We start from the raw sequence: 72089 nt of genomic DNA, 5'->3' as shown, positions 1-72089 counted from the left end.
GAAGCGTCGTGCAGGGTGCTTCGATGCAACCTCCCAGCGCTGCTCCAGCGCGCTGAGGAGTAGCTCGGCGAGAATTAGCCACGCATGCTGCCACAGTCACCGCCGTCTTCATCTCCCTCCTTACCTCCATGGCCGGCCAAGTCGATGTCGAGGACGCCGAGGACACAACAGTGCCTCCAAAGGCGCTTATTACGGAGAGTCTTCGCGGGCGAATCAGCCACTATCCACCCCCACCACAGGGGCTTCACAACGACATTCATCGACCGCCTCCAAGTGCCAGGCCGAAGCACCGGGAGAACTAGACCCATCCCTCTCCCTGAATCACCTCGGCCAGAGCTCATCTTTCTCCGCTCCTCACCACCACGACCGGCCAGCATGAGAAAGACAAGAGCAGCAGCAATGAAAACTAGGGGGAGGGGACAGACCTTGGGCTTATTAGTGGGGATTCCTGGAGGAGAGTTCGTCGCCGCCGTCTCCGGCCGCCGGAGCGCCTCGCCGCGCCGCCATCGCCACCAGTCACACCAGATCTTGCCCAGAAGAACCGGTGTTCTACCCCGACACATCGGCATCCCGCCTAAACTCCTAAATCTACAGCTAGATCCTACTCCGGCGCGTCCCCCTCCCCGTCTCCGGCTAGCAGAGCCGCCAGAGAAGGGTCGGGTTCGGCCCGGTCAAGCTTGGTCAACGGGCAGGTGCGAGAGAGGGGGGGGGAGGGGGGGAAGAGGCGTGGTTGGTTTCGCTTCAACATAACATCCCTTGGTATGTTACAATGTTTAGTTTTAACGAAAAACCAATATACACTGCATTTTTGGCATGGGGGTAGTGCTTTTTTTTGGCATGAAGGTACTGTTAATTGTCTGGCTGGCCTTTAGTTGTAACTTATAAAAGTGTCACGCCAGATATTATTCGGCATCCTGCTCCAGTAGTTTCTTAGACTCGTTTGTTAGGGCATCTCCAACGCGGCGACCCATCCCGCGCCCACGCTTCCGGATGGGTCGAAATGGACAAAACCGCGGCCCAGCGCGCGGATCCATCCCAAAAACGGATGGCCGCGGCGTGCGGGACGACCCAAACCCGGCCCAAATCTGAGACGAGTTTGCGTGGCCGTGGACGCCGATGGCTGGCCGCGCGCGTCCGCCCCTTGTCCGCCCCTGGCCCGTGGGTCATAGACATAACTAATTTTTTTCATTAAAAAGTACCCATTACATTTTTTTAGTCTACTACTTCTATCCTAATACGTACGGGCCGGCGTCCTCGCCAGCGACTCTTCGCCGGCTCGCCGTCGGGGCCGTGGATTTCACTCGACGCGGACAGGTTGTACGCGTGAGGATTCCACTCCAGCTTACGAGCTGGGTGGCGCGTCGGAGGCCTTCATCCTCCTCCTTTCCGTCCGCGCGCCTCGGGCGCGCTCGCGCTCCGCCTCCTGCGGTGACACCATCCGCTTCCCGCATAGCTCCAGCTACTGCTGGGCGGCGCGTTCCACAGCGGTGCGTGCCTCCAGGCGGACGCGGCCGGCGGCATGGGCCTCGTGGTTCTCGTTCCGCCGGTGCATGCGCTCTTGTCGGCCGCGCTCCGCCGACGCAGCAGCCTCCCGGGCGCGCCGCTCGGGCGAGGGCATCTGGATGAGGTGGCGGGCTGCTCGCGAGGAGGTCGCCTAATCGGCGGCGGCCGGCCCGGCAGGTCGCCTCGTGCTCCTTCGTCACGCGCGTGAGGTCAGCGAGACGCTCCTCGATGGCGGCGTTGATGTTCGCCAGCGCGAGGTCCTCCTCGTTCACGGGCTCCTCCTCCGCGGCGGCCGCCCCCTCCTCCGCGGCCTCGTACCAGCCGTTCGCGGTCTCGTGCCAGCCGTCCGCGGCCGCCTCCACCATCTCCGTGTTCCCTTCCTTCTTCGCCGCCGCCTCGGCGGCGACGCGGAGCGCCTCGTCGTCGGCGACCCACCGCGAGTCCGCGCGCTCCTCCTTCTTCTTCTGCGGGAACCTGGCCCGGGCGGCGAGGGAGAGCTTGGCCCACGTGGCCTGTAGGGTGCGCGGCATAGCGATGGAGAGGGCGCCGGAGAAGGTGGAGGGGGAGAGGACAGCAGAGAGGGTGTGATGCGGTCTGTGACCGCCGCCGTCTTTTATATGTGATGACCCAGCGTACCACTGCATGGTGTAGTATACAAGTCGTTGACATAACACAAGTGAAACACCGTTCCACCCATATTACATCTCTCAGAGTGGTACAACAGAAACATATGCGAGTCCAAGGTATGTCTATAGAATTACACATGAACTGTTTACATAAGATCAACACAACCTCCTACTTTACAGTGAGGTAAAACTTCAAATAAAGCTCCAGAAGAACGACTCGTAATCTATCTTATTGCTAACTCAAGTTCAAGAGCTACTTGGCTGGCTATAGAAATCTAGCTACTTAGGTGCTAGGATTAGGGAAAGGTTCCCTTCTATTACTAGTCTAGGTTTCCATAATAGCTGATGCAGAAGTTGACTCCATTGACTTCTTTGATTGAATTCTTCATCTTGTTGCAGTTGACTCCTTTGTCTTCGAGTTCCACGGTAGTTTCTCCTTTGGTGCCTTGATCTAAGAAGGGGGTTCAAACGAGATAGAATGAGTACGAGCGTACTCAGCAAGTTCATATTAGGAAATAGGTGTATCATGCACTAGCTACAGCCATAGACCAGAAAGTCATAGGCCAATGCAAGTTTTCATAAACATTTCTTCAAAAGGTTTATTTTATTCTGAAAACTATGCCCGTCAGTCTTCACAGGTTGAACAGAACTTCGTGGAGTTCCTTTCCTGCCGCGTTCGCAGTTCCCTTCCCGGAACAGGGAGTGACAGTCACAATTCGATACACTCTGCAGAGGTGCGTTACTTTTCCCACAAGAGATCTCACCCTTTTTGCCATCCGCAGGGACTTGCCCCCGTTCACACTTCCTTTGGTGTGAGGCCAGGTATAAAGATCCAAGCCCACACCGCCTTCTCCGCGACTGCAAACCCACCCTTTTGTCCATCCGCACACCCCCAGTAGACTTCTCCCGATAATACGGCTTTACTCACGGTGTACTTTGGACAATCCTTCATAGATCGTAGAGCCATCATCACTAATGGATGGGGATTTAAAAGGCTATCCCAACCTACGGCAGTGCCTCCAACACCCCGCCGGCTCTACCAATCCGTTGGCGTGCAGAAGGGAAAAGATACGACTGGCTTCCCCAGAGCCATTATAGATCTCATGGTCAACGCGATTTGTACGGCGCTAGAATCACTGGACGGCATTGGTAATTTAATCCTAGGGTGATATAACCCATGCAATGGAACCTCCACCATATCAACACATACCATGGTTCCATTGCCCACCACAGTCATATTCATAATTGTAAAATAATACTTTGCTTTTCAATGCATGAGTGATAAGTATAGTACTTTGCATATAGTTTGATACAAATAATCAAATGACATGAGCAAGCGATGAACTTGCCTTTCTTGACTGCAAGATTATGCAGGCAAAAGCTTCGATACGTGATAACTCCAAATTCTGAAATACCATCATCGTCCGGTAAGGACAATGTTTAAAGAACTGGCAAAGATGCTATAATGCATAGTATGAGATGCAATCGTCCCGAGCGTAACCTAACCTCGATGATTTAGGATGTATGAGTTGTAAAGATTTCTTTAGGGTTTGTTGCACTTTTAGAATGGTTCTCAAACAAGGTTCTTATTAGGGTTTGGTTATATTAGCATTACAATTAAGTGATATAAGACATCATAACAATCATATACATAAAGAATAGTGGTGGAATAATATGTAAAGAACAGTTGTCAATTTTAAGTTCTATAGAACATGGTTGATGATTACTTACACTATACTTCAAAAGAATAACTTTTGAAGAACAGGTTAAATAAGAATATGAACTACTATACATAGGAGCTATGTAACTCTAGGGTTTACTATTGAGTTCATTTAGTTGCACTAATAGGAACTAGTTGGGTTCTTAAATAGAATGGGTTTCTATATAGCAAGTATTGGCAGGTTTATTGCTATAGTTTCTTCTAAGCATCATATCAAAGGATAGTTATTAAGAGGGTTCCATAGGTTTGCTATTAGGTTTACTATGGCTTCACATTTGCTTTACTAAATAATCTCTAATGGTTTCTAAGCTAAGTGGCTTATCATTTCTTTAATAGGGTTTAGTTTGATAAGAGCATGTGTTGTGAATTGCTATACAAAGTTGGTACTAGGGTTCATAATTATGGTTCTACTAAATTGTGATGGTTGAGGTTGATCCTAATAGTATGGTATATAGGATTGGTGATCAATGGCACTACTCTAATTATCAAGCTAGGGTTTGCATCTAGGTGACATTAGTGGATCATATAGGTTTTAATTAAGAATAGGAACATGAAATGATAATCTCATGTGACTTGGTTTATGCTAGTGGATCATAAGCATGCATTCATTGGTTTCTTATTAGAGTTCTATAGGTATAGATGAATCTCACATGATCACATGTGACACATAACTAGGGTTTTAGAGTTACTACTAAAGTGGAATGATCACATGAAATAATGAGATCAAGGTCCCCATTAATATTAGAACTAGGGTTTCTACATTGATACAATTCTTGAACTAGTAATTGACAATTGAGATGTGGTCACTAATTACTTTGAAACAACATTAGTAATGGTTTGACATTTATTAATTTTCACAAGAATTACTCATTAGAGTAACTCCTAATTAGATTTGATTTAGAAATCAGGGTTTAATAATTGTTATTAGGTTTAAAGTACTTAACTTGTTAACTAAAGATGTTTAAGTAAATAATTGTTGAGCTACCATAATAATATTAGCCTTTAATATTTTCTTGAGTTATTACTATTTAAAGAAAATGAAAAATAGTAATATGCAAATTAGGGTTTATGAATTATCACTAATATTTAAGTGGATGCAATTATGATAAAGAAAATTAATCCTAACATTTTACTTAGTTACTCAATAGTTAAAATTTAATTTTGAACTTCACTAATTATTGAATTCAAATTGTGTTTTTTTAATAAATGAAAAGGCATAATTAATGAAGTTAAATAAATGGATTTTTATTTTGTCACACATTTTTGTTTTATATTTTATTTGAATAGAGTTTATTTTTGTGAGCATTTTGATATATTATTCATATTTTTCTGAGTTGAAATGGATTTTATATGGTTTTACAAAGTTTCAGCAATTTACTGGTTTTTAAATTAAACAACAAATACTAAATGTACCGGGACAGATCTAGCCCTAGACACTGACTGGTGGGGCTTGTCTCCACGTCGGCTGCCACGCAAGCGAGGACCGGTCAAAGTTGACCATGACCCTTGACCTCACCGACGTTTAAACGCCGGCGGCCAGAGCACGGTGGCGCCGCCGATTTACGGCCTCCCGAGATGCGCGGCTAGGTGTTTCTGAACGAGTACTGCAAGGCGAAGCGAATGGTGGTGGTGGTTTTCGTGGGGACTCATCGGAGCATCGCCGGCAAAGGTGTGCTGCGGCGGTTTACTCCGGCGAGAATTGAATCAGAGGCTACAGGAGGTTCTAGGATGCGAGATCTAGCTCTACAGATGCGTATGCTTACCCTGAATAAGATGGTATGCTCAGCTCCGGCGATGGTCGACGGAGACGACGGCGATTGGTGATCTCCCGGCGAACCCGACGGAAAGGGAACGATCAAATTCGTCTGGCTCCGAGCTCCCCTTGACGATTGCTTGCACCCAGAGGCTCCTCTCGACGATGCGCTTCCAACGAACCACTGCACGGAGCTTGGGGTGGTCTCCTCCGTCGAACTCGTCCACGACGCCGGCGACAGTAAATGGAGAATGATGAGGGATAGAGGGCATCTGAGAGAGAATGGTTGGGCGGCGAGGTACTAGGGTTTCTTGGAGAAGCTCTTGGCCTATTTATAGAGCTCAGCGAGGTCAATTTAGGAAGTTCACCGCCGGCGACGGCCGAGATGTGGCGGTGCCATTGTTACTGCAAACGAGCACGAATCGGGACGCAATTAGATAGGCTCGGACGCGAGAGATATAGGGGAACGTTCTGGAATCCTCTGCAAGGTCCGGAGCCATCCCTATCCACAGCGAGGAGGTGGCAGGAGCTCGCCGGCTCGCCGCCGTCGAGCGTGGAGAGAAGACGACGGTTTCATTTTTCCTCTCGCACGATTTTTAAAGCAACCGAAACGGTATCCTGGGCTGTTTTTGTTCGTGGGCTGGGCCGAGTTGATGGGCTACTGTGGAGATGGTTTGTTGGGCTGCTGCGATGGCTGAGGTCCACCAGGTAAGTTTCCCTCTCTTTCTCTTTTTCAAATTCTGTTTTTATATTTTCTGTTTTCTATTTACTGGTTTGAATTCAAATTTGAATTCTGTTTTGTTTTGCAGATTCTAAAATATTTGAACATTAATATAATCTGATAATGATGCTTACTGTATCAGTTTGTTGTTTAAATAAACATTGAGTTTTTAATTAGATTGATATGTTGTGAGGTGTAATTAACATAGATAAAAAAAATTAGATTTTTATCTCAATCTCCTTTTTCATTTGAGAACAAAATCTATTTAAGTGGTTTGAAGATTTATAACTTGTGCATAATGAACATATGATTAGGTTGAGCTAGTACTTAACAATATGATGTGTTCCCATATTTATAATTATGGCTAGGGTTTAAGTTAAATGGTAATGAGAATGAGATGAATTCATCATTTTATGTGAAGGATTATTTCTTAGGATTTAAGAAGATGGTTGGATTCACTCTATATTAAATAATCTTGCTTAGCAACTTCTAGCTTAAATTATTTGAGATAGATCCTATTCTCATCATGGTTAATTCAACTACTTATGTGAATACTATTTTATTTGGTTCACTAAACAAAGTATCTGGATAACAAAGTAGAATGGGATATTGATTTCAGTCTACTCACCAAATGGCATTAGTCTTTAAGTATATATGGCTTAGGTTATTACTTGTGATCTATGATACACAAGTTAGGACATAATATTTTATGTAGATTGGTTCCATATGACAAGGTTTATGGTTTTGGGAATACTTCACTATTTGAAGTATTAAATAGGCATGAGGCATGGCAGGGTTCTAATTATAATCCAAAGTAATCCATGGGTTGGAATTCACATGTAGTTTAGGGTTTAAGTAGTGATCACCAATATGATACACAACTAGAATTAGGATATGGGCATAAGCTTTGGTTATGTTTCACTAATGGAACATGGCTCTCACCTCCAGGATTAAAGGTTGGTTTGAACAAGTAGAATTTTAATACTACTCTAATATTCTCTAGGATAGATATGGATATGGTTAGCATCTATAACCTCACTCAGTTTTCAATGTCTTTTAATAACCTAAGGTTCTACTCAGGAGATGATGATATGATCCTCTAAATATATGGTTTGCCTAGGAATTCTACCTTGGTATCTTCTGAAGCTTGTTCTTCAGGAAATCTGATAAACCTGCATCTTGTGGTATGCCTCCACCTCCTAGCTTCTTCATCTTGATCCTAGCTAATTCACATGGAAGGTCTCAAGTGTTTGATCCTTGTATCATGCTACAAGATGATGAAATGGATGAAGGGTGTGGCTCTACTTATAGTCTTGGGCAAGCTCTAGTATCATGACACATAGGTGGTGACTCTTGTGTTGGTTAGATGAGTAAGGTGCTTGGTTGTCATGCCCTCATCCATAGCAATCCTTTGGGCATGAGGTGGCAAAGCTTGGGATGCAAGTCATGTAGATATTTTCATCCTATGTGGCAAGATCATTATCCTCTCATATGATTTATTCTAGGATAGCCAAGTGGCATTTGGTACTAAATATCTTGTGGATGGTTTTATACTTGTGAATAGTGCACCACATCATATATGATTGGATTTATGTTATAATATTGGTCAAAAGGTCAATGTTGAGGGTTATTTCTGAATTTTGGATAGTTGGTGTTTGAATTCACCAAGGCGTGATCATATGAGTTTCAAAATACTCATAGTTAGTTTTATTCAAATAGTTTGAACTATAATTCGTAATGTAAATGGATTTAGTTTTATGATATTCCATATACTTAATAAGTTATGATTTAAATAAGAATGTGTGGCTTTTATGCACTTTAGACCCTGTGGTTTACCTTATTTGGTAATAAGTTTAGAAGTGAATTAATTTACACACAAAGGTAGTTGCTAACTTTTAAGTGTTAATAAGTTAGGGTTTGATTCTTAAAGAATGTGTTGTTGTAAATATAATTCCATTTGATCTAATCCATAGATCACAATCATCTCTACCCAAAACAAGGTTTTAGCAAAGATCACAGTGAAGTTTATAGCGCTTGACTTGATGATCTACTTCAATTCCAGCAAGTCAAGTGAAACTTCAATTACTGTGGTAAGTTTTATTTGAAAGCGCGAAAATTACCCGGATTTTCTATGCATGAATGCAATGCACACTTTGGTGTTCTCTCATTTTATAGCCTCTAAACCTGGGATATTACAGCCTCTCCCCCTTAAACTGAACTTCGTCCCGAAGTTCGAACGCTCTCATGTTTCGGAATGTAGAAATGTCTTGAACAGATCACCATCCTTCAACTCCATGGTGATCACACTAGATATAGTGGAATATATCCCTTGTCCAGATCCTTCCTGGAATCTTCTGATGTTTGGCACTAATACTTTCTTCTATTCTATGATTTATTCCTACACTCTAAGCTTATAGGCTTACTATCCAAAGATTCTTGGATTAAGACATCTTATTGTGTTAATGGACTTTACTAATAGTTGTGGTGACATCTTCCTATTTGGGTACTCAAAGCTTGGTCCTACCAGCTGCGGTAATCCAGCTGCGGTGTAATATGGCACTACGATTTACCAGCTGCGATACTCAAACCTTAATTCTAAAGGATTTGTTTAAAATAAGGTTTTGTTGTCCCTTACTACCATAACGAAAGTAATGGTACTTAGTAAGGTATTACGATAGGCATGGTCCTGGTTGTTTAGTTCTACGAATGGATTAGACTCATTTAGTCCATCCAATCATGGCTTCTAGTTTAAGCTAGTTATCTTCCTTTTGGTTTCTTTAGGTTCCATGAAAGGAATTTTTCTAATAATCATCAATTTTGGTATGGTCAAACCCTTCGGTCTTTTATTTTCTTAGGCTTTGATTGTCCTTCGACATCTTCTTCATCCAACTTCATTATCTTAGACTTACTTGAGGTCTTTTACTTCTAAGTAATTATAACTTACCCACTCAAGTTAGGATCTAACTCTTACTTCTTCGAGATATGAACCTCGGCTTCTGGTCTGACAACCTCTTGAGAGTACCTTTATATGGATACTTCCCATCAACCTTATAAAAATAAGATCGGACTTCCTTTCAGTTCAGACCTTTTTCTTCATCTATCATACTACAAACAATATCTTAATACTTCTCCTTCAGCCTTCCTCTCCCCCTTGGAGTTTACTAATGATCTTCCAACTTCCTTTCTTCTAATCATTAAACTCCAAGGTTAGGTAGTTGGTTTAAGTCTGGTTTATATTTTGTGCCTTTCTGAAGTCTCACGAAGAATTCTTTGCGGTGTATCCACACAGTTGTGGATATCCATTATGAATCCTCCGACTAAATATTTATTAGCTATGGAATACCAGCTGTGAAATACTAGCTGCGGAATCCCCCTTTCTTTTAGGTAAAGAAATGTTCAGGCTGTGCGCTATCTGGTACCAGCTGCAGACTACCTAGTACCAGATGTGGCTTATTGGATACCAGCTGTGGCTATGTTATGGTTCTAGTCAATATCTACCTACCAGCTGCGGCTACTTACATAGTTTTAGTTAAGATATACCTCACTTTACATTCTTTCTCTTCATGATTATCCTATATCAGTTGCGGTCTTATTATACCAGCTGCGACTTCACTTGTCTATTTTTTTCTTCTTCTAAGGTTTGTTTTGCAAGATAACCACTTGTTGACACTATGAAAATAGTATTGTAAGTGACTTCACTTGCATTCCCTTCTTTCATAATGAATATGGCTCCACTTCTACTACTCCATATTCACTATTTTTCTCACTTTCATGATACTTCCATGTTGAAGTACTCCTTGATTAAGGATGAAAGTGAGTTTGATTGGTCCTTACTTTAGAGTATTGTGGTTGCTTCCCACAATTTTACTTCCTTCTTTAAGTGAACCTTCATCTTGTCTTCAAAATCTTTAGAATTCGTCACTTCCTCACGCGAATACCTTTACCCTCTAGACCTATAACATCAAGTAAGAGCTTGATATTGCAACATGCATTTGCATATCAAAGTCAAACTTCATGTATGGATCTAGTCAATCAATGAAGATCCAATAAAATCCAAGAAAATTCAGCTTTGTGCTTATAATACACATCCTTATATGCCTGATTATAGTAATTGGGTAAGACATCCCTAAACATCAGGATCAGATGTGTAGTATATAACACCACATAAGATAGGTTTAGGTTGTGATACTTAGCACGAATACGTGAACTTCTACTATTTGTCTCAACATTTATCTTAATTACACATTTGCAATGAGACAAACTTGCAACAAAATGGCTTGGATAGTTGAAATTAACCTAGTTTTCTTTGGAAGTACTAACAAATTAGTATACCATATATATGTGCTATTGAGGACTACTTCCTAAAATATAATTAGTTCTAACATGTCTACTCTAAACACATGATTGTTTAGAATATACCACCTATAACTCTAGGATTTCTCTGTGTGATATGCTCTAAATAAGCCTTCTTTAAATTAAGGAGTATGGTTCTAACATTCTTGACACAGTTTCCAGGATTTTAAGGCCTAAGCTTTCGAACTATTCCCTAAATCCTACTCCTTATCATCCTTTTGTTATTATACTTATGATGTTCTACTCCATCATACCATGATTCTCAAGTGAATCATATATGAGTACCTAGTTTATTATTGAAAGTAGACTCACGTAACTCCTATCACTCTTCCTTACCTCCTATGATTGACTCATCATAGACATATACTACCTTATATAACTTATCTTCCTTACTTAACATCAGTCATTTGACATTTTTAATGACTCTTACTTAACTATAATTTGCATTGGTATACTTCTTCCAATAGGATATCTTCCTTATGGTTGTATCCTCTCTTTGGACTACCATGTACTGTATACCAACTGTGGTCTACTACCACCCATTATCTTAAGCTTCAATGGTGTTCTAATTATTTGGAATGAAGCAAGATAACTAATTAACCTTATTTAAGAAATATAGATAAGAAAGATTGACTCAAGTGTGTCAGGATTATTCTCAAGTGAATACCCATCTCAAGTCAAAAGAATGGTTGGTTTAGCATAGTGGACTTAGCAGAGTTGTCTTAACAGAGTTGTATTAGCTAAGATACCTCCTATAGACACTACCAAACCTATAGGTCTCCTTTAAAGGGTTTTAATCCTAGGGTCAAAGCATTTGCTCTGATACCAGCTGTGGTGACCCAGCGTACCACTGCATGGTGTAGTACACAAGTCGTTGACATAACACAAGTGAAACACCGTTCCACCCATATTACATCTCTCAGAGTGGTACAACAGAAACATATGCGAGTCCAAGGTATGTCTATAGAATTACACACGAACTGTTTACATAAGATCAACACAACCTCCTACTTTACAGTGAGGTAAAACTTCAAATAAAGCTCCAGAAGAACGACTCGTAATCTATCTTATTGCTAACTCAAGTTCAAGAGCTACTTGGCTGGCTATAGAAATCTAGCTACTTAGGTGCTAGGATTAGGGAAAGGTTCCCTTCTATTACTAGTCTAGGTTTCCATAATAGCTGATGCAGAAGTTGACTCCATTGACTTCTTTGATTGAATTCTTCATCTTGTTGCAGTTGACTCCTTTGTCTTCGAGTTCCACGGTAGTTTCTCCTTTGGTGCCTTGATCTAAGAAGGGGGTTCAAACGAGATAGAATGAGTACGAGCGTACTCCGCAAGTTCATATTAGGAAATAGGTGTATCATGCACTAGCTACAGCCATAGACCAGAAAGTCATAGGCCAATGCAAGTTTTCATAAACATTTCTTCAAAAGGTTTATTTTATTCTGAAAACTATGCCCGTCAGTCTTCACAGGTTGAACAGAACTTCGTGGAGTTCCTTTCCTGCCGCGTTCATAGCTTCCTTCCCGAACGAGGGAGTGACAAATACAATTCGATACACTCTGCAGAGGTGCGTTACTTTTCCCACAAGAGATCTCACCCTTTTTGCCATCCGCAGGGACTTGCCCCCGTTCACACTTCCTTTGGTGTGAGGCCAGGTATAAAGATCCAAGCCCACACCGCCTTCTCCGCGACTGCAAACCCACCCTTTTGTCCACCCGCACACCCCCGATGAGACTTCTCCGATAATACGGCTTTACTCACGGTGTACTTTGGACAATCCTTCATAGATCGTAGAGCCATCATCACTAATGGATGGGGATTTAAAAGGCTATCCCAACCTACGGCAGTGCCTCCAACACCCCGCCGGCTCTACCAATCCGTTGGCGTGCGTATGAAGGAAAAGATACGACTGGCTTCCCCAGAGCCATTATAGATCTCATGGTCAACGCGATTTGTACGGCGCTAGAATCACTGGACGGCATTGGTAATTTAATCCTAGGGTGATATAACCCATGCAATGGAACCTCCACCATATCAACACATACCATGGTTCCATTGCCCACCACATAGTCATATTCATAATTGTAAAATAATACTTTGCTTTTCAATGCATGAGTGATAAGTATAGTACTTTGCATATAATTTGATACAAATAATCAAATGGCATGAGCAAGCGATGAACTTGCCTTTCTTGACTGCAAGATTATGCAGGCAAAAGCTTCAATACGTGATAACTCCAAATTCTGAAATACCATCATCGTCCGGTAAGGACAATGTTTAAAGAACTGGCAAAGATGCTATAATGCATAGTATGAGATGCAATCATCCCGAGCGTAACCTAACCTCGATGATTTAGGATGTATGAGTTGTAAAGATTTCTTTAGGGTTTGTTGCACTTTTAGAATGGTTCTCAAACAAGGTTCTTATTAGGGTTTGGTTATATTAGCATTACAATTAAGTGATATAAGACATCATAACAATCATATACATAAAGAATAGTGGTGGAATAATATGTAAAGAACAGTTGTCAATTTTAAGTTCTATAGAACATGGTTGATGATTACTTACACTATACTTCAAAAGAATAACTTTTGAAGAACAGGTTAAATAAGAATATGAACTACTATACATAGGAGCTATGTAACTCTAGGGTTTACTATTGAGTTCATTTAGTTGCACTAATAGGAACTAGTTGGGTTCTTAAATAGAATGGGTTTCTATATAGCAAGTATTGGCAGGTTTATTGCTATAGTTTCTTCTAAGCATCATATCAAAGGATAGTTATTAAGAGGGTTCCATAGGTTTGCTATTAGGTTTACTATGGCTTCACATTTGCTTTACTAAATAATCTCTAATGGTTTCTAAGCTAAGTGGCTTATCATTTCTTTAATAGGGTTTAGTTTGATAAGAGCATGTGTTGTGAATTGCTATACAAAGTTGGTACTAGGGTTCATAATTATGGTTCTACTAAATTGTGATGGTTGAGGTTGATCCTAATAGTATGGTATATAGGATTGGTGATCAATGGCACTACTCTAATTATCAAGCTAGGGTTTGCATCTAGGTGACATTAGTGGATCATATAGGTTTTAATTAAGAATAGGAACATGAAATGATAATCTCATGTGACTTGGTTTATGCTAGTGGATCATAAGCATGCATTCATTGGTTTCTTATTAGAGTTCTATAGGTATAGATGAATCTCACATGATCACATGTGACACATAACTAGGGTTTTAGAGTTACTACTAAAGTGGAATGATCACATGAAATAATGAGATCAAGGTCCCCATTAATATTAGAACTAGGGTTTCTACATTGATACAATTCTTGAACTAGTAATTGACAATTGAGATGTGGTCACTAATTACTTTGAAACAACATTAGTAATGGTTTGACATTTATTAATTTTCACAAGAATTACTCATTAGAGTAACTCCTAATTAGATTTGATTTAGAAATCAGGGTTTAATAATTGTTATTAGGTTTAAAGTACTTAACTTGTTAACTAAAGATGTTTAAGTAAATAATTGTTGAGCTACCATAATAATATTAGCCTTTAATATTTTCTTGAGTTATTACTATTTAAAGAAAATGAAAAATAGTAATATGCAAATTAGGGTTTATGAATTATCACTAATATTTAAGTGGATGCAATTATGATAAAGAAAATTAATCCTAACATTTTACTTAGTTACTCAATAGTTAAAATTTAATTTTGAACTTCACTAATTATTGAATTCAAATTGTGTTTTTTTAATAAATGAAAAGGCATAATTAATGAAGTTAAATAAATGGATTTTTATTTTGTCACACATTTTTGTTTTATATTTTATTTGAATAGAGTTTATTTTTGTGAGCATTTTGATATATTATTCATATTTTTCTGAGTTGAAATGGATTTTATATGGTTTTACAAAGTTTCAGCAATTTACTGGTTTTTAAATTAAACAACAAATACTAAATGTACCGGGACAGATCTAGCCCTAGACACTGACTGGTGGGGCTTGTCTCCACGTCGGCTGCCACGCAAGCGAGGACCGGTCAAAGTTGACCATGACCCTTGACCTCACCGACGTTTAAACGCCGGCGGCCAGAGCACGGTGGCGCCGCCGATTTACGGCCTCCCGAGATGCGCGGCTAGGTGTTTCTGAACGAGTCTTGCAAGGCGAAAGCGAATGGTGGTGGTGGTTTTCGTGGGGACTCATCGGAGCATCGCCGGCAAGGTGTCTTTGCGGCGGTTTACTCCGGCGAGAATTGAATCGTAGGCTGCTGTGGAGGTTCTAGGATGCGAGATCTAGCTCTACAGATGCGTATGCTTACCCTGAATAAGATGGTATGCTCAGCTCCGGCGATGGTCGACGGAGACGACGGCGATTGGTGATCTCCCGGCGAACCCGACGGAAAGGGAACGATCAAATTCGTCTGGCTCCGAGCTCCCCTTGACGATTGCTTGCACCCAGAGGCTCCTCTCGACAATGCGCTTCCAACGAACCACTGCACGGAGCTTGGGGTGGTCTCCTCCGTCGAACTCGTCCACGACGCCGGCGACAGTAAATGGAGAATGATGAGGGATAGAGGGCATCTGAGAGAGAATGGTTGGGCGGCGAGGTACTAGGGTTTCTTCGAGAAGCTCTTGGCCTATTTATAGAGCTCGGCGAGGTCAATTTAGGAAGTTCACCGCCGGCGACGGCCGAGATGTGGCGGTGCCATTGTTACTGCAAACGAGCATGAATCGGGACGCAATTAGATAGGCTCGGACGCGAGAGATATAGGGGAACGTTCTGGAATCCCCTGCAAGGTCCGGAGCCATCCCTATCCACAGCGAGGAGGTGGCAGGAGCTCGCCGGCTCGCTGTCGAGCGTGGAGAAGACGACGGTTTCATTTTTCCTCTCGCACGATTTTTAAAGCAAGCCCAAAATTATCTGGGCTGTTTTTGTTCGTGGGCTGGGCCGAGTTGATGGGCTACTGTGGAGATGGTTTGTTGGGCTGCTACGATGGCTGAGGTCCACCAGGTAAGTTTCCCTCTCTTTCTCTTTTTTCAAATTCTGTTTTTATATTTTCTGTTTTCTATTTACTGGTTTGAATTCAAATTTGAATTCTGTTTTGTTTTGCAGATTCTAAAATATTTGAACATTAATATAATCTGATAATGATGCTTACTGTATCAGTTTGTTGTTTAAATAAACATTGAGTTTTTAATTAGATTGATATGTTGTGAGGTGTAATTAACATAGATAAAAAATTTAGATTTTTATCTCAATCTCCTTTTTCATTTGAGAACAAAATCTATTTAAGTGGTTTGAAGATTTATAACTTGTGCATAATGAACATATGATTAGGTTGAGCTAGTACTTAACAATATGATGTGTTCCCATATTTATAATTATGGCTAGGGTTTAAGTTAAATGGTAATGAGAATGAGATGAATTCATCATTTTATGTGAAGGATTATTTCTTAGGATTTAAGAAGATGGTTGGATTCACTCTATATTAAATAATCTTGCTTAGCAACTTCTAGCTTAAATTATTTGAGATAGATCCTATTCTCATCATGGTTAATTCAACTACTTATGTGAATACTATTTTATTTGGTTCACTAAACAAAGTATCTGGATAACAAAGTAGAATGGGATATTGATTTCAGTCTACTCACCAAATGGCATTAGTCTTTAAGTATATATGGCTTAGGTTATTACTTGTGATCTATGATACACAAGTTAGGACATAATATTTTATGTAGATTGGTTCCATATGACAAGGTTTATGGTTTTGGGAATACTTCACTATTTGAAGTATTAAATAGGCATGAGGCATGGCAGGGTTCTAATTATAATCCAAAGTAATCCATGGGTTGGAATTCACATGTAGTTTAGGGTTTAAGTAGTGATCACCAATATGATACACAACTAGAATTAGGATATGGGCATAAGCTTTGGTTATGTTTCACTAATGGAACATGGCTCTCACCTCCAGGATTAAAGGTTGGTTTGAACAAGTAGAATTTTAATACTACTCTAATATTCTCTAGGATAGATATGGATATGGTTAGCATCTATAACCTCACTCAGTTTTCAATGTCTTTTAATAACCTAAGGTTCTACTCAGGAGATGATGATATGATCCTCTAAATATATGGTTTGCCTAGGAATTCTACCTTGGTATCTTCTGAAGCTTGTTCTTCAGGAAATCTGATAAACCTGCATCTTGTGGTATGCCTCCACCTCCTAGCTTCTTCATCTTGATCCTAGCTAATTCACATGGAAGGTCTCAAGTGTTTGATCCTTGTATCATGCTACAAGATGATGAAATGGATGAAGGGTGTGGCTCTACTTATAGTCTTGGGCAAGCTCTAGTATCATGACACATAGGTGGTGACTCTTGTGTTGGTTAGATGAGTAAGGTGCTTGGTTGTCATGCCCTCATCCATAGCAATCCTTTGGGCATGAGGTGGCAAAGCTTGGGATGCAAGTCATGTAGATATTTTCATCCTATGTGGCAAGATCATTATCCTCTCATATGATTTATTCTAGGATAGCCAAGTGGCATTTGGTACTAAATATCTTGTGGATGGTTTTATACTTGTGAATAGTGCACCACATCATATATGATTGGATTTATGTTATAATATTGGTCAAAAGGTCAATGTTGAGGGTTATTTCTGAATTTTGGATAGTTGGTGTTTGAATTCACCAAGGCGTGATCATATGAGTTTCAAAATACTCATAGTTAGTTTTATTCAAATAGTTTGAACTATAATTCGTAATGTAAATGGATTTAGTTTTATGATATTCCATATACTTAATAAGTTATGATTTAAATAAGAATGTGTGGCTTTTATGCACTTTAGACCCTGTGGTTTACCTTATTTGGTAATAAGTTTAGAAGTGAATTAATTTACACACAAAGGTAGTTGCTAACTTTTAAGTGTTAATAAGTTAGGGTTTGATTCTTAAAGAATGTGTTGTTGTAAATATAATTCCATTTGATCTAATCCATAGATCACAATCATCTCTACCCAAAACAAGGTTTTAGCAAAGATCACAGTGAAGTTTATAGCGCTTGACTTGATGATCTACTTCAATTCCAGCAAGTCAAGTGAAACTTCAATTACTGTGGTAAGTTTTATTTGAAAGCGCGAAAATTACCCGGATTTTCTATGCATGAATGCAATGCACACTTTGGTGTTCTCTCATTTTATAGCCTCTAAACCTGGGATATTACATTATAGCCGGCGGCCTGGCGGGAAACTTGGACGCGAGCGCGCACCAATGGCCTTTTCGCGCGCGCGAGAACTTTCCCGCGCGTTCCACCGCCCACCTTTGCTATCCCGTCGAGGCCTGCCATGGCGCAGCGCCGCACAAAGAAGACGAACCACGTAGCGTTTTTTGGGTCGCCCGTTGGGCGCAGCGTGCGACCCAAACGGACACGCGGACGGGACAGGTTATCTCAGCGCGTCCTGTTTGGGTCGCTTGGTTGGAGATGCCCTTAGAGCATCTCCAGCCGCGTCCCCCAAAGCGTCCCCCAAAGGGATTTGGGGCGCGCCGGATAGAAAATGCGTTCCAGCCGCGTCCCCCAAAGCCCATTTTTGTCCGGCGCGCCCCCATTCGGTGTCCGGCGCCCCGAGCCCGTCCCCGTCCCACAGGGGACGCACCGGGCACGCCAGACACAACGAAAAGCGAGGCGGGGAGTGGCGGGGCCGACGCGTCAGCGGCACAGAAGGCTAAAACCCCGTCGCCTACCTTTGGTCAAGCGACGTTAATGGCGTCCCTGTTTTCCCAGGCGACGCAGGGACGCGTCTCGTCGTGCACGGCCACGTGGCCGTCCGCGCCGGAGTTATTGCGTGCAACCACCCGCTGCCACCGCTGTTTTAAGACGCCCTGCAGTTCTCGCCGCTCATCACAATCGCCGTCGCCTCCCCCCTCCCAGATCTTCTCCTCGTCTCTCCAAAAAAATGTCGACCTCGTCCTCCCGCAAGATCGCCGCGGCGAACGGCTTCGGCCGCGGCAGCCTCACCGTGGCGGAGGCGTGTGTTGGGGGGATGACCCCCGGTATGCCAAAGGCATGCCAAACCGGATGGTTTGAGCCATCGAGATACCGGTTTAATGTTCTCACCGGAACACAAAGGTAAGAATTCGGCTAAGTGAAGCTAAGCCGGTATCCCCAAGAGGGGTATACCGGAACCTGGTAAAGAAGATACCGGAAAGAAGGGCTTGTCGGCAGGACTGGTCAAAGATTCTCTTCAGAGCTAGAAGACAAGGATGAGCTAAGCAAAGTGGCTTTAATCAGAGCCCTGGCGCCAAAGAGAGAGGTGACGCTGAAAGAAGCCGGAGGACGTCAGCGTCCCTGATTAAAGAAGACCCCGGCGTCATCCATGATTAAAGTAGCTTTGTAAAGTAGTTTGTCCAGTCAAAGATACCATTAGGGTTTCTTGTTCTGTAAGCCACCCTCTCCCCTATATAAGGAGAGGGGGCACTGCCTCTTACGGGCGCGTGTGCACAGAGGAGATTAGACGATGGACCTTGTATCCAAGAACCTGTAAACATGTTGAGATCAATGAAGCTAGCGATCTAGTAAAGAGTTCTTCCTCTTATCTCTCTTCTTGCATACCGGCCTTTGGTTGTGTTCTTGAGGAAAGCATCCGGAAGTTCATCCCATCTAGTCGCAAACCCTCCCCCGAATCCTCTAGCGCCCATTCGGCCCCAACTTAAGCCATCCCATGGCATCTGCTCGTTCGCCACGACGACAGTTGGCGCCCACCGTGGGGCATGAAGTGGCGCTTGCTGGAGTTCACATTCGGGCAGGCATCCTCGACGTCGCCGGCCAGCGTACGGTCTCCGCGTTGGTGCAGCGCATCTACGCCATGGACTTCATCAACGACAACGCGGGCTGCTTCGCCAACGGCGGTATCTTCCCCAAGAACGGCCGCATCATCGAGTTCGGCAGCCACCGCATCTACTTCGGCACCGTTCCTGTGCGCCAGTGCCTCTCGCCAGTACTGGTGGCGCCGGATCCGCCAAGGTGGCTACATGCTGGCCGTGCTCCAGGCAGCGTGGAGGTGATGATGGCAGGCGCGGTCGACGCCGGCAAAGAAGCTGCAGAAGAAGGCGCTGGGCGTGCGGTTTCGACCCGTGCGGCCAAACCACCGCTGGAGCGAGGCGCAGGCGCAGCGGGAGCATCATCCGCGCCACCGGAAACACCGCTCCAAGCGGCGATGAACGTCCTCGCCACCCCCATCGCGCAGAACATCGACCCGGCAGCGGCTCAGGCGGAGCTGGAGGCGCAGCGCCAGAAGATGCTCGAGAGCGGCAAGGACATCGCCAGGGCGCAGCGCGAGCTGAACCTAACCCTACGTGAGTACAACGATGCCCATGGCTTTGCTTCAGTTAGCGCACATGCTGCTAGGATACCGGAAAACCGGCTTAAAGCTCGCAATCTAGATCAGGATTTGCGCAAAGAAATTGCTGCCGGCAAAAGCACATCTGCATCTGTGAGCATTGTAGAGAAACCTAAATACAGTAGCCCGGATAAAACGATAAAAGCTGCTAAAGCTGCTGTAGCGCTGTGTGACTCGCTTTCCGGGGATGCTCTGGCAAAACAACAAGAGCGTGTCCGGGAACTTCTTGAAACTATCGAGCAGCAAAATGCTGAACAGCTTGATAGGCTAAACAAGGCTGTAGCTTCAAAATCCGCGCGTTCGACAAGGAATGCTGGTAGCAAGTCCCATGGGCAGGCTTCGTCCCCCCATCCGGACAGAAGAAGAGAAAAAGAAGTGAATGCGCAGCAGATGACTGTGTATGATCCGGTTCTTGCCGGAAAGCAACAAGCCGGGCAATATGATGTCGGCAGAAAAGGCCAAGGGGCAAACAGAGGCTACGCCAAAGAGGGCTATGCCGGAAACAATCATGCCGGTAGACAAGAAACCGGGCAAAATTATCGGGCTGCAAGGGCAGCGTACGATGAGGAGGAAATAGATCCCCCAAGGTACCGGCAGGCAAGAGCCGCGGTACCGGAATGTTATGATGAAGCTGATTCCGCAAGACCGGCAGCATACCGGAATCCATTGGGAGAACGCTTGGGAGAGAGATACTTACCGGAACGGGATGCGAGGCACCGTCTGGATAGAGTGTACTTGTCAGAAATGATCGAGGAGGAAGGTCCCCCAGGCCCAAAGTGCTTTGGCCCAAGGATCATGAAAGAAAAACCACCAGTTCGCAACTTTATGTTGCCCCGTGACACAAAAACATACGATGGCACCACGAAGCCGGAAGATTGGCTCGCGGATTACGTGACCGCGGTATACGTCGCAGGCGGTGGAGGAACCGTAGCTGGAGGAGGAAACCGGCGATGGGCCGTGAGAATCATACCATCATTTTTGGTTGGACCGGCAAGAATCTGGTTAAACAACTTGCCGGCAGGAAGCATAAATGGCTGGCTGGATTTTGAGGAAGCTTTCGTGAGCAATTTCAGCAGCACCTATCAGAGGCCAAACAGGCCGCAGCAGCTCGCTCTGTGCATACAGCGCCAGAACGAAACAGGCCGGGATTATCTGGCCCGGTGGAATACCACAAGGAACTCCTGTGAAGGGGTAATCGAGGCACAGGCCATTGCTTGGTTTAGCAGTGGGTGCAGGAGAGGTTCACCGTTGTGGCAAAAGCTGCAGCGGAACATGCCGACAACGTTGGCAGAGATGATACGTGTGGCGGATAGCTATGCGTTGGGAGACCCAACGCAGCCGCGGTCTAACTGAGCCTGAACAGCAGCGCCAAGAGCAACACCGGGATAACCGGAACAACAAAAGAAGGGAAGATTTTCCGGATCGAATGTACGATCCGCAGCAAGTTGCTGCTGTACAAGAAAACTCTGAGGCCAGCGGCAGTCAGAGGCAGAGAACTGGATCGCAGCCATGCGCGGGTCCTAAAAAGCAGTGGGTAGAAAAGAAGCCCTGGGTTCAGAAAAAGAACTGGCAAGAACCCGCGAAGTACACCATGGAAGCTGCCATGGACCAACCTTGCCGGTGGCACACACCGAACCCGGCACACCCGTCAAACCATCTGACGAAGGATTGTACTTGGACCAAGTACTTGATGCAAAAGGGAACGGTAAAGGATGCACAACCACCACAAGACATGCCGCGACAACAGCAGCTACCACCACCACCACCGCTTACCGGGGCAAACGCCTTACCGGTGCAGCCAAACCGGCAACAGTACCAGCAGGTTAACCAGGTGATGGAGGGCAATGACCAACCACCTCCACCGGCACCTTTAGGCCGGAATGTTTACAAAGATCCGGATATGTGCTGCGTTGTGTTCGTAACTGAGCCAACCGATAAACAAAGCCTGTATCGCCGTTCTATGGAAGTGAACGCGGTGATGCCGGCAATACAAAATATATGCTGTGGTCTGATCAAGAGATCTCGTGGTCATTCAAGGATCACCCTAAGGTCATGCCGAACCCGGGTGGTTATGCTCTCGTCTTGGACCCAATCATGCAGGGGCCAAATGCTCGAGTCAAATTCAGCAAGGTGCTGATAGACAATGGAAGCAGCATAAACATTATGTACCGGCACACCATGAACATGCTGGGCATAACAGAAAATATGCTTCAGCCAACGTGCACGACTTTCCATGGAATCGTTCCGGGTTTGTCCTGTGCACCGGTTGCAAAAGTCCGGGTGGATGTGTCGTTTGGAGGACGTGACAATTGCCGGGTTGAAAACCTTGAGTTTGAGGTGGTGGACTTAGATAGTCCTTACCATGCTTTGCTGGGGAGACCAGCGTTAGCTGCTTTCATGGCCTCAACTCATACGGCGTATCTCAAGATGAAGATGCCGGCACCTCGTGGACCCTTGACTGTGGTGGGAAACTACAAAGTCTCACTGGAAACAGCTTCCGCCGGATCAAACCTGGCAGAATCACTGGTGATTGCTGAAGAAAAGAGGAGAATGCAAACCGCGGTTGCGCTGGCTCAGTCCTCACAGCTGAGCTTAGCGGCAATGAGTGCAAACCTGGGTACACCGGCGTTCAAGCCAACCAAAGAGACAAAGGACATTGTGCTGGATCCAGCTTACCCTGAGCGCACCGTTCGTATCGGTGCCGGTATGAATGAGGCATAGGAAAGCGCGCTCGTCAGCTTCCTCCGTGAGAATCGGAATATCTTTGCCTGGTCTACTGATGACTTGGTAGGTGTTCCGAGGGAGCTGGCTGAGCACTCACTAAATGTCCGGAAAGATGCAAAGCCGGTAAGGCAGCCGCTGCGCCGGTTTGCTGAAGACAGGAGAAAGATCATTGGAGAAGAGGTGACAAAGTTACTGGTTGCCGGTTTCATTGTCGAGGTACTGCACACCGAGTGGCTAGCCAATCCGGTGCTGGTCGAGAAGAAGAAGGAAGAAAACATGGAAGCAAAAGCTCCACAGGTGTGGCGCATGTGCATCGATTACACCAACTTGAACAAAGCTTGCCCGACAAGCCCTTCTTTCCACTTACCCAGGATCGATCAAGTGATTGATTCCACTGCAGGATGTGAGCTGTTGTCTTTCTTGGATGCTTATTCCGGTTTCCACCAAATTCCCTTGAAAAAGGAAGATCAAATAAAAACTGCGTTCATTACCCCGCACGGGGCTTATTGCTATGTCACTATGCCGTTTGGTTTGCGTAACGCTGGTGCAACGTACCCGCGCTGTATGCAAAAATGCTTGTTTGATCAAATCGGAAAGAATGTGCAAGTGTATGTGGACGATGTTGTGGTAAAAACTAAGGTAAAAGAAACCTTGATCGATGACCTCCGGCAAACATTTGATAACTTAAGAAGGTTCCGGATGAAGCTCAATCCGGCAAAGTGTACCTTCGGTGTCCCAGCTGGCAAGTTGCTTGTCTTTCTCGTATCAAGCCGGGGCATTGAGGTAAATCCGGTAAAAATCCGGGCAATCGAAAGAATGACAATACCGCGCGATCTAAAAGACGTGCAAAAGTTTACCGGTAGCTTGGCATCGCTAAGCCAGTTCATAAGCAGGTTGGGAGAAAAAGCTCTGCCACTCTATGCTCTCATGAAAAAATCTGACACGTTCGTCTGGACCCCTCAGGCAGACGCGGCGTTTAAAGAGCTAAAAACAATGTTGGCCACAGCACCTATACTGGCTTCACCTCTAGAAAGAGAGCCTATGCTATTATACATAGCGGCAACAAACCGGGTTGTGAGCGTAGTGGTTGTGGTTGAAAGAGAAGAGGAAGGAAAAACCGTCCAGAGGCTGGTATACTACCTGAGCGAGGTGCTCTCCCTCTCAAAGCAAAACTACCCTCACTTCCAAAAGATGACTTATGGCGTGTACATGGCCGCCACAAAACTCAAGCATTACTTTGAAGAACATCCTATGAAGGTGGTGAGTGAAGCACCAATCTCCGATATCATGTGCAACAAGGACGCTAGCAGAAGGATTGCAAAGTGGGCAATCCAGATATCACCATATGTACCAGTGTACGAAAGGAGAGATGCCATAAAGTCACAGGCTTTGGCTGATTTCCTCGTCGATTGGGCGGAGATGCAATACAAGCCGCCGGATCAAAAGATAGAATACTGGAAAATGCACTTTGATGGATCCAAACTCAAAGAGGGTCTAGGTGCTGGTGTGGTGCTTACCTCGCCAAAAGGAGATCATCTCCGGTATGTTTTGCAAGTGCATTTCAGGGCATCGAACAATGTCGCTGAATATGAGGCCTTGATCCATGGGTTAAAGGTCGCAAAAGAAATCGGTGCGCACCGGATCATTTGCTATGGAGATTCAGATCTTGTGGTGCAGCAATGTTCCGGAGATTGGGACGCAAAGGATGCAAACATGGCTTTGTACAGATTTCACGTGCAAAAGATTGCCGGCTTCTTTGAGGGCTGTGAGTTTCACCATGTGCCAAGGGCAGAAAACGAAGCCGCGGATGCTTTGTCCAAGCTGGGCTCATCTAGGCAGGAGATTCCTCCCGGAATAGCCTTGGAACACTTAAGAGTACCATCAATCAAACCAAGCCCGGAATCGGAATCAATTTTCGTACCGGAATCGCACATAGTACCCATGGACATCGATGAAGGAAACCCGGGGACTGCTCCGGTAAACTCGGGGACTGCTCCGGCAAGATCGGGGACTGACGCAGCCGCGCCGGAAGAAACAATGCTGGTGGATAGCATGGATATAGATGCACCGGTGTTTTTGGTTCGAGAGACACTGTCGTGGGTTAAACCTATTAAGGAATTCCTGATCAACGGCACCTTGCCGGATGACGAAAATGAATCAAGGAGAATCCAAAGAAGGTCCAAAGCATATACATTCATCAATGGTGAGGTGTACAAGAGAAGCGTTACCGGTGTCCTTCAAAGATGTGTGGAACCGGAAGAAGGAAAAGAAATGCTTGAGGAGATTCACCAAGGAGAATGTGGGCATCATGCTTCATCAAGGGCGCTGGTAGCAAAAGTATTCCGGCATGGGTTCTACTGGCCCACTGCTTTGGAAAACGCTAAGGATTTAGTAAGAAAATGCAACGGGTGCCAGAGGTACGCTAAGCAAAATCATACCCGAGCGTCCGGTTTAAAAACAATACCGCTAACTTGGCCGTTTGCCGTTTGGTGCCTCGATATGGTTGGTCGATTCAAAACTGCAAGGAGCAGCATGACACACATCTTGGTTATGGTTGATAAATTCACCAAGTGGCTAGAAGTGAAACCTATCGCAAAGTGTGATGGGCACACAGCGGTGAAGTTCTTGAAAGATGTCATTTTGCGGTATGGATACCCGCACAGCATCATCACTGACAATGGGACCAACTTTGCTCAAGGTAAGTTCAAAAGGTTTTGTGAGGACAACAACATCCGGTTGGATTTGTGCTCAGTGGCACACCCACAAGGCAATGGCCAAGTGGAAAGAATGAATGCTTTGGTACTTTCCGGTATCAAACCAAGGCTCATTGAGGCGGTAGAAAAGTCACCGGGGTGTTGGCTTGATGAGCTACCATCAGTGTTGTGGAGCATAAGAACAACTCCAAACCGGTCCACCGGGTACACTCCATTCTTCATGGTATACGGAGCAGAAGTGGCATTACCAACTGACATCATTCATGATTCACCAAGGGTACAGCTCTATACTGAGCAAGAGGTCAAAGAGGCCAGAGAAAATGATGTGGACTTGCTAGAAGAAGCGAGAGAGTTGGCTTTGGCAAGAACATCCATTTACCAGCAAAACCTCAGACGCTATCATAGCCGGAAGGTTAACCCGAGAGTTTTCCGGGAAGGAGATCTGGTGCTACGCCTAGTGCAGCGCACTGAAGGCCGGCATAAGCTCTCACCACCATGGGAAGGTCCCTTCATTGTGAGCAAAGTGCTTCACAATGATGCATACTACTTGATCGATGCACAGGAGTGGAGAAAAGGAAAGGCGGACAGGTCCGGAGAGGAGAGCAAGCGTCCATGGAACGTAGCTCTGTTGTGTCCTTTCTACTCTTGAAGTTGTGGAGTAAGAAGTTCCTTTTTGTACCTTATATGCTATGAATAAAAAGATGTGGGAATCTCGAATGAATCTCGGGGACTACCTCAACCTAGGTTGCATGCAACTTGTTTATTTTTTCAGTTCACCGGTTGTTTAGCGAACATTTTTTTCTTTCCGGTTTAGTAGCGTGCTAAACCTACCGGAGTCTTCGACTCTGCTGCTGTCCGCAAACCGGCTTCATGGCAAGCAAGATAAACCGGTAGCAACTAAGCACACGAACTGCGAAAAGAGAGAGTGGGAACAAACAATCCGGAAAATTTAGCTAACCCCGGTCAAATCGGTTTTTTGCAAAATTTCGAAATTATTTCTAAGTTCAAGAAAATGCTTGTTTGGTGAAAGAACCTTGTGCTCATACGCCAAAGAACGGCCAGAGAAGGCAGGCAGAGCCAAGGCAAAAGAACCAAGTGTGCATCGAATTGGATGCGGAAACAATTTGGAAATCTTTGCGGTGCAGGATAAAAGCAAAACCATAAGCAAATATGTTAAGGCAAACTTAAGATAATTAACTACCGGTATAACGTACCGGCATAGACTGTTGTGCAGCAACCAAAAGCAAACTTAGAGTTTTACATCATAAACCCCGGCATACCGGGGTAGAATTTAACGGGCAATTGTTTTGAGATAAACAGGACCGAAAGACATAACACAGGTAAACTTTCAAGCAGTAGATGATCAGGCAGCGGGGGCTTCCGGAGGAGCATCGCCGGCACCGGCATCGCCCAGAGGGTCCTCCTCGGCTTCATCCTCCTCCTCGTCGAGATAGTCCTGAACGTCAGGAGGGGGAGGGATGAAGGTGCGCATGTCGGCGTACTCCGCGATATGGTACGCGCGATCCTGCCGCTTAGCGGTGAGGATCGGGTCCGAATCGGTTTCCGCGCCTTCGCGTACTCCGGTGAGGGCGTCCAAGTTCAGCTCAGGATACCACGAACAGGCGACGCGGAGTGCAGAGTCTGCTCCAGCGCGGGCAGCGGAGCACTGCCACTCACGGATCCTCCTGCCAGCTCCCTTGAGGCGATCGCTGATCAGCGAGAAAGTATCCGGCACCTCCTCGCCAGGCCACAGAGTCCTGAAGAGCTGGGTAGCTACATCAGGAATATCAGAGAGGTTACGATCTATGGCGTGCATGTGGGACACCCGCGCGTTCAGCGCAACCAGATGGTCATAGGGGGTCCACGGCACGCCAAGATTCTTCTGGGCCTGGGCAACGCGGTGCTCATCAACCTTCTTGATGGCGAACCTCTGAGAGTCTGGGAAGAGGCCTGTGCAAAGAAAGAAAGAGGCTAAGGAAAGGCATCCGGAAGAAAATGCAGCCGGAAAGAAAGATAATGGAAAGAAAATGCGAACGGAAGAAAAAAGCTTATAAGCAGAAATCGGAAAAGGGAAAAGGAAGAAACTTACGGTAGGCATGTGCATCAGTTTGCACGACCAGCCGGTCGTATTCCTTCTGCTCCGCCTCGAGCCGCGCGACCTTCTCCTCGGCAGCTTTCTGCACCTTGGCCAGCTCCTCCAGCTCAGCCTGCAACACCATGTTGGAGTTGCCGGCATCCTCAAGAGCCTCATGCATCTTGGCCGCTGCGTCAGCTTCAGCAGCTTTCAGAACCTTAGCATGGTCAAGGCCCAGCTGGATGAACTGGGACTTGAGCTCCTGGTAGCTGGTCTTTTGGGCGCTCAGCTCCTCCTGATGCTGCCGGATGAGCTGGTCCTTCTCCCCTGAAACCCGGAAAAGAAGATGTTAACAAAGTTGTACTATTAAGATGAAAAGAAAACCAAGCCAACAGAAAAGAGGGAAAGTTGTACGTTGGGCGGCGGCGAGCTGCTCCTTGAGAGCCTCAATGGAAGCTTCCGGGATCACTGTTAAGCAAAAATTGTAAGTGTTAGGAGGAAAAAAGGTTTCCGGTAAAAGGATGCCGACGGTACAAAAACTTACCTTGGCACTTATCGTGTGCCTCAGCGAGATCCCGATGCTCCCATAGAAGCTCCTCAAAGAGGACCTTCCGAGCGTCAGCTGTGAGCTGTTCAAGAAAAAGAGATTAGCTAAGTTTTGCGCTAAGAACAAGGTTCTTAACCCGAAACTCGGGGACTGGTAGTGCTAGTTTCGCGCGTTTTTAAGCTAAGTTTTGCGCTAAGAACAAGGTTCTTAACCCGAAACTCGGGGACTGGCAGTGCTAGTTTCGCGCGTTTTAAGCTAAGTTTTGCGCTAAGAACAAGGTTCTTAACCCGAATCTCGGGGACTGGCAATGCCGGTTTCGCGCTAAGTTTTTAAGTTAAAGTTTTGTGCTAAAAGCTGCGCTCTCACCACAAAACTCGGGGACTGGGAAGATAGACAAGAGAGAAACTGGCATGAAACTGAAGAAAAGATAGAAAAAAACTGGAAGTAAGGGAACCGGCAAAAGTTGAAAAGAGTGCTGGAAACTTACCCTCAGATTATTCGTGGAGTCAAACCACGCGTTGTCGAGCTCCTTCACGGCTCGGCGGAGCTGCATGAAATGCTCCTCGGAGCATCGGTCCCCAGCAGGGTCTGGCAACGGCTGCCTGTCCTTGCCCACGCCGTGGGTCGCCCGGGTCACATCCGCGGCATTCCACTGCTGGGCATAGGGCAGCAGATGCCCCAGCTCCCGGCCCCCGTGCCGGAACTCAGTGATGCGGCCGAGCAAGCCGGTGGCCTTCTCGCTGACATCGCTGGCGGCCTTGGAGACGTGCAGCACCAAGGGCTGCTGTCCACCGGAAGGGGCCTTGGAGGCCGTCGCCTTCCCCTTGGCAAGCTTGGAGAGCTTGAGCGGCGGCGCAGTTGGAGCAGCCCCGGCAGGTTTGGGGCGAGGCGCATCCGGCGGCGGCGTTGGAGTGGTTCTTGGAGAAGGGGGTGCGCTAGGGGCACCACCCATGTTGGAACTTTCCGGCACGGAAGTTTCCGGCGCGGAAGTTGTCTTCTTTTCAAGGACGGGAGGAACCAAAGGTTCCGCCCGCCCGGCAGCTTTTTCCTCGGCGCCGATGTTGCTGGCGCCGGTATCCTGGTTCTCTGGAGGGAAGGAAAGATCCTCCTCCGTGCGGTGTTCTGGTGGTGTAGGGGCCGCACGCCCCGAACTTGTTGTGCCCCCAGAGGGGAGGCAGAGGTGTTGCCGGCACCAGATGGTGCCGGGCTTGAGCGAGGAGGAGGGGTTGAGGTCCTTGCGGAACCTTCAGAGCCCGCTGGCCTTGAGCCAAGCTTGAGCGTAGGGCTGAGAAAAAGAAAGAAAAACAGTTGGAGAAAAGAAACCGGAAAAAGAACTTGGCAAAAAGAGTCAAGCAAGAAAACAAGAAACTTACCCGGAAGCAGTCGGCATCAGCTTGCGCCCGTAGCGTCGCATGCCTACTTCCTTCTCCCCCAAAGGCTCCGTCCAGAAGCGTTTAGAGGGAGGGGCCTGGCTGGAACCGGCGTCAGATGCCGGCGCCTTGTGCTTCTAGCCCTGGGCCATGAGCTTGTCCACGAACTCATGACCGGCCTCGGCGCGCAACAGCGGCGCGTGCTCGTGGATCTGTGAGTTAAAGATAGCTAAGAAGAGATTCGCAAGAAAGCGATAACGAAGAAGTATAAGAAACCGGGAAAGAAAGGTACCTCAAGCATGGTCAGATCATCAGAAGAGCCGGTTGGCTTCGGCGGAGATCTGCCAAGGCGCGAAGCCTGAGTCTTGCCCATCTTCAGATCCTTCCAACGGATATAAGGATCCGGGTCAAAGGAGTCAAGCGCGCGCTTCACGCAGATCCCACGCCGCTCTGCGTGAATGGTGGGGAAGCGATCCTTGGCCTAAAACAAGAAAAAAGAAGGTTAATAAGAGTAAAAAGTTACCGGCAAACCGACCCTAATTGCGTAATCTCTTACTTCTTGGGTCGGAGGGTTAGTAGTGCTGAGGGGAAGGAGGCCCCATTCCCAGTCAAAGGGCATGGCAGTTTGGCAGATCTGCCTAGCCTTGCGGACGACGTCCTTCTTGCTAAGGGGACGGCCTGTGATCTTGGTGGGATCGCCAGGACCGTACATCTCGCTCATCCTATGCTGCCGACACTTGAGAGGAAGCACCCGGCGCGAGATAAAAGTGCGGATGATATCATCCGAGCAGATGTTAGTCTCCTTCTTCAAAGTTGCCATGAAGCGCACCACCCGGTTGGTTTCGATGTGGTCCGTCTTCGGGTGGTAGCTCCAATTGGCTCTGCTGGGCGGCGCCGCATTGAAGGGCGGCAGATCGATGAGGTTCGCGGGGCCGTTGTTCTTCACATAGAAGAAAGTCCCTTGCCAGGCGTGGCAAGACTCAAGGCCGGAGAATTTGAAGAAAGTGCTCCCTTGGCGGGAGCCGACGATGCAAGACCCGCACTGCACAGGCGGTTTGGGCTTAGGAATCTCCTTGCCCTGAACGGAATTAATCCGCAGAGCAAAGAAGCGGGCAAACGTCTCACGAGTGGGACGAATGCCAATATAGGCCTCCATGAAGGTGGCAAAACAGGAAAGGTAAAAAATGGCGTTGTCGGGGAGGTGATGAGGTTGGAGTTCATAGAAATTTAGGAACTCCTGGAAAAAAGGCGAAGCGGGAAGGCCGAAGCCACGCTCAAAATGAGCAAGGAAAACAACGTGTTCACCGGGCTGGAGCTCCGGTTCGATTTCATCACCGGGAAGCCGGCAGGTTACTCCTTCCGGAATCCTGCGCGACCGGTATAGCCAATCGATCTCGTATTTGGTAACATTGGAGCCCATCCAGGCTCCACGAGTGATAGGGGAAGGCTCTACGCCGGAAGCTTGGCTAGAGCTACCGGATTCTAGGTGGCTACCGGATTCTTGGCGGCTGCCGGATTCCTGCTGGCTGCCAGAATCGGTATCCATTGGATCTGAAGCCGTAGATCCACCGGAAGATTGTCTACGCCGGCTACCGGAGGAGGAAGAAGAAGAAGCAGAGGAAGATTCCTCGCTAGACATTGGTTTGGAAAAAAACAGAAATCCCACAGTTGAACCCCGCGCGAAGATCTACGAGTAAGAAGAAAATCAAAGAAAAAGAGGAAATAAGAACACTGTCGAACCAAGATCTGGAAAACGAGCAAATGGCAAGCAAAGTGAGATTAGTACTAACCTCAGGCGGCGCGGTTGCTGGGGAAGATGTTCACCGGCGAAGGAGCAGGCCAACGGTTGCCGACGAGCACCGTCGACGGCGAAGCGGTGAAGGGCGCGAAGAAGAGAGAATGCGGTGGTCGCAACAGAGGCGCTGCGAAGGATTTCCGCACGGCGAGGTCCGGCGGAGAAGCGGCGTGAGTTCGCCGGGCAGCAAAGCTCGAGCAGACGACGGCGGGCGGAGAACGGCGGAGGCACAGCGAGCGAAGAACACTATGCGCGAAGGATGGAGAATGCAAGAAGAGGAAGAAGAAGGGGCAGTTCTCCTTATAAAGAAGAGAGGAAGTGGGCCGAAAACCATCGGGCCGCGGCGGTTCGCTTCGCGGGCCGCGACGGTTCGCGCCACGGGCCGCCACGTGGCAAGGAGGTACACGCGAAAAAATGGGAGGACACACGGAGGCACACACAGATCCGAAGTGGCAAGTGGGATCCACAGTGGTGCATTTAATGCACGCGCGGGAGTCGAAGCGAAATGACCACTGACACTGGCGCGCCAGTTAACAGTGCGCATGTCACTGACAGGCGCGGGGCCCGAGATATTCTCGACTTCGCCGAGGAAAGAGTAAATGCGAATGATACCGGAGAAAAGAGATGCCGGGGAATGCCTTGCAAAGAGAGAAAAGACAAATAAGGGCAAAGATGCCGGATCCAAGCTCAAAGCCGGAGAGATTAAACCGGTATCCTAAAAACATGAAAACCTGGCATGGTCTGTAGGATAGAATCCCCCAGACGATACCAGCTTCGGGGACTAATGTTGGGGGGATGACCCCGGTATGCCAAAGGCATGCCAAACCGGATGGTTTGAGCCATCGAGATACCGGTTTAATGTTCTCACCGGAACACAAAGGTAAGAATTCGGCTAAGTGAAGCTAAGCCGGTATCCCCAAGAGGGGTATACCGGAACCTGGTAAAGAAGATACCGGAAAGAAGGGCTTGTCGGCAGGACTGGTCAAAGATTCTCTTCAGAGCTAGAAGACAAGGATGAGCTAAGCAAAGTGGCTTTAATCAGAGCCCTGGCGCCAAAGAGAGAGGTGACGCTGAAAGAAGCCGGAGGACGTCAGCGTCCCTGATTAAAGAAGACCCCGGCGTCATCCATGATTAAAGTAGCTTTGTAAAGTAGTTTGTCCAGTCAAAGATACCATTAGGGTTTCTTGTTTTGTAAGCCACCCTCTCCCCTATATAAGGAGAGGGGGCACTGCCTCTTACGGGCCCGTGTGCACAAAGGAGATTAGACGATGGACCTTGTATCCAAGAACCTGTAAACATGTTGAGATCAATGAAGCTAGCGATCTAGTAAAGAGTTCTTCCTCTTGTCTCTCTTCTTGCATACCGGCCTTTGGTTGTGTTCTTGAGGAAAGCATCCGGAAGTTCATCCCATCTAGTCGCAAACCCTCCCCCGAATCCTCTAGCGCCCATTCGGCCCCAACTTAAGCCATCCCATGGCATCTGCTCATTCGCTACGACGACAGCGTAGGCGCTGTACCGCGCCCGGTATCCATTCCCGCCGGACATGCGGCTGCCAAGCAGCGGCGGCTGGAAGATGGCCGTGAACGGCATTGGCGTTCCGCCGCCGCCGAAGCCGCGCACGGACCAATGGTGGGACGCCGTCAAGGCCCGTCGGGGTCAACTCACCGCCCAGGAGCGGTTGGATCCGACGTGGGCGGTCGACAACAACGACGCCTGGTGGACGACGTACTTCCAGGCGAAGTACGACGTCGAGATGCACAGCACCGACGGGCTCGTCGGCGGCCCCAATAGCTGGAACAAGGACGGCCGCGCCCTGTTCTGGGGCGTTGCGGGGCGCACCCTCGAGAACGTCATCCGCGGCATCCGCAACAGCGCTCCAAGGCTGGAGATGCCGTCGTCGCCGCCGCCGTCTCCTCAATGGCAGCCGAGGAGGACGACGTACTCGTCCTCCTCGCACTCTTCTTCCTCAGGACCGGCGCGATCGACGTCGTCCTCGTCTTACCGGTCGGCGCCGTACACCGTTCCCAAACGGGAGGTGAAGGATGAGCCGGCGACGCCCGTCAACACGAGGCGTAGCGGCAGCGGCAGCCGGCGGCAGCAAGGGAGGCGCGGCGGCGCCCTCCTCATCCCGAAGCCGGAGGTGAAGGAAGAGCCGGAGGAAGCGTCGCAGGCGGCGCAGGCGGCGCTGCTGGCGGAGTATGAGCGGCGGCGGCGCTCATCGCCAGCAGCCGACGACCGAGGATCTGCCCAGTGCGCGGGCGGCGTTCTTGGCGTCCATGGACGACAAGGACGCTGGAGGGCGACCTCGACGCGGCGATCGCCTTGTCCATCCGCGACTCGGCAAGCGGCCGGTGGACCTCACCGACGACGACGAGGCAGGACCAAGCGGCGCGGTGAAGGACGAGCCCGTCAACGAGCCCGTCGGCGAGCGCGTCAGCGAGGAGGTCGTCACCGACGACATGTACAACTTCCAAGAAGATACTACGACGCCTCCGGCGCGCAAGTGGTTCTAGATTAGGTTTAGTTTAAATTTAGTCAAATTTCGTTCGAATCTTGTAAGTTTGGACGAATCTTAGTCGAATCTCGTTAAGTTTAAAATTTCCGAATTTTTGTTTGGGGGACGCGACTGGGGAGCGACGTCCCCCAAAGGCGGCACGAACGAAACACGTCCCCCAAACGCTCAATCCGGCGCGGTTTGGAGGACGGCTTGGGGACGCGGCTACAGATGCTCTTAGCACGCGTAGTGCGGCCGTGTGAGCGATCAGTCCGTTGGGAGAAAATATCTCCATGTCGCACAAACACGTGGGGGACCTAGAATAAGAAGAAGCAATGAAGCACGGCATGTACGTACGGTGGGCGCGCCGGCGCCCCCGCGCGATCCGAGCTCCACGCCGCCCGGCCACGCCGAGCCGCACACGTACGCCCCGGTGAGCAGGCCATGCTCAGTAGGTGACCGGCAGCGAGCAAATGAATCAGCGACGCGCGGCCGCCACCACACAAGTCACCACACCACCAACCGAAGAAGAAGCAGAATGAATGGCGCTGGCGGGGTCGTAACGGCCGACCCATGTGTGCGCATGTGAGGCCGGAGCCCCGATCAACGTGCAGGTGTTCCCTCCTCCTCCTCCTCCTGCCGCATCAACTCGATCGCCTGTGTGCGTGCGCACCGCCTGTCCTCGCGACGCCGTCGATGCCACGGCGAAAGGCCTCGTCCAGTGGTTGCACGCTTGAGATCGACGAGCTGTCTACTTTGCCTGCGATCGAACGTGTCGCTGCTGATTGACACGCGGTGCGTGATGCCCTCATTCATCGGGTTAGCTCGGCCGGTTCGCATGAGGCCATGCCATAATATCTTCTCTGTTCGTGGATTCAGGAAACTTCGCGAATCTGGAGTACACAAACAGCGCAGGAAAATTAACCTATTTGTGCCGGGAAAAAGAATGGGATCCATCAAAGTCAAGAAAAGCCTCCATAGAGTTTCCCACCTGACATTTATCCATCGCGGAGAAAATTATACTACATCCGTCTCAAAATATAAGTCTTTCAAAAATCTAATTTAGCTTTCTAAAATAGCTTTCTAAAATCCTTATATTGCGAAACAGAGGTAGTACATAATAAAAACACCTCTAACCGACACTGCAAACTGGTGTGGTCTGTGAAAAAAAAGCAGCGGGCTAAAAAAAGTGACCAGAGCACACACCGCATAGTAACTACTATATCTACGGATTCTGAGGGGTGAAATGTGGTAAGCCCATCCACATTTCACCCCCTCCGCCTTTGTTTTCGCCGCCACCGCTCTCAATCCCAGCCAACTATGGCTGACACCGGTAAATTGCTGCCTGGTTCGAGACATCTCAGCCCCGATCTACTGTCCACCGAAATGTGGCCGGTCAATTTGTCCTCCCGTGACGGTTCCTTGACACTGGGTCGCTCCACGCACTCCTACCCCTCAGGTCCGAGCTCACACGTCTGAAGTTGGGCGTCGTCGCGACGCCCTCTACTGGTGCCATGTTATGTCGCCCGCGTGGGCAGAGTTTCCAGGCGCTCGCAACTGCGAGGCGGGAAGCTCGGGGGCCACCACACGTGTTGCATCTTCGGCGCCATCGCATGCGGCTGGCGTCCAGCCCTCCTCCGGTGAATCTGCCTCCGCCTCCAAGGAACTCGACGAGGCCCTCACCAAAAGAGCGGGGAGCACCGCGACCTGTAGCTCGCTCGACATCACTCACTCACCACCATGGTGGTCTACGACTGCGGCCATGCCAAGCGCAAACGTGGCGGGGCAGGAGAGGCGAAGATCGCCAAGGCGCGGCGCCACTCAGCAGTGGCATCAGGGCTGCATTTGTCGACGACATCGCCGACTCTAAGTGATGGCGACATCACCGCCGTAGGGTAGAAGCCCCGATGAGCTATCCCGTGAGCGTCAGGGTTAGGGTTATGGATCTAGATCTAGCTATATAATGCTAGTTTGGTCCATTAGCATTGTTGATTATGTTCTTTTGTTGAACTATGCATGAACTAGCTATATGTGATTTATTTTTAAATATGCAGTTCACATTTGCAACTTCTGAGAAAAACTCAAACCGCGGCAAACCACTTTTGCATGCCGTTTTGCGGTATGGCGAAATGCTGTAAAGAAGTTTTTTTTTTTTTTGAGAACAAATGCTGTAAAGAAGTTGGCATGCAGGACAAGGCTTCCCATCAGCATTTTCAGCTGTTCTTTTTTCAGGGAATTTCCGATTTTTTTTTCGACGGAGAGGATAAGGACTGATCTCGCTTGCATCTGCGTAGATGCATGCACGATTCGCAGAGATCCAAAATCTTTATTGAACCCTTGTCGCTTGGCGACATGCCTCGTCTCCACTGTACAGCGCTGTTGTCAGTGCATGCATGCGCGGCTGCAGGCGCTCTCCGACCCAATCCAGTCCGTGTGCTGCCATATACTCGCATTTCAAAATATTAAAAATCTGAAGAAAAAACACTCGGCTGCACAGAGTTAGCATATGTGGCGCTCTAGCTCATTGTATCTCGGTTTTTGAAAGAAAATGAAATAGGTAGTTTGTAGTTTAAAAAAATCATGAATATGTACGTGTGTTTGTATATCTGTGTGAAGTTTCGGTAAAAAGCGTTTGTTTTTCAGGTGTACATCTATATATTTTAAACGCTCATATAAAGTTTATTGAAAATTTACATTTTGCGACCTGTATAAAAAAGAAAATTTTCAATGTTTACAAAAGAACTTCTCACGAGATTTAACTTTAATATTAAGAAGGTTTATTCTTCAAAAGAAATTGAGGATAAATGAAATACATATATGTATATACATTCTCAAGGGAAAACATACATTTATTATTAATTTTCAGCATTCTCAAATACCTTTTTTTGTAATGAGTATCTATTTACATAAGCCAAAACACTACCTTTGAAGTGGGTCATTCTATTCAAGCCGTTTTGTCGACATTCTCGCTGCCGCGCCATATTCCAGTTATTCTCACTACAAATCCTCAATATTCAAAGATGCATCCTTGAAAAAAATAGGTCCTCAAAAATGAAAGTCGGTGCTAAAAATGGATTTTGTTTCTGAGTTTCTACCTATTTCCATATGTACAATACCCTTGTTTATGCTATATTTTCCTGATGTCTCCTGGCAATTGATTGTGAAGGTGTGAACAGTGAAAATATCTCTTTTCAAGGTGAGGCCAGAATAGTTAGTTAGCCAAAGATCTTCCGCCACAAAGAAAAAACGAAAACGTGAATGAACTCTTGACTTTTCTCTTTCTCGCCGTTTTTTAACGAACCTGTGTACACGTACCGTCCAAGCTGATCATACCCTCGTCTTATATAAAGCCTCGGCCTCCTCTGCTCTCTTCCCACACCAGAACACACCATTGTATACACCCGAATCGACCCACCTCGAGCACCTAAGCTTTCGATCGAGCATGTCGTCGCAGCGGATGGGGCGTCACCAGCGGAGGGCGTCGCAGAGCGTGTTCGCGCTCCCGGAGAACTTCGCCGCCCTCGACGACGTGCCGGCGTCCGACGAGCACCGGAAGGCGTCGGCGGACGGCGGCGCGGGCGAGCAGCAGCAGCAGGGGGCGCGGTCCGCGGCGGGGCGCCACCGGCGGGCCATGTCCATGGCCGTCAACTCCTCCAGGGACCTCGAGATGATCAAGGAGGACGGAGGCGGCTACAACTACAACAAGATCGGCGCCTAAATTAGCTAGTACTCCTGCCACGCGGCGCGCACGGCCGGCATACACCGGCCACGTGCGTGCGTGCTCGGCGGCGCTCTCGGTCGAGCCTCGCGCGAGCGGCCAAGCTTTGCCGCAGCTAGCTTGTGCCCAGGGCCGTGTGTGGCGCGTGCTGCTTGGTTCTGGTTTGTTTGTGTTGGTCAAGCGACCAAGTCTAGCTAAGGTCTTGCGTGTTTTCCCCTTTTACCTTTGCTCAAGACATGCATGTAAGGAGACGTGATGTTATTTGCGAGTTCAAACCACTTCAAACTTCAAATCGTGTACTTATTTGACGGTGCGTCTGCGTTACTGTTGCTATTTTCGATAGTCTTGTGTATATTTTTAGGGTGTTAATTTGATCAACCTAATACAGTGTATACTGTAAAAGATATGTCATTAGAAACTTATGATGCTATATTTTTAATGGTATACCTTTACGCTATATAATTTATAGCGTATTGGTTAAATTGATAATATAGAGATATGTGTAGAATCTATAAACCAAGATCGACGACGTCGTGACTGTCCTCCAAAAATATTTCCTCCGATCCATATACTAAACAACGATAGATATTAGAGATAGGAGGGAAAAATATTTTAATTTGTGATTACAAAAGATGTCATTGTAAGGCTTGGCGACACGTATCGTGCGTCAACCAAGCATGTGTCCTCCTCACTGTCGCAAAATTACTTCTCTCCAAGCAAATATTTAGGGTAAGAGTGGGCAGCATTTGATGACAAAAGTTTTGGCATTGCAAGGCTAGAGACGACACGTACCCCGTGCGTCAACCAAGCATGTCCTCACCTCACTCTCGCAAAATTACTACACTCCAAACAACACGAAAACAGAAAGTGAAACAGCTGATGCTCTGTCCCTCATACACGAAACACGAGCATGTTCAGCCCACTTTCGTCCCCTTCCTCCAACCCAAGTGGGCTGTGTGTATCGAACAATCCAGCCACGCAAAGCAGCAGCATGTTCTCCCCTCCTTATACAGCAATGTATACTGCATTAATATCCTGAAAAAGAGTATATACATCGCAATAATGCGCTCCCACAGATCAGGATCTGTACGTACGTAGTTGTACCACCCTGTACTCCAGGGTACGCTTCCAATATTTGTGCACGATGATTGCGTGCTTTTCTCGGGCATCGATCTCTTCAGCATGATTGGGTTTGGATCGATCTCGACGGGGAACATGTACACATGATGGATCGTGCGGCGGCGATCCCGATTTGACGGCCCGGCTTTGGATTAAGGGCATCTCCAGCGGCGCGACGTGAGCGACCGTTTGCGTCCGTTTTGACCGTAAATGCGTCTGGCACCCTCTCCAGCGGCATGACGCAAAGTGACCGGGCCGTCCGTGGAGACGCAAACCTGGCCCAAATATGCGCCAGGTTTGTGTCTCGGCGGACGCTGCGCGGACGCACAAATTGTCCGGTCTTCACCAGGCCCGCCTGGCAGCGAGCCTGCATCGAGGGCATCGCTTCGGCGGCCATCGCTTCCGCAGTTAGCGCTTCCGCGTCTGCGCCGCAGCCTTCGCCATGAATGTCGCGGCTGCCTGTTCTGCGCGTGCACTGGCGGGCGGCGGCTGGGCTTCTGCGGCGCCTTCAGTGGCATCGTATCCCGCGCGCGGCCGCCCTTAAAAGTCCACCGGCCGCGTTGCTCTTTCGCCCACAGCTCCACACGCACCACAACCGCCGCTCCGCCATGGGGAAGAAGAACGACTTCGAGGCCTCCGGCAGCGGGAGCAAGCAGGTGTTGCTCCCCGTGACGGTGGGGAGGCTCATGCACGGCAAATGGGTGCCGTGCGACGCCTGGTCGGCGTGCTGCACTGGCGGTGGCGGCTCAGCTGCGCCGGGTGCCCATCCCTCCGATGCGCGCGAGCCTGATCGGACCGCGGAGATCCGGCGCAGGAGGCGGTATCTGCCGGCGGACCTCCGCGCCGATCCGGTGTACGCCATCGACTCCGAGCAATGGCGTACGTACCTGTCCACGGAGACGGACAGTAGACGAAGGGCTGGCTTCATGGGCGACAGGGATTATCCCTTCGGCCCTGCACCGCCGGCTCGTCGTCAGCAGGCGCCGGCTCGTCGTTATATTCGTCCAAGCGTCGTCAACAGACGCAACACAACGACCGCGAGGACGACGACGATGACGAAGCCTACGCCGCGTACGACGACGACGACTACATCGAGGCGCTCGCGTACCATAGCGAGGAGGTGAAGGACGACAGCGACGACTACGTCGCTCTCGTCTTCCACGAATGGCAGCAGGCCATGGCGGAGGGCCGGAACTTCGAGTTCCCCGACAACATGACGGACGACGAGATGACGAAGCTCGGCCTCCTCGTCTCCGAGTACGACGCGCCTGTGCAGCCGCCGCTGCCCCGCTACGCCACCGCTGTTATGCCGCCGGGCCTGTCGGCGGATGAAGCCCTTCGATAGGCGCTCCTGGACTCGGCGGCGCCTCCTCCACCGCCGCCACAGCCTTTTCCCTGGGCGCCTCCTCTACCGCCGGCGCAGCCTTATGGCTGGGCGCCTCATCCGCCGCCACAGCCGCAGCCCTGGGCGCCTCCACCGCCGCCACAGCCGCAGCCTCCTCAACCTCGAGCACCGCGAGCGCGCCCGGTGTACGCTCCCCCGGATGGCTACTGGCCGTGGGTCATACCGGAGCTCATCGTGCTCGACAGCGACGAGGAGCAGCACGGCCACGATGCGTAGCAGTAGTCGTTTAGGGTTTTTTTATGTTTTAAGTATGTAAATTATGTTTCATGTTTAAAAAAAATGACTCGTCCTAAAAAATGCATCGTGCCGCTGGAGCCACCCCCGACGCAAACGGACGCGCGGTCGATTTCGACCAAAAGACCCGACGCAAACGGACGCGCGCGGTCGCTAAAATGCGTCGCGCCGCTGAAGATGCCCTAAGGTATGTGTCACTCGACATTGGTATGGTTTGCAACCCATACGAATCGACCCGTCTCGCTTTCGTTAATCATGAAGATGCGACCTTATCGCTCTACTGCGGCGACATGCGCCGAGTTCTCTACGGGCGAAGCAAAACTCAGTGCTTTCCTCGAAGAAAAGTCCAATGCATTATGTACTTGGAGTTAATTAACTTACGTAGTACATGAAACTATTTTTTTTGCAATAAAGCAAAAGATAGGACATTTTCATTGATTAAGGCATTTTAGAGGTTTTGCAAGTCATGCCTTGGCAAAAAAAGACAATCCCAAAACAAAAGTCTACTCTCGTGACATAATCTATACCTAATAATAAAGGAGCTAACGTTTCCGCGGTTTGGTCTGTCGTATATGCGCTTTCGTCCAACCTTAAATACGCCTTCGTAAGTCGACCAAGGCCAAGGCCAAGGCCTTGGTCAGAGTCCTATAGCCTGTCGAGTCCGTCGCCTTTACTTGGCTTGGCCGAATCACATCGCTCGCCGTAGGAGCCGTACGAGAAGAAAACTCCTGGTTCCTTACATCCATGTAGTCCCGTATGTTTAGTCTCCGTGAAAGAAAACAACTCCGTATGACCGTATCGATCGGGTATAGGTTTTCCTAGCGCGCACGTTTCCTTCCTCCAGCCCCTGGTTCTCTATATATACACGTGAGCTTAGGATCCGATCGAGAGATCCACCGCCACAGAAAACTACCCAATGCTTGCCCTAACCCACGTCCATTGATCGAACAAGCGAGGAAGCGGTTGCTGCAGATCTTCGTCCATTGGTCGAGCGTCTGCAGCGCTATGCAGGGCACCTTGAAGGTTGAAGCTCACGCGGTCCGACGGTCCACCGTCGCCGCCTACCGGCCGCCTGTCCGCGGCGTCAGGTTGAGGTCTACCAGGCGCAGGAGGAGCGGCAGCCAGCCGGCCACCATCAAGCACGTCATGCACCCTGCGTTCTCCTCCCAGGCCCCAAGCCGGAGTGGCGAGCCTCATGAACAAGTCTGTCGTACCACCACGGAGTACTGAGCGTTCAGCCACGCTGCCTCGCCCCACCATGACTTTCAACACTCCCGCCGCGAGAGCAGCAGTAATAATAAGATCGTAAACCAACAACGCTACAGGAAAAGAATACAACCCAACAACGAGGACTGCACGACCGGAACCGGCGACATACTCTACAACGAAGGCACCTCAAGAGGGAGAGCGGCTGATCGCGGCAGACTACTGGAACGCCACCTCGGATCTCTCGTCGTTGGCCAACTGCATGCAGCTGGCGCTAACCGTGGTATAGCCTCACGAGGTGAAGTTGTCGCTGAGCTTATAAGCTCAAGCCAGAGGATCCAATTGCGATCACTGGCATAGGGCGGCTCCGGTGCCTCTGCCATACGGGCATCGATACTTTTATCGACCACTCTAGATCTATGTTGGCGCTAAGCTAGCAAGAGTTTTGATTATTGCTCTCTGTCCGTGTTTATAGTTGTGATCAATTAATTTAATGGCTTGTGCTGCATAAAGTTTTCATATGGACAATCAGTGGCATTAACGTCCCTCAGTTGAAGCTGGTGCTTTAGAGGCTTGGGGCAGCAAGATTTTTAGCCTGGGCAGCACCATCAATGGAATACCACACTAGAAGATGGATGTCCTGCTTGTCGATAATTCGGCGACCATGCCAGAATATCTTGCCTTTTCTGCGGCGGTGCAAACCAGCAGTGGGTGCAGGTCGGGATGGCCGGCTTGGGCTCCTGGGATCTGTTGAATATCTTGGAGAGATGGTGTTTCAGCTCATCCATCCTCTTAAGGATTTTTCATGAGGGGGGCCATATTATTTTGCTGGAGGGTGCACGGTGAGAAGGGCTCTGTTGCCATCAGTTGGTATTTTTTGCCAAAATAATAGTACGTTGTACCAAATGTGTAGTTGCATCACTTATTATTTATATAAAAAGGCTGTCATTTGTCAGGGAAAAAAGCAACGTTGAGTTTATCAAGATTAAGAGCATCTCCAGTCGCGTCCCCCAAATGAGGTTTGGGGGACCGCGGACAAGAAATGGAGCAAAAAACTGTCCAGTCGCGTCCCCCAAAGCTAATTAGCGCCCCATTTTGTGTCCGGCGTCCCCGGTAGAGACTCTATGCATAGAGTCTCTACCGGGGACGCCGGACACAAAAACAGCGTCCACATGCATGCATGCAGCCCCTAGTCCCCACATGCTAGTCTCTTTCCCCACACTTTCTCTCACCTACTTTTCCCACATGGGGTGGTCCCCTCTATTAAAATGCATGCATCCGGACGCTGTTTGAGGGACGCGGCTGGGAAGGGCCTCTTTTTTGTGCAGATTTTTGGTCTCTTTTTGTCCGGCGCGGTCCCAGACGTGCCCCAAATCATTTATGCCGGACGCTTTTTGAGGGACGCGACTGGAGATGCTCTAAGGTGTTAGAGATGGTTTCGACAATAGTTCCTTTCTGCCTTATGTTCATGTTTTTATTTCTTTAATTTACTGATGAACGACCAACTCCATCAGATAGAGCATAATATTACTATGTTGGTATCAACTATTTCAAATCTTTTGTAAAAAAAAAAACTATTTCAAATCTTACAGCTGGTGGTTTCGCCATGAATTATGTTATTCAAAATTTACAAGTGCAATCCATATTTGTTAAAGTGTGAGATTGGTGAGTTTCTGGCCTTTTTTTATCAGTTTTCGTAAATTCAAAAGACAATTTTATTATTTGCATATATAAGTCTATAAATCTCTTCAGCCGTAGCAACGCACGGACAGTTTTGCTAGTAATACTAAAAGGCACTTTAGCTCCGGCGAGGCTTCACATAGCCACCCCCCGTTTGATCTTCAAGATGAGCATATTAGTGGTTGATAGTTGATTCTAAAAAACGTGGATGTTCCGCTTTTCTCAAATCTTTGACCAGACTAACATCATAAGAGAGGCCAATGCCTTCTTGTTTGCACCTTTTCTTCTTCTTCTTTGGATTACCTCCCCCCACCACTCTTTTACGGAGTGCATCACCGACATATTGTTGATTTGTCGGGTTCTATGTCAACTAGCCCGAGCCATTATTTCAAGATTGCTCAAATTAATACACCTAAAGGATAATGAAGCAGCATTTAAAAGAAAGTGTGTAGCTGATTCTCGAACTTTGAGCTTACATTGACCATAATTTGGTGTTGCGGATATCTTTAGCTTATGGCCCGTTGCTCCTCGTACCACGCCCGTGTTTCGGTGTCCATGGGGGTTGTGTCGGCCATCAGAAGCGCCAAGTCCTTCTCCCGCTTCTTCGTCGCAACATTGGTCTTCAGCAGACAGATATTCACCTCTTGCTTCTCCATCAGCGCCTCCCACCTCGCGTCGGTCTTCTCCTCCTTCGGCGATGTATTACCCTCATTTTCCCTTGATACGTCCAAAACGTATCTACTTTCCCGAACACTTTTGCTATTGTGTTGCCTCTAATTTGTGTATTTTGGATACAACTAACACGGACTAACGCTGTTTTCAGCAGAATTGCCCTGGTGTCTTACTTTTGTGCAGAAACTCAAGTTTCAGGAAAATCCCCGGAAATAATTGCGAAGGGCCTATTTTCCCAGAAGACTCACGGAGCCAGAAGGGCAGGCCAGGGGGGAGGCCCACGGGCCCCACACCACAGGCCGGCGCGGCCAAGGAGGGGGGCGCGCCGCCCTATGGTGGCGTCGCCTCGGCCAGCCCCCGACGCTCCCCTCTGGACTACTTAAGGCTTTCGACCTAAAAACGCACGGGGGTTCGACCATATTTCCAGAAGACATCCAGAACTCCACCGCCATCGCGAAACTCCATCTCGGGACCAGAAACTCCGTTCTGGCACCCTGCCGCGACGGGGAATTGGAGGAGATCATCGCCATCATCACCACCGACGCCTCTCCATCGACCATCCATGCTTCCCCCATCCATGTGTGTGTAATTCCCCCGCTGCAAGCTGAAGGGGATGGTAGGGATTGGATGAGATTGATCATGTAATAGTCATAAGATTGTTAGGGCATAGTGTCTAGTATCCGTTGTTGGTACTTTTATGATATTGTTGCAACTTGTTATGCTTAATGCTTGTCACTAGGGCCCGAGTGCCATGATCTCAGATCTGAACATGTTATTGATTCATGATGATATTCATTGTTTTATGATCTTACCTGCAAGTTATATACACATGTTGCTGTCCGGAACCCGGGGCCCCAAAGTGACAGAAATTGGGACAACCGGAGGGGAAGGCTGTGATATGAGGATCACATGTGTTCATGGAGTGTTAATGCTTTGCTCCGGTACTCTATTAAAAGGAGTACCTTAATTACCAGTAGTTTCCCTAGAGGCCCGGCTGCCACCGGCTGGTAGGACAAAAGATGTTGTGCAAGTTTCTCATTGCGAGCACGTACGACTATATACGGAACACATGCCTATGGTTGTTTAGTACTTGGATACTGCTTTATTACTATCTGCAAATACCCTGCCTTGATTGTTACATGAGTTCTCTTATCCATGCAGCGCCCGTTCATCCATCCCTGTGCCTATAGTATTTTAATCCTGTTGTTTACTATAATCACTACTGATGTCTTTGTTACACCGCTGCTTATATTTCACTACTGCTACTTCTATAAAACTGTTGCTACTGATAAACTCTTGCGAGCAAGTCTATTTCCAGGTGCAGCTGAATTGACAACTCCGTTGTTAAGGCTTACAAATATTCTTTGGCTCCCCTTGTGTCGAATCAATAAATTGGGTTTTACTTCCCTCGAAGACTGTTGCGATCCCCTATACTTGTGGGCCATCAAGACTATTTTCTGGCGCCGTTGCCGAGGAGCATAGCTTTATTTGCAAGTTCACCTGGATTGATATTGTTCGCTGCAAATCCTCCATCATGGGTAAACCTCGCGATACTAAAGTCGCCATATTACCATCCACTACAAGAAAAGGTACAACTCTGAGTACCTCTGCTGCTCTTGATTCACCATCTGTGATAAGTCAACTTGTTTCACCACCACAAGCTTCACGTGTTGGTACTTCTGCTGAAACTGAAAATTCCTCTGATAATTTTGATGATGCTTCTACTGTGCTTGATGATAATGGTTCATTAGGTCCTTTTCTAGATGCTACAATTGCTAGGTCTAGACAAATTGAAAATACCGAAATTCCTAATGACCTGCTAATTCACCTGAGTCTGTTGAATACTCTAGTGATGATCTTGATGAAGATTATGTGGAACTTGATGATGATTTTATTGATAAATATAATGCTACTATTGATGCAAGTAATATTAAAAAGCTTCTTGCACAACGTGCTGTTAGATATAAACTGTCTCCTGATCCTAAATTTGCCATATTGATACGTCTCAAACGTATCTATAATTTCTTATGTTCCATGCTACTTTTATGATGATACTCACATGTTTTATACACACTTTATGTCGTTATTATGCATTTTCCGGCACTAACCTATTGACGAGATGCCGAAGAGCTAGTTGCTGTTTTCTGCTGTTTTTGGTTTCAGAAATCCTAGTAAGGAAATATTCTTGGAATTGGACGAAATCAACGCCCATGGGCTTATTTCTCCACGAAGCTTCCAGAAGACCGAGGGAGAAACGAAGTGGGGCCACGGGGCGACGCCACACTAGGGCGACGCGGTCTAAGGGGGGCCCGCGCGGCCCTAGCGTGTGGGGCCCCCGTGACTCCTCCGACTCCGCCCTTCTGCCTACTTAAAGCCTTCGTCGCGAAACCCTCAGGACCGAGAGCCACGATACGGAAAACCTTCCAGAGACGCCGCCGCCAATCCCATCTCGGGGGATTCAGGAGATCGCCTCCGGCACCCTGCCGGAGAGGGGAATCATCTCCCGGAGGGCTCTTCATCGCCATGATCGCCTCCGGATCGATGTGTGAGTAGTTCACCCCTGGACTATGGGTCCATAGCAGTAGCTAGATGGTTGTCTTCTCCTCATTGTGCTATCATGTTAGATCTTGTGAGCTGCCTATCATGATCAAGATCATCTATTTGTAATGCGACATGTTGTGTTTGTTGGGATCCGATGAATATTGAATACTATGTCAAGTTGATTATCAATCTATCATATATGTTGTTTATGTTCTTGCATGCTCTCCGTTGCTAGTAGAGGCTCTGGCCAAGTTGATACTTGTAACTCCAAGAGGGAGTATTTATGCTCGATAGTGGGTTCATGCCTCCATTGAATGCAGGACGATGTGAGAAAGTTCTAAGGTTGTGGATGTGCTGTTGCTACTAGGGATAAAACATCGATGCTTTGTCTAAGGATATTTGTGTTGATTATATTACGCACCATACTTAATGCAATTGTTTGTTGCTTGCAACTTAATACCGGAAGGGGTTCGGATGATAACCTGAAAGTGGACTATTTAGGCATAGATGCATGCTGGATAGCGGTCTATGTACTTTGTCGTAATGCCCTGATTAAATCTCATAGTACTCATCATGATATATGTATGTGCATTGTTATGCCTTCTTTATTTGTCAATTGCCCAACTGTAATTCGTTCACCCAACATGCTATTTATCTTATGGGAGAGACACCGCTAGTGAACTGTGGACCCCGGTCCATTCTTTACATCTGAAATACAATCTACTGCAATTGTTCTTTGCTGTTCTTCGCAAACAAACATCATCATCCACACTATACATCTAATCCTTTGTTTACAGCAAGCCGGTGAGATTGACAACCTCACTGTTACGTTGGGGCAAAGTACTTTGATTGTGTTGTGCAGGTTCCACGTTGGCGCCGGAATCCCTGGTGTTGCGCCGCACTACACTTCGCCGCCATCAACCTTCAACGTGCTTCTTGGCTCCTACTGGTTCGATAAACCTTGGTTTCTTACTGAGGAAAAACTTGCTACTGTACGCATCACACCTTCCTCTTGGGGTTCCCAACGGACGTGTGTTAACTGCACGCATCAAACACTTTTTCTGGCGCCGTTGCCGGGGAGATCAAGACACGCTGCAAGGGGAGTCTTCCACTTCCAATCTCTTTACTTTGTTTTTGTCTTTCTTTATTTTATTTACTACTTTGTTTGCTGCACTAAAACAAAACACAAAAAAATTAGTTGCTAGCTTTACTTTATTTACTATTTTGTTTGCGTTCTCCATATTAAAAACACAAAAAAATTAGTTACTTGCATTTACTTTGTTTTGTTATCATGTCTAGCTCTGAACCTGTTACTTCTTGACCTGAGGAATTAATCTTTACTTTTAAACAAGGGGATGAGGAGAGTTTTAAAGATGCTTGGTCTAGAATTTTTGATTCTTATCGTAAAACTGAACCTCAAATGACTCTAAGTCTGCTCCTTAGTAATTTTTATTTTGGGCTTATGATTCGCTATAGATATGCCTTAGATGCTGTAGTGGGAGGAGATTTCCTTCATTGCAATGGTGATCAAGCTTTTAATGCCATAAAAAAATTGGTTGCATCACATAGTTCAGCTAATAACTTTGATTCAGCTCTTATTAGCATTTATAATAGATTAAACACTCTTGAGACAAATACATCTTGCTTGAAAGAAAGGTATAGTCAGATTCGTGAGCGCCTTGATCATGCTTTAGTAAACTCTGAACCTTCAATGTGGGACCCTACTATTAAAGTTACTATTGGTAGTGAAAAATTTTATGCCCGTTGTGATATTACGTCTGACTTTTGCCTTATGCCTAAGAGTATTTATGAATCTTTGACACTTTGGGGACTTACTGAAGGAGGAGAATGAATAACTCTCACTGATAACTCTGTTATAATTCCTGAGGGAATAGCCAAGGGTGTGTTCACAACCATTCTTGGAAGAACGGTATCCACTGATTATCTTGTTATTGAATGTGTAGGAACAGGACAAATCACACTTGGAAGATCCCTGCTGAAACTATTGGGAGCAATCATAGATGTGGGAAAAGGCACCCTAAAATTCACCTCTACACCGGGAGGCGGCCATGTATTCCCTAAACCAAAGAGTAAGAAAAATAGTAAGAAGGGTAGGCGTAAAGCCCGAGGTAATAATGTCGATGCTTCATCTCTTGATAATACTTGATTCACACTTTCTGCGCCTAGCTAAAAAGCGTTAAAGAAAAGCGCTTATGGGAGACAACCCATTATTTTACTTCTGCACTTTGTTTTATATTTGAGTCTTGGAAGTTGTTACTACTGTAGCAACCTCTCCTTATCTTTATTTTATTGCATTTTTGTGCCAAGTAAAGTCTTTGATAGTAAAGTCAATACTAGATTTGGATTACTGCGCAGAAACAGATTTCTTGCTATCACGAATTGGGGCAGGGTTCTCTGTAGGTAACTCAGAAAAATCTGCCAATTTACGTGCGTGATCCTCAGATATGTACGCAACTTTCATTCAATTTGAGCATTTTCATCTGAGCAAGTTAAGTGCCCCGTAAAAATTCGTCTTTACAGACTGTTCAGTTTTGACAGATTCTGCATTTTATTTCGCATTGCCTGTTTTGCTATTCTTGATGGATTTCTTTGTTCCATTAACTTTCAGTAGCTTTGTGAAATGTCCAGAAGTGTTAAGAATGATTATGTCACCTCTGAATATATGAATTAAGCACTAACCCTCTAATGAGTTTGTTTCGAGTTTGGTGTGGAGGAAGTTTTCAAGGGTCAAGAGAGGAGGATGATACAATATGATCAAGAAGAGTGAAAAGTCTAAGCTTGGGGATGCCCCCGTGGTTCATCCCTGCATATTTTAAGAAGACTCAAGCATCTAAGCTTGGGGATGCCCAAGGCATCCCCTTCTTCATCGACAACTTATCAGGTCACCTCTAGTGAAACTATATTTTTATTCAGTCACATCTTATGCGCTTTACTTGGAGCGTCTGTTTGTTTTTGTTTTTGTTTTTGTTTGAATAAAATCGGATCCTAGCATTCTTTGTGTGGGAGAGAGACACGCTCCGCTGTTACATATGAGCACATGTGTTCTTAGCTTTATTCTTAATGTTCATTGCGAAGGTTGAACTACTTCGTTCATTGATATATGGTTGGAAAAGGAAAATGCCGCATGTGGTAATTGGTATAATGTCTTGAATAATTTGATACTTGGCAATTGTTGTGCTCATATAGATCATGTTTAAGCTCTTGCATCATGCACTTTGCACCTATTAATGAAGAATTACATAGAGCTTGTTAAAATTTGGTTTGCATGATTGGTCTCTTTAAGTCTAGATATTTTCTGGTTGAGGTGTTTGAACAACAAGGAGACGATGTAAAGTCTTATAATGCTTACAATATGTTCATATGTGAGTCTTGCTGCACCATTTTATACTTAAGTTTGCTTCAAACAACCTTGCTAGCCTAGCCTTGTATTGAGAGGAATTTTTCTCGTGCATCCAAATCCTTGAGCCAAAAACTATGCCATTTGTGTCCACCATACCTACCTACCACATGGTATTTCTCTGCCATTCCAAAGTACATTACTTGAGTGCTACCTTTAAACTTCTATTCTTTGCCTTTACAATACATAGCTCATGGGAAAATAGCCTTAAAAACTATTGTGGTGAAGAATATGTACTTATGTGTCTTATTTCTTAATAAGTTGCTTGTTGAGCGGTAATCATGTTTCTGGGGACGCCATCAACTTTTACCTTTGTTGAATATCATGTGAGTTTCTATGCATGTTCGTCTTGTCTGAAGTAAGGGCGATTTTCATGATCAAATGGTTTGAGTATGCATATTGTTAGAGAAGAACATTGGGCCGCTAACTAAAGCCATGAATCATGGTGGAAGTTTCAGTTTGGACACAAATCCTCAATCTCTTATGAGAATATTATCTGTTGTTAAATGCTTATGCATTAAAGAGGAGTCCATTATATGTTGTCTATGTTGTCCCGGTATGGATGTCTAAGTTGAGAATAATTAAAAGCGAGAAATCCAATGCGAACTTTCTCCTTAGACCTCTGTACAGGCGGCATAGAGGTACCCCTTTGTGACACTTGGTTGAAACATATGTTATGCAATGATAATCCGTGTTAATCCAAGCTAATTAGGACAAGGTGCGGGCACTATTAGTATACTATGCATGAGGCTTGCAACTTATAGGATATCTTATACATAACACATATGATTTATTACTACCGTTGACAAAATTGTTTCTATGTTTTTTAAATGAAAAGATCTAGCACAAAAATAGTAATCCATGCTTCCCTCTGCGAAGGGCCATTCTTCTACTTTATTATTGAGTCAGTTTACCTATTCTTTCTATCTTAGAAGCAAACACTTGTGTAAACTGTGTGCATTGATTCTTACATGTTTACCTATTGCACTTGTTATATTACTTTATGTTGACAATTATCCATGAGATATACATGTTGAAGTTGAAAGCAACCGCTGAAACTTATATCTTCCTTTGTGTTGTTTCAAAGCTTTCTACTAAGAATTTATTGCTTATGAGTTAACTGTTATGCAAGTCTTATTGATGCTTGTCTTGAAAGTATTATTCATGAAAAGTCTTTGCTATATGATTCATTTGTTTACTCATTGTCTTCATCATTGCTTCGAATCGCTGCATTCATCTCATGTGCTTTACAATAGTATTGATCAAGATTATGATAGCATGTCACTTCAGAAATTATCCTTGTTATCGTTTACCTACTCGAGGGCGAGTAGGAACTAAGCTTGGGGATGCTTGATACGTCTCAAACGTATCTATAATTTCTTATGTTCCATGCTACTTTTATGATGATACTCACATGTTTTATACACACTTTATGTCATTATTATGCATTTTCCGGCACTAACCTATTGACGAGATGCCGAAGAGCCAGTTGTTGTTTTCTGCTGTTTTTGGTTTCAGAAATCCTAGTAAGGAAATATTCTCGGAATTGGACGAAATCAACGCCCAGGGGCTTATTTCTCCACGAAGCTTCCAGAAGACCGAGGGAGAAACGAAGTGGGGCCACGGGGCGCCGCCACACTAGGGCGGCGCGGCCTAAGGGGGGCCCGCGCGGCCCTAGCGTGTTGGGCCCCCGTGACTCCTCCGACTCCGCCCTTCCGCCTACTTAAAGCCTTCGTCGCGAAACCCTCAGGACCGAGAGCCACGATACGGAAAACCTTCCAGAGACGCCGCCGCCGCCAATCCCATCTCGGGGGATTCAGGAGATCGCCTCCGGCACCCTGCCGGAGAGGGGAATCATCTCCCGGAGGGCTCTTCATCGCCATGATCGCCTCCGGATCGATGTGTGAGTAGTTCACCCCTGGACTATGGGTCCATAGCAGTAGCTAGATGGTTGTCTTCTCCTCATTGTGCTATCATGTTAGATCTTGTGAGCTGCCTATCATGATCAAGATCATCTATTTGTAATGCTACATGTTGTGTTTGTTGGGATCCGATGAATATTGAATACTATGTCAAGTTGATTATCAATCTATCATATATGTTGTTTATGTTCTTGCATGCTCTCCGTTGCTAGTAGAGGCTCTGGCCAAGTTGATACTTGTAACTCCAAGAGGGAGTATTTATGCTCGATAGTGGGTTCATGCCTCCATTGAATGCAGGACGATGTGAGAAAGTTCTAAGGTTGTGGATGTGCTGTTGCTACTAGGGATAAAACATCGATGTTTTGTCTAAGGATATTTGTGTTGATTACATTACGCACCATACTTAATGCAATTGTCTGTTGCTTGCAACTTAATACCGGAAGGGGTTCGGATGATAACCTGAAAGTGGACTATTTAGGCATAGATGCATGTTGGATAGCGGTCTATGTACTTTGTCGCAATGCCCTGATTAAATCTCATAGTACTCATCATGATATATGTATGTGCATTGTTATGCCTTCTTTATTTGTCAATTTCCCAACTGTAATTTGTTCACCCAACATGCTATTTATCTTATGGGAGAGACACCGCTAGTGAACTGTGGACCCCGGTCCATTCTTTACATCTGAAATACAATCTACTGCAATTGTTCTTTACTGTTCTTCGCAAACAAACATCATCATCCACACTATACATCTAATCCTTTGTTTACAGCAAGCCGGTGAGATTGACAACCTCACTGTTACGTTGGGGCAAAGTACTTTGATTGTGTTGTGCAGGTTCCACGTTGGCGCCGGAATCGCTGGTGTTGCGCCGCACTACACTTCGCCGCCATCAATGTTCAACGTGCTTCTTGGCTCCTACTGGTTCGATTAACTTTGGTTTCTTACTGAGGAAAAACTTGCTACTGTCCGCATCACACCTTCCTCTTGGGGTTCCCAACGGACGTGTGTTAACTGCACGCATCACACATCTCCTATAAACATTAAGGATAAGGATTATGATTTCTCTCTTGATTTATCCCATATATCTATTGTTGAGAAAACACCTTTTTGTGGTACTGTAAAAGAAAGTGCTGTAGAGCACATGAATGAGCTTTCTACTTTGAGTAGCTTGTTTTCTGATGATATTAAAAAGCGTACTTATTTTGTTGCTAAAATTTTTCCTTTCTCATTAAAGGATGATGCTAAAATTTGGTATAATAGTTTGCCTCCTGATTCTATTGATAGTCCAAAAGGTTTGGTTGATGTTTTCTTTCAGAAATACTTTCCTGCTAGTGCTCAACATATTGCTTTGCAGAAAATTTATAGTTTTGACCAGGAAGATGGAGAGAAATTGCCTGAAGCTTGGGCAAGATTTTGCTCTCTTATCAGAGCTCGACCTGGACATGATTTGGAAAAGCATGACCTACTTGATATATTTTATAGTGGACTAACCATTGAGTCTAGGGCATACCTGGATAGTTGTGCTGGTTGTGTTTTCAGGAAAAGAACTCCAGACGAAGCGGAAGAATTATTGGCTAGAATAGGCCGAAATCATGATGATTGGACTACACCTGAACCAACTCCAACACCAATATTGAAGAAGAGGGGTATGATTAAATTAAATGATGAAGATATGAGGAAAGCCAAGAAATCTCTTAAAGAGAAAGGTATTAAATCTGAAGATGTGAAGAATTTACCTCCCATAGAAGATTTATGTAAGATAACTCCCCCCTTCATCCACAATTGAGGTACATTCTCTTCAACGCTTTGATAGAGGAGACATTCCTTATTCAAAACCTCCTGATTGTTTAGATGAGTTTGATAACTATGTTGTTAAGCAAGATAATTTTAATATGAGAGTAGAGAATCATTTAATGGAAAATTCTCAAGCTATTAGTAAATTGCATGATATTGTGGAGAGAACCTCCAATGATGTTAAGATGCTTGTTAAACATTTTCATATGGTTCAAACTCAAATTGATCAACTCACTAAAGCACAAAATGACTTGTTAAAAAATACTCATAAAGAAAAACATGCTTATGAAGTAACAACTAGAGGTAGTGTTTCCACTCAGGATCCTCTATATCCTGAGGGGCATCCCAAAAGAGTTGAACAAGATTCTCAACGAACTAAAGAAATTAGTGCTCCTTCTAAGAAAAAGAAGAAGAAACATAAAACTGTTGTAGAATCTTCTGAACCTATTAATGATCCTAATAGTATTTCTATTTCTGATGCTGAAACTGAAAGTGGTAATGAACATGATAAAGATAATGATAAGAATGATGTTTCTGATAAAGATGAGATTGAAGATGAACCTGAAAAACATGCTAAAAATAAAAAGTACACTAAAAAAGATTTTATTGCTAAGAAACATGGTAATGAAAGAGAACCTTGGGTTCAAAAGCAAATGTCTTTCCCTTCTAAGAAACTAAAATCAAAGGAGGAAGAACACTATAATAAATTTTGTGATTGGATGAAACCTTTGTTTTTGCAAATCCCTTTGACTGATGCTATTAAATTGCCTCCTTATTCAAAGTATATGAAAGATATTGTCTCTAACAAAAGGAAAATTCCTAATGAGGAGATTTCCACTATGCTTGCTGCTTCTGGTGTGAAGTTGGCGTGGGAGATAGAAATCTTTGTGGTGTAACTTTTCTTCAGGTCCCCGGCAACGGCGCCAAAAATTTGCTTGATGCGTGTAGTTGACACGTCCGTTGGGAACCCCAAGAGGAAGGTGTGATGTGCACAGTAGCAAGTTTCCCTCAGTAAGAAACCAAGGTTTAATCGAACCAGTAGGAGTCAAGAAGCACGTTGAAGGTTGATGGCGGCGAAGTGTAGTGCGGCGCAACACCAGGGATTCCGGCGCCAACGTGGAACCTGCACAACACAACCAAAGTACTTTGCCCCAACGTAACAGTGAGGTTGTCAATCTCACCGGCTTGCTGTGAACAAAGGATTAACCGTATTGTGTGGAAGATGATTGTTTGCAAAGAACAGTAAAGAACAAGTATTGCAGATGGGTGTATTTCAGATGTAAAGAATAGACCGGGGTCCACAGTTCACTAGCGGTGTCTCTCCCATAAGATAAATAGCATGTTGGGTGAACGAATTACAGTTGGGAAATTGACAAATAAAGAAGGCATAACAATGCACATACATATATCATGATGAGTACTATGAGATTTAATCAGGGCATTACGACAAAGTACATAGACCGCCATCCAGCATGCATCTATGCCTAAAAAGTCCACTTTCAGGTTATCATCCGAACCCCTTCCGGTATTAAGTTGCAAGCAACAGACAATTGCATTAAGTATGGTGCGTAATGTAATCAACACAAATATCCTTAGACAAAGCATCGATGTTTTATCCCTAGTGGCAACAGCACATCCACAACCTTAGAACTTTTACTGTCCTTCATCCCCAGATTTAATGGAGGCATGAACCCACTATCGAGCATAAATACTCCCTCTTGGAGTCACAAGTATCAACTTGGCCAGAGCCTCTACTAGCAACGGAGAGCATGCAAGAACATAAACAACATATATGATAGATTGATAATCAAGTTGACATAGTATTCAATATCCATCGGATCCCAACAAACACAACATGTAGGATTACAAAGAAACGATCTTGATCATGATAGGCAGCTCACAAGATCGAGCATGATAGCACAATTAGGAGAAGACGACCATCTAGCTACTGCTATGGACCCATGGTCCAGGGGTGAACTACTCACACATCAATCCGGAGGCGATCATGGCGATGAAGAGTCCTCCGGGAGATGATTCCCCTCTCCGGCAGGGTGCCGGAGGTGATCTCCTGAATCCCCCGAGATGGGATTGGCGGCGGCTGCGTCTCTGGAAGGTTTTCCGTATCGTGGCTCTCGGTACTGGGGTTTCTCGACGGAGGCTTTAAGTAGGCGGAAGGGTAGGTCAAGAGGCGCCACGGGGGCCCCACACAACAGGGCCGCGCGGGCCCCTTGCTGGCCGCGCCGCCCTATTGTGGCGGTGCCTCGTGGCCCCACTTCGTCTCTCCCTCGGACTTCTGGAAGCTTCGTGCAAAAATAGGACCCTGGGCGTTGATTTCGTCCAATTCCGTGAATATTTCCTTACTAGGATTTCTGAAACCAAAAACAGCAGAAAACAGCAACTGGCTCTTCGGCATCTCGTCAATAGGTTAGTGCTGGAAAATGCATAATAATGACATATAATGTATATAAAACATGTGAGTATCATCATAAAAGTAGCATGGAACATAAGAAATTATAGATACGTTTGGGACGTATCAAGCATCCCCAAGCTTAGTTCCTACTCGCTCTCGAGTAGGTAAACGATAACAAAGATAATTTCTGAAGTGACATGCTATCATAATCTTGATCATACTATTGTAAAGCACATGAGATGATTGCAGCGATTCGAAGCAATGATGAAGATAATGAGTATACAAATGAATCATGTAACAAAGAGTTTTCATGAATAATACTTTCAAGACAAGCATCAATAAGTCTTGCATAAGAGTTAACTCATAAGCAATAAGTTCTTAGTTGAAAGTTTTAAAACAACACAAAGGAAGATATAAGTTTCAGCGGTTGCTTTCAACTTTAACATGTATATCTCATGGATAATTGTCAACACAAAGTAATATAACAAGTGCAATAGGTAAACATGTAAGAATCAATGCACACAGTTTACACAAGTGTTTGCTTCTAAGATAGAAAGAATAGGTAGACTGACTCAACAATAAAGTAGAAGATAGGCCCTTCGCAGAGGGAAGCATGGATTACTATTTTTGTGCTAGAGCTTTTATTTTGAAAACAAGAAACAATTTTGTCAACGGTAGTAATAAAGCATATGAGTTATGTATAAGACATCTTATAAGTTGCAAGCCTCATGCATAGTATACTAATAGTGCTCGCACCTTGTCCTAATTAGCTTGGGTTAACACGGATTATCATTGCATAACATATGTTTCAACCAAGTGTCACAAAGGGGTACCTCTATGCCGCCTGTACAAGGGTCTAAGGAGAAGGTTCGCATTGGATTTCTCACTTTTGATCATTCTCAACTTAGACACCCATACCGGGACAACATAGACAACAGATAATGGACTCCTCTTTTAATGCTTAAGCATTCAACAACAGTTAATATTCTCATAAGAGATTGAGGTTTTATGTCCAAACTGAAACTTCCACCATGATTCATGGCTTTAGTTAGCGGCCCAATGTTCTTCTCTAACAGTATGCATACTCAAACCATTTGATTGTGAAACCCGCCCTTACTTCAGACAAGACGAACATGCATAGCAACTCACATGATATTCAACAAAGGTAAAAAGTTGATGGCGTCCCCACAAAACATGGTTACCGCTCAACAAGCAACTTACTAAGAAATAAGACACATAAGTACATATTCTTCACCACAATAGTTTTTAAGCTATTTTGTCCCATGAGCTATGTATTGTAAAGGAAAAGAATGAAATTTTAAAGGTAGCACTCAAGTAATGTACTTTGGAATGGCGGGGAAATACCATGTGGTAGGTAGGTATGGTGGACACAAATGGCATGGTTATTGGCTCAAGGATTTGGATGCACGAGAAGAATTCCTCTCAATACAAGGCTAGGCTAGCAAGGTTGTTTGAAGCAAACTCAAGTATAAAATGGTGCAGCAAGACTCACATATAAACATATTGTAAGCATTATAAGACTTTACATCGTCTCCTTGTTGTTCAAACACCTCAACTAGAAAATATCTAGACTTAGAGAGAACAATCATGCAAACCAAATTTTAACATGCTCTATGTAGTTATTCATTAATGGGTACAAGGTACATGATGCAAGAGCTTAAACAAGATCTATATGAGCACAACAATTGCCAAGTATCACATTATTCAAGACATTATACCATTTACCACATGCGGCATTTTTTGTTTCCAACCATATATCAATGAATGAGGTAGTTCAACTTTCGCAATGAACATTAAAGATAAAGCTAAGAACACATGTGTTCATACGAAACAGCGAAGCGTAATATCTCCAATATAAAGGATTGTGGGATCCGACTTTATTCAAACAAAACAAAAACTAAAGCAAACAGACGCTCCAAGTAAAGCACATAAGATGTGACTGAATAAAAATATAGTTTCATTAGAGGAACCTGATAATGTTGTCGATGAAGAAGGGGATGCCTTGGGCATCCCCAAGCTTAGACGCTTGGGTCTTCTTAAAATATGCAGGGATGAACCACGGGGGCATCCCCAAGCTTTGACATTTCACTCTTCTTGATCATATTGTATCATCCTCCTCTCTTGACCCTTGAAAACTTCCTCCACACCAAACTCGAAACAAACTCATTAGAGGGTCAGTGCATAATTCATATATTCAGAGGTGACATAATCATTCTTAATACTTCTGGACATTGCACAAAGCTACTGAAAGTTAATGGAACAAAGAAATCCATCAAACATAGCAAAACAGGCAATGCGAAATAAAAGGCAGAATCTGTCAAAACAGAACAGTCCGTAAAGATGAATTTTAAAATGGCACCAGACTTGCTCAGATGAAAATGCTCAAATCGAATTAAAGTTGCGTACATATCTGAGGATCACGCACGTAAATTGGCAGATTTTTCTAAGTTACCTACAGAGAATTCTGCCCAGATTCGTGACAGCAAGAAATCTGTTCCTGCGCAGTAATCCAAATCTAGTATTGACTTTACTATCAAAGACTTTACTTGGCACAACAATGCAATAAAATAAAGGGGATTTCTATTTTCGTGCCCTCGGGTCCTTAGTTGTGCTCAGTTTTCCCCAGCTCCTTAGTTTTTCCTCAGTTTTACCCAAGCATTTGTCTGAAACCATCACACGTGATGTAACGGCCGGTTGCCCGACGGTTGACCGTTATCTTCTGACTAGTGGGGCCACGTAGAGCCTGCAAAGACACGTCAGACCATCCATCTTTGTTTGACCGTAAGCATCGCTGTATCCCTGACCAAAACACGAACGAGTGGGGCTTCGCTATATCAAATGACAAGTGGGGCCATGACGCTGATACAAGGGGCAATACACGGGTAGGATTAGATTTTTAAACGGAGCTCTACAGCGATGGCACGGAGGAGGTAGCATGCGGGGTGCCGAGATGAGATCGACCTCCACAAAGAACTGCATGAGGCGAGACCAGACGCATTAGATAGATATGAACTAGACGCGTTTAACCATGCAAAGAAGAGAAGAAATGGTCGACGACATCGACGACCACCTCAAAACTTTGACTGACCGTGTCGGACACGAACGCGAGCAATGTAGAGAAAACTAGTGTCTCTCCTTTCTGGCGTGTATAGGTGGGTGCTAGGAGAGTGTGGTGGCGAAGGGAAAGACCTCGCGGCGGTATGTGGCGTCCAGCATAGCGGGTCGGCGTGGCCGTGCCCACAGCGGCGTGCATGCATGTTCGGCATTGGCATCAGCATGTACGTTCGGCATTGGCCTCGGCGGTATCTCTGGTGTGTCAGTGATCGAATGAGGGGACGGGATTGAGGGTGCATCCCGACGTTGACCTAGCAGTGGCGGCGAGCATAGCCATTCTGACCATGCCGATATCGGCATCGGCATCGTTTGGAGGCTGTGGTGCTCGAATCAAGTTGGGATTTGTTTCTTGTAGGCCAAAATGAATTTGAAACAAGTTTCATGTTGAAGGTTAGGTAACGAAAGTTTGTAACTATCCCAAAATTATACTAGCGCCATGGTGAGGTTCTTTTTGATAGAGCTATACGGTTGGGCAAACTTTTTAGACACTTTTTAGATAGGGTTCCTTGTTGTTACACGTATGGCATCATGTATGGAAAATTTGGGGTAATTTGGAGATGTTCGAAAAAATCACTTTGCTTAAGCGCATGCCGTTTCGTCTCGCTGAAACCAGCTTTTCTAACAAGGTGATTATTTCTACCTTCTCTAAATAACCTCAAATTTCATACAGCTGATCTTCTATACATAGAAAGATAGATTGTTTCGTTTTTACATTTTTTGAACTTTTTATTTCCCTTTATAATACCCAATTGATTTTCAGGTCAAAACCTCGAAAAACAGCATCATGTATGGCATCATTTTCACCCTAAATTTCAAATTTTCTGAAACTTTCCCTTTTAGATATTCCTTGTTGTTATAGGTATGCCATCATGTATGCCAAACTTTTGTAACAAATTAGGTTTTTTCTGCCTTCTCTAAATGACCTCAAAAATCGTACGTGATAGGTTTATCAATCTATACAAAGATAGATGGTTTATGATTTTTTGCGTGAAAAGTAATGGCTACAACAAATTATTGATGGTTTATCATTTTTTGCATGAAAAGTAATGGCAACAACAAATCGGTGATGGTTTATCATTTTTTGCGTGAAAAGTAATGGCAACAACAAATCGGTGATGGTTTATCATTTTTTTGCGTGAAAAGTAATGGCAACAACAAATCGGTGACGGTTTATCATTTTTTTTGCGTGAAAAGTAATGGCAACAACAAATCGGTGATGGTTTATCATTTTTTGCGTGAAAAATAATGGCAACAACAAATCGGTGATGGTTTATCATTTTTTTGCGTGAAAAGTAATGGCAACAACAAATCGGTGATGGTTTATCATTTTTTTTGCGTGAAAAGTAATGGCAACAACAAATCGGTGAAGGTTTATCATTTTTTGCGTGAAAAATAACGCCTAAAAGAGTTTATAATTTTTAGCGCGTGAAAAATAATACAGAAAACCGCCCTTCAGCATACTTAGGGGGTGGAAGCTAATTAACCGCCAACAGAGAGAGAGAGGGGTTATCCTGCTCGTTCCCTATATCATACGATCAACGGTCGGCGGGCACGATCCGCGTGACATGGGATAGACCAATCAGGGCGATGTTGCACGTCTGCGAGAATTTGTGAAGAGAGAGGGCAAAACTGAGTACTATCAAGAAACCAAGGGCACCTGAGTAGTAAATAGACTAAGGGATTCAAATATGAGATTTAAAAAATGGAAAATGCGTGTTTTGTACAATGAAACCCATCTTGGCCTACCTCAAACTATTTGCAATACCAATATACATCAGTGTGAGAATTGTGGCCTCATTTAGACAAAGTATGATTTGGGGGAAGCTGTTTTGGGAAGGGCTTATTGTGGAAAACCATGCACCTTCATAGCTACTAGGTGATTTGAGAAGTGGCAATTTGTGGTAAAACTTGATTTATCTATGATTTATCTATGATTTGAGAAGTGGCAATTTGTGGTAAAGACTCCATGAGTAAGTGCCACTCTTTTTCGGATTTTTTTGCACATTAAATGACTCATTTAACTAGTTAATCCCATTTGTTGACTCTCTGTTGACCAGCCACTTGAGGGTAAAACTGAGTATATTGCACTAGCCAAGATTAGCACTCGAGGAAAATTGAGCACACAAAAAATGCTAGTATAAGACTCGAGGGTATACCTGAGTATATCTAAATTTCCAGGGTTAGACTCGAGGACACGTGCAATTGTTGACGCGTAGACGCGGGTCGCGGTGGAGAAGTCTAGACGTGCAATCGTGGACGTGTGTCGCGTTGCAGAAGTCCAAGACGTGCAGACGTGCACCTGTGCACGCGTAGGATGCGGGTCGCATTAACCACCCCTCGCCTTTATAGACGCCTCCTCGCACTCTCTCTGTCACTCTCACTCGCTCACGCATTGCCAACTCTCTCACGTCCCATCATCTTCTCCAAAGCAAAAAACCCTCTTCCTCTTCCTCCGCCGGAGAGATGGACAAGGAGAATGCCAATCCCATCGTCGAGGTAGGCTCGAAGCGCGACGCCTCCATCTTCGGCGCCGTCCCCTCTACGGACGTCGCCGCCGCCGCCGTCGCCGGTGCATCGGAGGCTGCTGCCGCCGGTGGCAGTCAGATCCCGGCGGGATGGGACCCCTACGACCCCGTGCCGTACGTCCCGCCCCCGAACCCCTACGACACCTCCCTGGAGAACCCATGGAACGAGGTAATTACGGTTTGCTTCCTTTTTTGTTCCCCATTCCTTTTTGAACCCTATTTTTGCTGGTGTAGATGGATCTGTAGATGGATGAGTATTGGGCTAATATTTGCGCCGATTTTATTCCATTTTGTTTTGATCACTTCTTGATTTCGTTTAAGATTTGGGGTTCGGCTGTTCGGTTAATTTATGCAAGTAATATTGGATCTCAATCAGTTAATTTATGCAAGTAATCATGGGATCTCAATCAGTTATTTTATGCACTAATCAAAAGATATCAACCGTTTAATTTTGCAAATAATCTCGAATGTGTTCAAGTTCAGATCTAGTTCAGATCTAGAATCTGTTTCTTTGCCTATGATGAATGGTTGGGCACAAATTTTTACAGGGAGGGTTCAGCGAACCATTGCTGTGTACAAATCTGTTGTGCATGAGCTTTAGTTCGCTTACACCTTCCCTGTAGATATATAATCATGTCCACTCTAACTAAGGCTGACTCTGTTTTTCTTAACTTTGTTATCATGTACGTTAGTCATCGTTGCAACTCATTCACTAGTTTCTGTTTGATATGGATCAGATGTCTGGCAGCGACGTCGGCAGCGACGAGGAGGAGGAGGACGTCAAGATTCGCCAGGTGCTGCGGAGGCTGCAGGTCGGCTAGTACATCTCCTACTTCGCCAAGGAGGTCTCTGGGTGCCCCTTACGCACCGGAGACTCGGCGCCACGGACTTCAACTGCCTCGTCACGCATGCTGAGAACATCAGCACCACCTTCCCCAAGGTCGGCACGATGGTGAACGTCCACTCCTTCCGCGCCAAGCACAGGGCGCTCGGCATGCACCTCCGCAGCTTGCAGCGGGTGGAGATCTCCGCCGGGCGCATGCCTCCGCTCAAGCCCAAGGCTCCCAAGGGGAGCAAGAGCAACAAGTGGAGGCAGAGCCGGATGGGGTAGGCGGAGTCCTGGACGTGTCTTGCGCTGCTGCCTCCTAGTTTGTTGTTGGGATCCCTTTGTTGTTAGCTAGAGATCCCTTGTTGTTATGTTAGTATGATGGTCTTTGTGAAGAACCTGTTACTATGTTGGCTGCTGTGTATGCAGCTTATTATCTATCCATATTATCTAGGGATTATCTATCCCTAGTCTACTATATTTTGTTGGCCGTACTTAGTTTTCTTGATTTACTTTGACTGTGAATTTATCGTACATTATCCTGGAGATTTGCTTCTAGATTTAACTACATACATATGGACCAGAGGGAGTACTAGATTTGCTGCCATATTGGGCAAACAACGAGGGCCAAAAGGCACAAATAATTGAAGAAAGTCAGAAATGCAAGCTTCTCTAGATTTTATACTAATTTGGTGAAAAGGACAGAGAGAAAGAGGGGAAAAAGGTGCACTTAATAATGCCAATTTGGGGCCGAGAGAGACAGAACCCAGCTCCTGCTCACGTGCAACCAAACGCTTCTCGTCCTGTCCCACGCGGTCCCTTTCTACCAGCCCCACGCGACGCGGGCCCACACGATGCGGCCCCACACGACGCGGCCCCACACGTGACAGAACGGTCAACTAAACGGGAATCCTGCCGTCTGAGCTGCTTCTGCGGGTTTCAAACAAGGGCTTGGGGAAAACTGAGGAAAAACTAAGGAGCTGGGGAAAACTGAGTACAACTAAGGACCCGAGGGCACGAAAATAGAAAGCCCAAAATAAAGATAAGGAGAGGTTGCTACAGTAGTAACAACTTCCAAGACTCAAATATAAAACAAAGTACTGTAGTAAAAACATGGGTTGTCTCCCATAAGCGCTTTTCTTTAACGCCTTTCAGCTAGGCGCAGAAAGTGTGAATCAAGTATTATCAAGAGATGAAGCATCGACATCATAATTTGTTCTAATAATAGAATCATAAGGTAACTTCATTCTTTTTCTAGGGAAGTGTTCCATACCTTTCTTGAGAGGAAATTGATAGTTAATATTACCTTCCTTCATATCAATAGTAGCACCAACGGTTCGAAGAAAAGGTCTTCCCAATATAATGGGACAAGATGCATTGCATTCAATATCCAAGACAACAAAATCAACGGGGACAAGGTTATTGTTAACCATAATACGAACATTATCAATCCTCCCCATAGGTTTCTTTGTAGCATTATCAGCAAGATTAACATCCAAATAACAATTTTTCAATGGTGGCAAGTCAAGCATATCATAGACTTTCTTAGGCATAACAGAAATACTTGCACCAAGATCACATAAAGCATTACAATCAAAATCATTGACCCCCATCTTAATGATGGGCTCCCAACCATCTTCTAACTTCCTAGGAATAGAAGTTTCAAGTTTTAGTTTATCCTCTCTAGCTTTTATGAGAGCATTTGTAATATGTTTTGTAAAGGCCAAATTTATAGCACTAGCATTAGGATTTCTAGCAAGTTTTTGTAAGAACTTTATAACTTCAGAGATGTTACAATCATCAAAATCTAAATCATTATGAGCTACAGCAATGGGATCATTGTCCCCAATGTTGGAAAAAATTTCAGCAGTTTTATCACAAGCAGTTTATTGATTTTAGCAATTTCAGGTAATTTTGCACGCTTTGCACTAGGAGTAGAAACATTGCTAACACCAATTATTTTACCATTGATAGTAGGAGGTGTAGCAACATGTGAATCATTATCATTACTAGTGGTGGTAATAGTCGAAACTTTAGCTACATTATTCTCTTTAGCTAATTTTTCATTTTCTTCTCTATCCCACCTAGCACGCAATTCAGCCATTAATCTTATATTCTCATTAATTCTAACTTGGATGGCATTTGCTGTAGTAGCAATCTTATTATCAATGTCCTTATTAGGCATAACTTTCAATTTTAAAAGATCAACATCAGAGTATCAACCTTACAAGCAAGAATATCAATTTTATCAAGCTTTTCCTCAACAGATTTGTTAAACGCAGTTTGTGTACTAATAAATTCTTTAAGCATGGCTTCAAGACCAGGGGGTACACTCCTATTATTGTTGTAAGAATTCCCATAAGAATTACCATAACCATTACCATTAGCAGAAGGATATGGCCTATAATTGTTACCAGAATTATTCCTATAAGCATTGTTGTTGAAATTATTACTTTTAATGAAGTTCACATCAACATTTTCTACTTGAGCAACCAATGAAGCTAAAGGAACATTATTTGGATCAACATTAGATCTACCATTCACAAGCATAGACATAATCACATCAATCTTATCACTCAAGGAGGAGGTTTCTTCGACAGAATTTACCTTCTTACCTTGTGGAGCTCTTTCCGTGTGCCATTCAGAGTAATTTATCATCATATCATCAAGAAGCTTTGTAGCCGCCCCCAAAGTAATGGACATAAAGGTACCTCCAGCAGCTGAATCCAATAGGTTCCGCGAAGAAAAATTCGATCTGCATAAAAGGTTTGGATGATCATCCAAGTAGTCAGTCCATGGGTTGGGCAATTCTTTACCAAAGATTTCATTCTCTCCCATGCTTGAGCAACATGTTCATTATCTAATTGCTTGAAATTCATTATGCTACTTCTCAAAGATATAATTTTAGCGGGAGGATAATATCTACCAATAAAAGCATCCTTACATTTAGTCCATGAATCAATACTATTTCTAGGCAAAGATAGCAACCAATCTTTAGCTCTTCCTCTTAATGAGAAAGGAAACAATTTCAATTTTATAATATCACCATCTACATCCTTATACTTTTGCATTTCACATAGTTCAACAAAATTATTAAGATGGGCAGCAGCATCATCAGAACTAACACTAGAAAATTGCTCTCTCATGACAAGATTCAGTAAAGCAGGTTTAATTTCAAAGAATTCTGCTGTAGTAGCAGGTGGAGCAATAGGTGTGCATAGGAAATCATTATTATTAGTGTTTGTGAAGTCACACAACTTAGTATTTTCAGGGGTATTCATTTTAGCAGTAGTAAATAAAGCAAACTAGATAAAGTAAATGCAAGTAACTAATTTTTTTGTGTTTTTGATATAGAGAACAAGACAGTAAATAAAGTAAAGCTAGCAACTAATTTTTTGTGTGTTTTGTTTAAGTGCAGCAAACAAAGTAGTAAATAAAATAAAGCAAGACAAAAACAAAGTAAAGAGATTGGAAGTGGAGACTCCCCTTGCAGCGTGTCTTGATCTCCCCGGCAACGGCGCCCGAAATTTGCTTCTGGCGTGAAGTTGGCGTGGGAGATAGAAATCTTTGTGGTGTAACTTTTCTTCAGGTCTCCGGCAACGGCGCCAGAAATTTGCTTGATGCTTGTAGTTGACACGTCCGTTGGGAACCCCAAGAGGAAGGTGTGATGCGCACAGTAGCAAGTTTCCCTCAGTAAGAAACCAAGGTTTAATCGAACCAGTAGGAGTCAAGAAGCACGTTGAAGGTTGATGGCGGCGAAGTGTAGTGCGGCGCAACACCAGGGATTCCGGCGCCAACGTGGAACCTGCACAACACAACCAAAGTACTTTGCCCCAACGTAACAGTGAGGTTGTCAATCTCACCGGCTTGCTGTGAACAAAGGATTAACCGTATTGTGTGGAAGATGATTGTTTGCAAAGAACAGTAAAGAACAAGTATTGCGATGATTGTATTTCAGATGTAAAGAATAGACCGGGGTCCACAGTTCACTAGCGGTGTCTCTCCCATAAGATAAATAGCATGTTGGGTGAACGAATTACAGTTGGGCAATTGACAAATATAGAAGGCATAACAATGCACATACATATATCATGATGAGTACTATGAGATTTAATCAGGGCATTACGACAAAGTACATAGACCGCCATCCAGCATGCATCTATGCCTAAAAAGTCCACTTTCAGGTTATCATCCGAACCCCTTCCGGTATTAAGTTGCAAGCAACAGACAATTGCATTAAGTATGGTGCGTAATGTAATCAACACAAATATCCTTAGAAAAAGCATCGATGTTTTATCCCTAGTGGCAACAGCACATCCACAACCTTAGAACTTTCTGTCACTGTCCCAGATTTAATGGAGGCATGAACCCACTATCGAGCATAAATACTCCCTCTTGAAGTCACAAGTATCAACTTGGCCAGAGCCTCTACTAGCAACGGAGAGCATGCAAGAACATAAACAACATATATGATAGATTGATAATCAAGTTGACATAGTATTCAATATCCATCGGATCCCAACAAACACAACATGTAGGATTACAAAGAAACGATCTTGATCATGATAGGCAGCTCACAAGATCGAGCATGATAGCACAATTAGGAGAAGACGACCATCTAGCTACTGCTATGGACCCATGGTCCAGGGGTGAACTACTCACACATCAATTCGGAGGCGATCATGGCGATGAAGAGTCCTCCGGGAGATGATTCCCCTCTCCGGCAGGGTGCCGGAGGCGATCTCCTGAATCCCCCGAGATGGGATTGGCGGTGGCTGCGTCTCTGGAAGGTTTTCCGTATCGTGGCTCTCGGTACTGGGGTTTCGCGACGGAGGCTTTAAGTAGGCGGAAGGGTAGGTCAAGAGGCACCACGGGGGCCCCACACAACAGGGCCGCGCGGGCCCCTTGCTGGCCGCGCCGCCCTATTGTGGCGGCGCCTCGTGGCCCCACTTCGTGTCTCCCTCGGACTTCTGGAAGCTTCGTGCAAAAATAGGACCCTGGGCGTTGATTTCGTCCAATTCCGAGAATATTTCCTTACTAGGATTTCTGAAACCAAAAACAGCAGAAAACAGCAACTGGCTCTTCGGCATCTCGTCAATAGGTTAGTGCCGGAAAATGCATAATAATGACAGATAATGTATATAAAACATGTGAGTATCATCATAAAAGTAGCATGGAACATAAGAAATTATAGATACGTTTGGGACGTATCACTTGCTAATTGTTCTTTCAATGGCAAGGTTCCAAAGAAGCTGGGAGACCCAGGTATACCAACTATCCCTTGTTCCATCAAGAATAATTATGTTAGAACTGCTCTATGTGATTTGGGAGCAGGAGTTAGTGTTATGCTTTTTTCCCTTTACAAGAGACTTGATCTAGATAAGTTGATACCAACTGATATATCTTTGCAAATGGCTGATAAATCTACTGCTGTTCATGTTGGTATATGTGAGGATGTTCCTGTTCAAGTTACTCAAAATTGCTTAATATTAACTGATTTTGTTGTATTGGAAATGCCTGAAGATGATAACATGTCTATTATTCTTGGGAGACCTTTTCTTAATACTGCAGGGGCTGTAATATGTCGTAGGTACGATGCGTTTTTTGGTTCGCCGAGACATTGAACTTGCGGAAATTTGGGCAAGCGAGTGGTGAACTCGCCGAGTTACGAGATGCACTTGCGTCGCCCCTTTGGCGCGAATTTATTTTTTCAAACTTAAAAGAAACTGGACGGGGTCGAAGAAGTGTGATTTCTGTGATTCTGAGGAATCTATGGAACACTTGTTTATTAGATGTCCTTTATCGAAGTTGATTTGGCAAGTGGTCCATTTTACTTTTAGTATTACGCCCCCAGCCAATATTAAGAATATGTTTAGTAATTGGCTAATTGAGATCGACAATAGAACTACGGCTCGAATTCGTGTAGGAGTTTGTGTTTTACATTGGATAATTTAGAATTGTCGCAATAATATTATATTTAACAGAGGAGATGGTAATTTCTTTTTACAGGTTATTCACAAGGCTACATACTAGATCAACATGTGGTCCTACCTCCGTCCGGAGGATCAGCGAGAACATATGAAATCTGGATGCACTCGGTTGATGGCGGTGCTATTTTCAGCCAGTGTTCTAATAGGATACAAAATGCATAGGGAACTGATGTATTCTATTTTTCGATGGCTTGTTCATGCTGCCACGTTATGTGATCCGTGATTTGTAAGATTTGAAACTTGAGACTTCTTAATAAAAAAATAGATGTGTGCAACATTTGGATGTAGAGGTTGAGGTAAGTCCCCCATTTCAAAAAAAAGAAAGAGCTGGAAGGCCGTTTTGGGAGGCCGAATGGGGGCGCGGCTGGGAAAACCGCCACCCTCCTCGCCGACGCCGACGCCCCCTCCGGCCAGCAACAGGGTTTTGCCGGACGCCCGAATGAGTAGGCCCGAGTCGAGATGCTCTCATATGCCCGAATAACTTTTCAGAAAAAAAGGAGGAAAGGCATTGTCCATACTCCGACGAGGCTCCACCACCTTCACTCGCGGGCCTTGCTGGCGCGCCATCCTCCGCAGGATCAAACACCACGCACGATCACAGCCGTCGCACGTGCTCTCTCCACTCCGCCACGCTTTCCTCGCGTATCACGGCGGCGCCGGCGGCGGGAGGCAAGCGGAGACGGAAGCCGCTCCGCGTTTCTTCCCCGCAAGCCGCAACCACTGTCTGAGCTGCTATTCTTCTCGTCTCCGACCCCACCTCCGCTGCGCCCGCGGCTTGGATTGCACTCTCACTTTGCGTATACTTGAGGCCGGGAGGGCTGTGTGGTTTCTGGAGGGCGGAGGGCATGGCGGCGGCGGCCGGAGCGGGAGAGGGCGAGGAACTCCTCGTCCGCTCCGTCGAGGAAGGAGGCGAGCTGTGCGTGGGTGAGCGGTCCTGGCGGCTCAACTTCGACGGCCTCCGACGCCAGGAGTCGGAGCAGCACAAGCCGCCGCGCAGCCTCCATGACTGCCTCGGCATGCTAGGTCTGCCTCGTTTTGCCTGTCTATCTACACAGCCCCCTCATCTTTCTACTAATGGCTAAAAGTTAGCTTAGGTGCCTCCCTGATTTGGATGGTTTGATCTGGACTTGTTCAACTTTTTGACGGAATTGTTCTGTACTTAGCGAGTTTGTCCTATCCCCCAAAATTTGTTTCATTGTTAACAAATTGGCCTGAGACTAGTTAGATTGGGTATTTGGGTGGGGACACTAAACTAATGCATTCTCGGAGCCAGAGAATTAACACTAAAATAGGGGGACGATGTATCATCTATCTGTTTGAAATGATTTTAAATCTATCATTCTGGGTCTGCTTCTGTATGTGGTGTAAGAGTGGTTATTCCAAAGTAAATTACTACTGGAGTAATCGAGTTCTGTCTCGAGATTTTTCTTCATATCAAATCTTCTATGCATATGGAGGTGGGAATCACCATCATGGAGTTCAGAGTTTTCATTCTTCACGTAAATGTCAAATTTGTTCTGAATTATTATTTTTAGGAACTTAGGATATGTATAGGAGTCAATACATATATGCAAGTGGCGTGACCAAATTGGGTCCTCTGAATTCGTCGCTGTCTATTTATTTGCTCCACAATCATACATCCGCTGTTTAGTTCTGTTTAATTGAGTATGGCTTAACTGTTTGCACCTTATTGTTGTAATTTGATAGTGCAATCTGTAATTTCTGTAAATAAATTACAGCTCAACGCCCTGGAGATGTTCTGGCTGAATACTACAACCAACAATTGGAGATGCTGGAAGGTTTCAGTGAAATGGATACACTCACAGACCGTGGCTGCCTTCCTGGACTATCCAAGGTTTGTAACACAATAAAGAAAAGTGCTTATGAATAAGCTGATTCTTCATCTCATCCTACTTGCAGGAAGAACGTGAGAAGATTGCTCGCAGTGAAACATTAGCCATCCGATTATCTAACATAGCAAATATGGTTCTTTTTGCTGCAAAAGTTTATGCCTCGCTAAGGAGTGGCTCCCTAGCTATTATTGCTTCAACACTGGATTCTCTACTTGACTTGCTATCCGGGTTTATTTTATGGTTTACTGCGTTCTCAATGCAAACACCAAACCCATACAGGTACCCAATTGGTAAAAGGCGCATGCAACCTTTGGTGAGTTCTTATTCAGCCTGTTTGTTCATGCTTTTATGGATTGATTTGAGTTTTGTATGCTCGATAAATTTTCTTACGCTCTTTCTTTTCTTCAATGTTCCTTCCGTAATTTCACAAAAAGAAGTGTGTAAGACGATATTAATGCAACGAAAAGTGTAAATTAGTACCCTAAAAAAGAGGAGAATTTCTCAACTGAGTGCAAAATGAACAGAAGCAAGTAATAGACTTAAGGAATTGTGACCTCTTTGTTACTGAAGGACTGCAAATTGGGGCTGAATCATACTCATGTATCCTGTCATGTGAACCAACCAATTTCAAACAGCGATTGCATTAGAATGCCAAAAATTGGTACCCCTAGCAAAGTTTTCCTTATCCCTAATACTTGGAACTGCACACAGAACAATCTCTGGTAGCATTATAAATTTATCATGTCAGAATGACTAAAGTTACTTATCAACAGATTTTATAACCTTTGATCTTTTCCTTTGTATTGTAAGTTTGTAACTGTACAGAGTGATTGGCTAATTTTGTAATCTATTTCTCTGTTCCTCTTGTTGAAACTTTGCCACAATCTGTTATGCAGGGAATACTTGTTTTTGCTTCTGTTATGGCAACACTCGGTCTTCAAATTATCCTAGAATCCACACGCTCATTGATATCTGATGTAAGTCCTTCTCTTCTTGTGTATCATGTCCATGCAGGTGTGCACTTTTGCTCTACATTTAACTGGTTGTTGAGCATAACTGGCTACCAGCATTTGCATTAGTTGTATATTCAGTTAAGCTTTGTACCGTAGAATCACGCCCTTCCTTCGAAAGTTGGAGTTAATGACACAATTTGCACAGTAAATCCACTAATCATCTGAATATTTGACGTGTGAACAATCAATATTGAAATTGAAATGGTTTGTTTTGAATGTTCTATGATAACTTCTGAATTTTCTAAGACTCAACATAGATTTATTATAAGCTGCCATAAAAAAAAGGTTCTAAATTTGCTAGTTTTTTTTGGTAGATTAAAATTAGATAAATTATGGTTGTCCCCTGTCATTGCATCTGATCAAGAACACAAAATAAATTGATTTGCACATGTTAACAAAAAAGCGGCTAACCAAATGCCCAACTATCTAAAAGCGACTCAGGCAAACAAGATAGTTACCTTATTTTTGATTGTGTTTGTTCCAGGGAGGTGAATTCCGCTTGACAAAAGAACAGGTTATGTGGGTTGTTGATATCATGCTTGCAGTGACATTGGTGAAGCTTCTGCTGGTTATGTATTGCCGCTCATTCACCAACGAAATTGTGAAGGCATATGCGCAGGATCACTTTTTCGACGTTATCACCAACATTATTGGCCTTGTGGCCGCCCTTCTTGCTAATTATTTTGAAGGCTGGATTGACCCAGTTGGAGCTATCATTGTAAGTGCAAAAATGCCATTTCTTTTTTTCTTGTGTAGTAGAAATATAAAACATGTCATAGTATTTGAGCCCGCTATCAATTTAGCACAGGAAGACATGGATGATGCCT

At 45.4% G+C, this 72089-nt stretch overlaps 2 protein-coding genes across 2 annotated transcripts in view; both read left to right on the top strand.

The window, feature by feature from the left end:
* Positions 1 to 37153: 37153 nt before the first annotated feature.
* On the top strand, positions 37154 to 37806 carry LOC127321574 (uncharacterized). Its single transcript, XM_051350597.2, has one exon. It carries the CDS (start codon positions 37239 to 37241, stop codon positions 37512 to 37514), a length of 276 nt encoding a protein of 91 aa, XP_051206557.1. The 5' UTR covers positions 37154 to 37238; the 3' UTR covers positions 37515 to 37806.
* A 31079-nt stretch (positions 37807 to 68885) lies between these two features.
* LOC127321564 (metal tolerance protein 5) overlaps positions 68886 to 72089 on the top strand; it is a 3910-nt gene continuing 706 nt past the window's right edge. The window contains exons 1-5 of the mRNA XM_051350593.2: positions 68886 to 69419; positions 70136 to 70251; positions 70317 to 70562; positions 71146 to 71226; positions 71747 to 71980. Coding sequence (XP_051206553.1) covers positions 69242 to 69419; positions 70136 to 70251; positions 70317 to 70562; positions 71146 to 71226; positions 71747 to 71980 — 855 coding nt within the window. The 5' untranslated portion in view covers positions 68886 to 69241. The remainder of the gene's footprint in view (positions 69420 to 70135; positions 70252 to 70316; positions 70563 to 71145; positions 71227 to 71746; positions 71981 to 72089) is intronic.

Source organism: Lolium perenne, chromosome 1 (assembly GCF_019359855.2).
Source record: "Lolium perenne isolate Kyuss_39 chromosome 1, Kyuss_2.0, whole genome shotgun sequence".
NCBI lineage: Eukaryota > Viridiplantae > Streptophyta > Magnoliopsida > Poales > Poaceae > Lolium > Lolium perenne.
This window is presented reverse-complemented; position numbering and strand designations above follow the sequence as displayed.

Excerpts from the sequence above, each read along its gene's own strand:
- LOC127321574 (XM_051350597.2), top strand. The coding sequence starts at position 37,239 with ATGTCGTCGCAGCGGATGGGGCGTCACCAGCGGAGGGCGTCGCAGAGC.